The sequence below is a fragment of the Ictidomys tridecemlineatus genome, chromosome 1 (assembly GCF_052094955.1).
Source record: "Ictidomys tridecemlineatus isolate mIctTri1 chromosome 1, mIctTri1.hap1, whole genome shotgun sequence".
Taxonomy (NCBI): Eukaryota; Metazoa; Chordata; class Mammalia; order Rodentia; family Sciuridae; genus Ictidomys; species Ictidomys tridecemlineatus.
In genome coordinates, this window is record NC_135477.1 from 71,537,011 (window position 1) to 71,609,099 (window position 72,089).

The window sequence follows — 72,089 nt, forward strand, 5'->3', positions numbered from 1 at the left end:
AGAATTTTCTCTAGGGTTTATGCCTAACAAGAGTGGGTAGGAAAGGCCAAATAAATCTTCTTTATTCTATTGACCACATACTTGCACAATCTTCCAATTGTAGACTTGATGACTGAGAGACATACTTAAAGCACATTTTGGGAACTTGATGCTTTGAAGTGAATAGAAAGTATAGTCACACAAGCATCAATATTTGGCATGTGGTGTCATGTGACCTGAGGACTGTTTATACCTTCTTCCCCTGACAGAAGTAATGGGTATAGCCAAGGACTTGGGTGTGGGTTTACTGAACTAGGGTCAGGATGATTCTTACTTAGTCTGAAAGAATCTACTCTGATGGACATATACTCTCAGAAATTTCTCTTGAAAGAAAATGAAAGAGAAAACAAAGAATAAGAATGCAAGAACTCTATAGAGTGAATCTAACCTTACAAATTTTTCTCTATGTAATCTTCATCAAGTTCTTAAATTTCTGTGCCTTCATTTCCTTATCTTCAAAATATACATATCAACGAATATCTACCTCATAAGATTATTATGAAAATTACATGTTAATGCAGGTAAAACATCTATGCCAAGCTGATGTTCAATTCTTTATAATGATTTCCTTTTATGCCAATGTCATGTCTCCTAAGTTCCAGGTTGATAGATTTTTTGAAATACTTTTCTTCCTCCTCATTTTTTTCAACAGTTATTTGGGTATGAACTGAGGTATGAATTCAGTTGGGTATGCAGAGGTTGCTTTAAGATTTTTATTTTTTCTCAACCATCCATGTTAACAAAATATGATAGATTTTGATCAACAAAATCATAAAAAAGGTTACCGTGAAAATCAAAATATATACTGTAGGAGAACTTAATATCTCTGTTCATTCATACTTAGAAATGTGCTAATGCCAAGAAAATATTAATGCATAACAATATACAAAATATTAAATATTGCCATATCAAGATAATAGACATTAAATAAACAATTGAATGATATGTTTAAAAGCCCTTTGAAAATAGAAATTTTCATCCATGTAATGGCTTAGATAACCATTGAATGTGAGTAAAGATGATTTACTAATAAAGGAAATGAGTGTAGGACATATTTAAAGTTAATAAAGCAGAACAAAATGTTTTAAATACCAGATGACTTTAATTTTGTAAATAATAATATATAATATTTAATAATATTGGAAGGAAATATAGACAAATATTAGCAGTGGTTATATCCTTGTGATGATTTTTATTTTTCTTCTTGAATATCTTATATGTAAGCATGTAATATTTTTCTAATTGGAAAACAAAATTAAGCTTCAATATAATTACATTCTAATCACAATGTTTCTATGCAAAGTAAATAAAAAACATCAAAAAGCTCAAGATGTTGGAATGAATATATGAGCACTGCCAAAAACAATTGAGCAAACATCTCCCATGAATTTACCAAATGGTCAGACTCCTTGACCCAGCCATACCATTTTTTGCAATGTGTAACCAGGAACTTGTATAAAGGAATTAGTCTAATTCATGGAGATTTACAGATTTCTTCACAAACCTTATTAGATTATAGACTTTTGACCCTACCAAAAAATGCATGTACTAGCCAAGACAAAATCATTACTTACAATTGCAAATATATAGATCCTGTGAAACACATTTGTGGATGTGTAGTTTCTGTCCAAAGGAAAAAGTAATGCATATTGTAGTGTGAATTGTGGGTTACTTATAGTATAAATAAATTAAAGAAATTTGAATGTCAATATAATGTCTAATTAAGTGAAAAATATAAGAACAAACTGGGATTTATGTACTCTTTATTTATAAAGACAATGTATTTCTGTGGGATAGTATGTGTTTAAAATCATAACACAAAATAGAATGAAAATAATATAAAATAATCACATAAATGAGAGAAAACATATTACCCTTGACCTTCTGAGTTTGGCTTATTTTGTTTAACATAATGGTGTAAAGTTTCCTCTATTTTCCTGCAAATGGCATAATTTCATTTTTCTTTATGGCCAAATGAAACTAGATAGAGTATGTACACTACATTTTCTTTATCCATTCATCTGTTGATGGATACCTAGACTGGTTCCATAAACATAAAATATAAAAGTGGGAGGTGGTCACATGAAAAGCAAAGAAAAATCAGTAGAATAGAGAGATGACAAACTGGAGTAGGAGTTGATAGGTCTTGCTGGGGAGGATGTTGGCTAAATTTGTTATATTGTAGGCATGTAAAATATAATGCACCAATAAAAAATGTGGAGAAAAAAATATACTTATGGAAAACAGAAGAAAATATACAAAGACATAATTTCTTATGGTTTTAGCATAATTGAATCAATGGATGATAAATTTTCACACTTCAAAACCATTAATTTTGAAATTAGATTTAAAGAATGATTTTTCTGCCTTTCTTCTACCTGAATTTCTTTTTTTCATTGTTGTTTGTTTTGTACTCGGCATTAAATTCAGGGGTGCTCTACCACTGAGTTACATCCATAGCTCTTTTTATTTTAGACAAAGTCTCTCTAAGTTGCCAGGCTGGCCTCAAATTTGGAATCCTCTGACTTTAGCCTCTCAAATAGCTTGGATTATAGGTGTACACAACTGTACCTGGCTCTGTATCTTCATTTCCAGGGGAGACGGGAGTCACAGTAAAGCTGAAATTTATTGAATAAGCTCATATACCCCTTTTTGAACAAATCCTTTCTTTGATTTGGATCCGAGGAAAAATGGCAAGTTCTTTTGTCTGTGTGTCAAACATTTGAAAAATATGATTGCATCTGTTTCCATAATTGACTCAATAGTTTCCTCTCTGTTTAGCTTAATGTAAAATATTTAATGAAAATTGTCAATGAGAAAACCAGAGGTTAAAAGATAATTCTTTTCACAAGTTTTTTCCATACTAAATACAGATTTTCATAAACTTGTATCAAGTTGGAGAAGATGGCAAAAGCAGACACTAATGTGTGGGTTCAATAGGCAAAATTAATACCCAGCAGATAATTTTATGAAAATGATATGTTGAAAGAAGAATCTAATTTACAGAGAAGATATATGAAAAGAACTATGAAAACTATTTGCCTGATATTTTTTTATATTGGTAGACTTAGTTTTATTTGATTTTTAAAAATAAGTTAAAAATACTTGTTAAGTCTTCAAGTAAAATATTTTAAAAAATTTATTATTTAAAGAACTATAATTTGGCTTTGTTCTCTTACATAATTGGGTGATTTTTCCTCTCTTACAAATTGAAAATTACTGTGGTTAGAAACAATTTCAAGAAGGTTGAAAAGTCTGTTAACATAAGGAAAATTAGCAGGCCCTATGTGATGTCTGTTTATAAGATGATATTGGCTACAGTCATGAACCTTATTATCATTTACATTTGAAAGGCTCCTTAATCCCTCCACCAACACAACTAAAATGAGCAAAGCTACCCCCCCAAAAAAATCACATTGGTCTCTCATTCTAGCTGAAAATTCCATTTAATAAAAGGGAATAAGAGTTATGTGCCATAAGAACACAACCTAAAAGAATCTGAATGTCCAACTCCAACAAAAGCTACTGAGGAGATGCAATAGGGAAATGGTAGTCCAGGTTTGGCTTCATAGATGGAAACTTACCTGATGAAGTCAAGATGCAAATGAATTAAGTGCACATCTCTTCAAACATTGCAGGTATAATGGAAGCAAATCAGACATGTAAATATAGTTCCCATAGCCTTCATTCCCTACAGAGTGGTGTCCACTATTTTGAAATGTATTCTTGGAAGAAGATAAAGGAGATGCACATACATTGCTGGAAACAATTTTTTTTTATCAAAGCAAGGATTATTTAGGATATAATGGGACATGCATGTAGTTTATTTCTCATAGCCTTCATATCCCTACAGAGTAGTGGCTGCCATTTTGAAATTGCTTTAGAAGATGATCCAGTACATTTCTTGAAACAAAATTTTCATCAGAGGCAGAAGATTTTTCTCAGTAAATTTGTTAAAAATGATTATCTGAAAATTTTCTGCTGATCATTTTGTATATTCTTTGTGACATTCTTGATTTAGAATATGATTAAAAGTATATTAGAATTAGTTAATTCATTTGTAGGCAATGTGTACAATTGCATATTAGAAAAATAAGTGATTTGAGGGATATCCTTCCAGGTAAACTATGCACAGTGGCCACTGACCAATGGGTGTAATGATTTTTTAGGTGAGGTTTTAGGTTCTCCCACTTGTTTTCATTTTGAAAACAATTATTTATTCTCCAGACATTGATTAAAAATAGAACTCAAAATCAGGCTGTGAAAGATAAGCCTTAACCACTGTACCTTCTTGCTATATGCATTTCCTATGAAATACACCTGAATCCAAGGCCTCCTGTGTCATTGCGTTTATCATACATTGGGTGCTATGTACTATGTGTAATTTTTAAGCTCTTATTTCCAAAAATATGGCATCAACATAGAGAGTAGAATGCTGTATTAGTGGTTCATCAGAACTTCTAAGTACATTAAAAACAAGTATAAAGAGTATGCCCCCTTAATTTGCTTTTTCACTTTACTAGATAGAATACTTATAATTTAGAAACACACACAATTGAAATTTACTGGCTTTGATTCAAGTATTTTAACATTTCACATTGTTTTATTGAAGACTAAGAAAAAATTCAGACTTTGGGATCTTGACCAAGACAAATTATATATGGAAGAATCAGTGCTTGTCAGGATGATACTGAAAGAGCATATTGATCTGTCAAAAACAACAATTACAATCAAAAATATATTAACAAGTAAACCCTGCATTTTTTGGTCTGTTTTGCTCCCCAAATTAGGATTACTTTCAATCATAAATGGGAAAGTGTCCCCAGACAAATTATTCATTAATATTTGGAAAGTGTTTTTAAAAAGTTTATGATGCAAATAGTTCAGAATATCAATAATGTTTTATTTGTTCATGAGAATCTATGTACTGCTTCTATGAAGAGAGACCATCTTCAAGGTCTCATACCTTCTTTGGAGAGCCCCTTGCTCTGTCTTTGATAAACATTGTTTCTTGAAAGAAAAAAAAAAAAAGCTGAGGCAATTGACCTTATATCCTCAAGCTTTGGAATTGGATCTTTTTCTTAGCCATACCTTCTTTATTACCCATCTGAGGTACATGTACCTTAACAATAACCACAAAACAATCCCATATATTTCTCCATGGAATTTCAGTGTACCAAGAAAACTTTCAGTTTTTGCTATAGAGTGATATAGAGTATCCAGCTATTTCTGAGGCTCAGTGAGATAGACTTATAGCCATTAATCTTTTAAAGGGTTGTAATGAAATGATTGGCAAGTTGACTAGTAAAGTCTGGGTTATAAAGACTGGATAAAAGGGTATTCAATTTGGAAGGGAAACCAAAGATGAACTAGATCATCCATCTTATTTGACAGATAAGGTCATGAAGTTTCTCTTATGTATAGATAAGTTAGAAGCTTTCACAAAGAAAACTTTCAATATAAAGATTTTCTAATTCATTTTCAACAATAAGAGGTTGTTTCTTATCACACAGCTCTTTCATAGGCAACAATACACCTGCAATCAACACAGGTACTCATGACAAACATCAAAGTACTCTCTATTTCATCAAGATGGTATCTGGGCACCCTGCTGTTTTTGCTGGGGCGCCTAAGATTGACACTTGGTACTCCCTCCTTGCCCCCACACATGCTCTGTCCTTACTAGAGTTCAGTGGGCACCAGAAGTCAAAGACAGCTGTTGAGGCATCCTGAGGAGAAGTTATGGTTAATTTTGTTTAAACAAAAAAATACATGAGACCATTAGACACTGTAGAGAGAGCAATCATTTACACCTGTCATTTAATTTTCATTTCTGAGAGAATCTAGCAGAGATTTTTTTCTAAAGTCTTGTGAATTTTCCAATCCAGGGGTATTTTTGCTTGTATAAGAAAGGGAAGGAAATGAAAAATGCCTGTGTGATCAAAATATTGCCAAGTTGTCTGGTTGCTAAATGCTTTGATTTCATTGGCATTCTATGAGGCAATTGGTTTGCCAAATTAAGCAAAAGACAAAGCTACCAAAGTAATTAAGCACTCTAATATACAGATATATGTTGTGTGTGTGGCCACAGTAGGAAACACATTATTAAGAGAATCATGTAGGTCTTAAGGAAAGAATTTCTTCCTTTACCCTCAGTATTTCTTTAAAAGGGAAAGAAAGAAATGGAAGAGATAAAGTTTGTTTAAAGGCTTCATTTTCCAGGGCATATTGAGGTGCATTTAAAATTGAGAACAGCCCAGAAACCTTGTGCTGATCTTGCCTGAATTTCTGGAGATGAGAGTACAAACACAGTGTAGATGTGCTATTCATTGAAAACACTTTACTGAATTTATACAACTGAATAATAATAAAAAAGTATTCTTTATATATAAAATGTTTCCCAGATACCAAATGATCAAATAAAAATCCCACCCCTCCTGCTGTGTTCCTAGGTATACTACATTCTCGTTGAGAAATATTTCATAGCACTTATCTCAGGTTTACAGGGCTGGAATCAAAGGGATCACTACCCCGACCACGCACACATACACTTAGGGAGTAATGGTTTCCTTATAGCACCATATGGCAGGATAGCTGTTGAATGATGGCTGCATACATCAAACACATCCTGGTGGAGACCTGGTTACTGAAAGCCTTACCCACACTTGCCAGTGCCTGTCAAGTTGTAGTTGCCATTCATTCCAGAAGCCAATGGGCATTTTCAAGACTTGCCCTTCTGTTCTCTTTTTGGTAGGTCTGATGTGTTGTCATGATCAAAACCGATTAATTTTGAATTTCTATATAGGCAGCACTCTTCAGAAACCCTTGCTATTGCTTCTTAACCTAAAGTATATCATTGGAGATGTGGTAAATTGACAAGCATTTAGTCTTTAACCTATAGCAAGGTAGATATTGGACCAGAGTGTGAAATATGGAATATTTAGTGTTCATAGATAATTGGGAATAAAAATTTATAATTCTCCAACATCATTTCTAGTATTTCTTATTAGCACAAAATTGGTCATATTTTGAACAACAGCATTCTACAATAGTCACTGGCAATTTAGAGTCATAGAAGCTTTATATAAAAAAAAAGACATCAGAAAATGGTTCAAAGTAAAAAATGGTGACAATCACCAGTTATGAATATACAGCCTATTTAATTACAAATTTCCAAATATCTATTCACATAATAAAGGCAAGGAAAATGAAGCAAAAATCAAGTCTCTTGTAGAAATAAGCACTTCTCTGTAGGCTCACGAGCTTGAAGGGACAAAGTACTCATGGCTCCAAGTATATGCCATGTTAGATTGACTTTCAAAGTCTGATGTTATCACTACTTGTCAACTGATGCTCAAAGATGTGCATATCTAGACGTGGACCCTTTGCACAGGAGCTTCATATTCTCAAAGGAGACGAATGAGAACCAGAAGTAATCATTAATATTCGTGATTTTATGGAAGATTTTGTCTAAACTATTCTAGGAAGTTACTATACTTCTAAACTTTACTTCATACTGCCAGTGAACTATCTGATACTCATGCTCCTTAGAATGCACAAGGAAGTGGGTTATGTTATAATCACAGAGTATATGGTTCTACCTCATTTTGTAAAATAAGATATTAGAACAAGACTTAAGTCTTACTGACAATATTAATTTTTTCCCAGTGTAAATAATAACTTCATTGAGTCATAGAGTACATACCTACCCTACTGATTAGGTGAATTCTGAATTGATCCTTTAGATAAGCAACAGAGAATATTTTAGAAGAATAAAACAAAAACCAAGAACAAGGTTAATGTCTTCAGACTTGTGAGGCCCTCCAGTCCATGTGATAACTGTGTTAAATTTCAACATAATAGGTATATAGAATATCCAATATGGTATTAAGATCTCTTCCTAAAATTTTCCCAAAGGTAAAGTATTTTTAAATGTCAGTGATCTAGACTTTAAAAATTTTTGATTTTTAAAAATTCTGACATTACCTCTATTTTCAAAACAACAAAACTTTAATGGGACAACTAATAAAAGACACATGACCTTTCATTAAAGTGTGTTTCTACCAAAGTGTTTTCAACATTTGAGACCTTGACTTTCTGCTAAGCAGTTTTGATTTTTAAAAAAGTGTTCTTTTGCCTAGATGGCTTTATGTCTGTTATTAACGAATGTTCACAAAGAGCAATTTTCAATGTATTTTCAACAGAAACAATTTAACCTGAAACAGGAATTGTATATTTTCACTAATCAATTCACAGGTAGTTACATTTGCCTTTCCATGGAATGTGATTTATCTACAAAGAAATTTTAACCCAGGTTTTCCCAAACTGCAGTAAAAGAAATCTTTTATATACTTTCAAATACTGTGCCTTTTTATTTAAAACAGTGTAAACATGACACTGTTTAACACAGTGTAAACATAACAACTCAACAACACCAATAATTGGAAAAAGACTGGGTATGTGAACACTAATTTCTTTGAATGCCCCATGAAAGTAAGGGAAAATAAAACAGACAAATCTTCAGGAGAGGTTTCAGTTCACCTTAGCAGTGGTAAAAATATTGCTTTATTCCAAATAAACATACCACACAATTTCCTGTTCTTTGGGGGGCTTTTTGTGAACTGAATAGTCTGGGCTTTGTAATTTCAGCGATTTATTCTTTCCATATCAACCACTGAAGCTAATGACCTGGTCCACACATAGTAGACTTGCTATGAAATCAATAGCAATGAGAATGAAGAGAACAAAAATGGTAGCTGTCAACTAGCTTGTGTAAATAATTGAGGTATGATTCAAAATAAACACACATCCTCCATTAATCACTTTGTGATACTGATATTCTCAATAAGCCAATAGTTGCTCCTTTCAAAAGTATTCACATCAGAAAATGGTCTAGACATTGTCAAGAGGTTATAGGACCCCACCATGCAAATGATCTTGATTTAAGAACTCACTAACTGAACTTTATATTTAATTAATAACTTCCAAGTGAAACAGATCTAAGAGGGAAATTTTTTCTGAATATTAGATTCCCTGATGTTTCAGAACAAATTTTTAGCAAGCTTAATACACACACACACACACACACACACACACACACACGCACACACATACGCACGATGAACATGTGCACACAGCATATGTGCTGAAGGTAGCAAGTCCACACCTCACACGCTCGCTCACACACGTGCACACAGGCGCGCACACACACAGAAATGCTCTTTCAGAGCTTCTAAACAATCTCCAAGAAAAACATTTCTATTAGCATGATTTCAGTGACACAACATTGTGACTTTTTCTTTTTTTGTCTCTAATAATTTCGTAACTCCCTCTGAGTGTTTTCAAATTTCAGAGGAGGATGGCACATGAGAGTAGCTAAGATTGCTCCAATTACTCCCTCCATCACCTGTCTTCCTTTCCATTTCAGTCTTTGTGCCATTTTTCAGCAAATCAAATACAAAACACTATGTGGCTTGATGTGACATAACCTGTGATGAGGGTGATCGGTGAATGGAAATTTAGGGGTTGGAACTGGCAAGCCAAAAGGCAAGGGCCACCTGCTCATGGGCACATCCACCCTCGGGATACAGCTTGTCTCTTTGAAACCAGGTTAACTACCAGTGTTTTTTTTTTTTTCTCTTGAGGACACTGGCACTGTGGACTGAGGGTCTGAAATGTCCACATTTTCTAAAAGCCAAAGAGAACATTGTTAGGACTAACTGAAATTGGATTCAGAATTCTACCCAAAAGCTTTAGTGGTAAGCTTTATCCCTCCTGAAACATTTCTTTCCCTTTAAAAAAATATTTTGTTAAAAAATACTATGATATGAGGGCGATAGACTATTTGGTTTCTTCTAAGTAGATGCTCTTAAATTAATGCATATAAATAATTTGTATTTAATTTCCTCTCTTTCCTGTTGAGCAAAGCATAGAATGCACAGATTCTTACATCTCCAGTCACTTGGTCAATGTGGAGTCTCTTTGTGTTTCATTTAAGACAAATTGTGCCTCGAGTTCTGATTTGGCCGTGGGACTCAGGGGGAGAAAGGCTGTGTTTTCACTCGCACTATCCTTGGTCTCTACGCTGGCCAGTTCATAGTCTTCTGACCATCTGGCATCAGTCAGAATTCGGATTTGTTCCTGGACAGTCTCTAGCAATATTTTCACTTCTTGTTGTTCTGGTAAAAGACAATCACTGACTGGAATACTCACATTGATGATGTCAGCAGAATAAGAGTTTTTGCTCCATTTGATGATTTTGACTTCAGAAATCCCTAACATTTGCATGCAGGTTTCTTCTAGACCCACTGAAGGGATGATGGGCACAGAACTGGCCCTTGTGGATGAATATCCCACCAGGTCCTTTTGATCCAAGCTATTAAAATAGGGGTTGGTTTCTCTTGAAGGCAGTTGCATATTTATTGATGCATTTTGTTGGGTTTTTAAACCATTGGATGAATACCTGAGAAAGAAACAAAGTATCACACATCCTGCTTTCTGCTATCTTTAGAGCAATAGTCAATCCACAAAGAACTTTTCACATGCACCACCTCACTGAACTCTCACAGCAACCCCAGAGACGGATAATATGCTCCCAGTTAAACAGAGAAGTAAACTGAAGCTCAGGTCGCTGAAGTGACTTGCCCAAGGTCACACAGAAAATAAGTGACAGACTGAGACTCAAACCTAGATCTTCTTACTTTAAGTCCAGGGGTCTTTCAACACACCACAGCTGTATAGGCAGGTGGGATATAGTCTTCCTGACCTCTATCCTAGAATACAAAGTAAATGGGGATTGAGCAGGTAAGTGTGGCCTTTCCATAGTGACAAACAGGAAACCCATAAAGGCATTACCCTACTCCATCAACTCGACCACCTTCTCAGCCCTGGCTTAGTCCAGTAGACATGTTGTGGCCACCCTAGTTGGAGGCAAGTGGGAAGCCCCACATCAAGCATAGGTATTGCGGTCCTGAATTTTATTGCTTTACCACTAATTTTAGGATATATGAATCCAGTTAACAGCATACTACCTTTAAGAATTACCTTGCTAGCCCCTTGCTGAGTCTGAAGTTGGGAAGAGGAGCACACAATTTTTCTGCCTGCCTAGGGATCAATATGAGGTGGCTTCACAGGGACTCCTACCAGTTGAGCAGCTTTCTTTGTGTAGTTTCTAGAATTAGGTAATTCAATGGTGCATGGCGACAACTTGTCAAGAATGCCAGCATGCCATTCCAAGTAATTTGAGTATGCCAGAATGTGACTAGGTTCATGGATGGTGATTTTTTTTCCTCCTCTGAGCTCTCTAATGCCAGAAAGTAGGAGAGATATATCACAGATTTATTTTTAAAAATATGTGATTTGGGAACTTTATCAGATTTTATTCTGTTTCTTAGTGGTTTGTCTTGAACATTAGACATGTTGAGTTATATTTTAGTGTTACTCTCCTTATTATACATTTCATTTCCTTGTCTTACATTGTTGTGTAATAAACTCATGTTTATACAAGTAAAGAATAATTGGAAGAGAACATGTTGCATCTAAATAGATGTCCTTCTTGTAAGGTCACAATGGGAGCAATTTCAAGGTATGCCTTTCCGCCAAATTCTAAGCAAAGGTACAGAACAGATTTAGGTCTTTGTAGTCCAAACTTTTCTTACTGTGCATCGAATAGAGTTGGCAATCACTACGTCTTGATCTAACACAAGAATACAGGAACAAATCTTCAAGTAAATACTCCCTTCATATCCCAGCTAATATCCATTTTCAAATATAATAACAATAGCTAACACTTGCTTGGGGTCACTTTCCTCATTAATTGAAAAAACGTTGTTTAATTTTATTATTCTTATTCTGTAATTGATAAGCAAACATCCTAAAAGATACTCAAATGAATTGTCCCCAATTCTATCATTAGTAAGATTTAGTAAGAGACAGTAGAAAGAATTAGTCTTATTCTGATTGTTACTATCAAAGCTAGAAACTCTTGCCAAATGAACATCCTGAGGTAACTCAGAATACCTTAATTTATTTATTTGGATTATAGAATCTTTACTCAAGCAAACTGCATAGCTGTGTATAAAGAACTTCTCTGGAAGATCCTACTACTTTCTCTTCAGTGTAATATGACTAAAAATCAGTCTGAAGTTTCTGCTCCATGAATTTCAAGAGTAAGGGGACAAATCTCAGGCTCTTATAGTTTGTCCTTGGAACCAACCTATTATCATATGACTATATAGATAATCTGCCTATCAGACTCACTAATGAAACAGAACCAGGAAGTATAACTAAAAAAAAAACTGTTCTCTACATCAAAATCAGCAGTTTGGAATCTAGTAAGTTGACCGTGATAGTGTTTATATCTATGCATAGGAATTTGCAGCTATCTGTAAAAGCACCAAATTAATATTGTAGGTGATGTTTTAAACAAGTAAACAATGTGGCACATTTTAGTACAAAGGCAATTAAAACCACACATGAAGAATTCTCCTAATATACCTGAGACCTGAAGGAAGGACTCAGATGAGAAAGAGAAAATGCAGTTCACCACTATGTGATTTTCCAAATTAGCTATTGGACATATACCTGGCAATAACTGAAGCCTAAAACGTTACCAGAACATGAAGATGGGCTTTAAACAATGAGAACTCTCCAAGACGTAATTTAATTTTGGATTAGACAAAATTAATTCCCCAATGCCATTACATGCACTAAATCTCAGACAAATGGTAGTCTCGTTTTATTTTTCCTCATCAACTAAAACAGGAGGGAGCTGGGAATGTGGATCAGTGATAAAGCATGAACTTGGTCTATACCAGGCCTTTGGTTCAAACTTTAGCATCAAAAAAAAGTAATAGTAATTTGAAGGACCATGTTGGAGCAGGGGGTGCAGTACTCTGAGAGTCCTAGGAGAAGTTGAAGTGAGAGCTTAATTTCTAGAAGTGGTCCTGACTTACAAGATAATCAAGTTCTATATTATCTTGAGTCAACCTTTTTCTGGCTTGGTTCATGAGCCTGTTGTTCATTGACTTTTACAACAGTTTACACTATCCTTCCTCCAATTCCTCAACAAAGAAATCACAGATGCATTTTGTCTGTAAATATTATTCAAAGCATCCTTCTTAAGAAGAAAAATTCCAACAATTAATTTTTTGGTTCCCAGTAATTCAGGGGTCAGGACAAGGGATCTGCTTGACTAGGTGACTTTAAGACCAAGTTCTAGGGTAGTATGACATTTTAGAATGGATTGACTAAATTGAAGAAATCTACTCTTTCCCTGAAATCATACAATTAGGTATTCTATTAACATATCAGCCATGAATGTGGCCTTCTTTACATCCATTTCCTGGTTTAGTCAGACCAGAATTCAATCTAGGCTCATTCACAAGGGACTATGGATGCCACCCAGAGCTAGCCTTTTAAACTCTACTATCCTTACAGTGTTCATTTATAAAATTCCTAAGGTATAACTGAAATGTATCAAGTTGCTAGCTGGCTGTAGAATGAGCACCATATATGTTGGATCCAACCTACTTTTAGGATATGAATCTGACTTTTGTGATTCTATTTCTTCTTTCCTATGGACTATGAGCTTATGATTGAATTGCTTGGCATAACCCAGTTCAAAGCTCTATGAAAACCTCATCTGTGGCACCCATGGCTCAATCAGAAAAAAAGAGGTCTCAGTTATCTCTTCTTAACCTCCACTCTTGCTCCCTAATACACTAAAATAGGTGCTGGGTTCAAGTTGGACTAAAGTTCTTGCCAAGAAAAGAAGCCACACACTGGGAGGCTAACTAGCAGACAGTGACTTGTTGCTAAACAAGCAGCAGATGTTTGAGGGCTCTTGCAAATTTATTCACATATCCTGCCCTCTATCCCTGGCTCAGGCCAGATTTGAAGAGGGCCTGTAGCTGTGAAATTCTATTACCAATCCCATTTCTAGTCTAGAGAGACAGTCAGTCCCCTGGGAGTAGAAAATAGCTGTTTTTAAGAACTGGGAATGAGACTGCTCCCTGAGATTCATTGTGCTGAGCACACAGTGACTTATACTTAGAGCCACCATTTATCAACATTGGGTGCAGATCACACACAGGAAAAATACACGTGGCCAGATAGCTGTAAAGAATATTCCCAACCAACGGAGACTGAACCAAAACAAAATCACCACTGTGAGTCTCCCAAGAGGTAAAAGACACAGCGCTGCCTGAATGTGCAGTGGGAATGTCTGAGCCCTGGAAGTTATGCAAACATATGGTCTGGGCCTAGCATAAGCTCGGAGCATCCTCATACCCCGACCATGTGGAGTGAAAGACTGTATGGTCTGGGTTTCCTATCCACTCCCCAAAATCTGTGAAGTTGAATAAGGGAAAAAAAATTTTCATTCTAACATTCACTCTAAATGGGGAAAAAGTGTAAGAGTGTGTGTGTGTGTAAACACACATATACTTCCAAAAGACATAATGCTTCATGAATACTTTAATAAATCACTAATTACCTGCTATAATAATGGTAAATGCAAGCCCCTGTTTCAGAGAGAAAGCCAAGAGAAATGTGTACTACTTCTTGACTTGCATTATACATTTTGGACAACCGGGCTGTTATGTTGAATTTGCAACTGTCACCCTAAATCTGTACCAAATGCATTTTACAGTCTGTTTGGAATTGCTTTAAAATTACAAAATGTAGCCACAGGCTATTTGTGTCCTATCTTTTAGTCTTCTTAAAGAAATCTATTGCAGAACTTTGTCATACAGGGCACCACTGTATATATCACATACCCAGAAGGAAAGAGAAAGCTAAGGCTCTGTGCTGGACCTCCCACCTGATTTGATCTTTAGCTTAAACTCCCTGGCCTAGCTCATTCAAGATGAACAATTTAGAACCTGACTTTGAGTGAGGGAACTGAGGCCTGCAATTTCTGGAGTAATTTCTGATTCCATTGCTCTTGAAATCAATGATAACATTATGACAATGACAATAAGCACCGGTACAACTTCTGTGATTACTATGTGTCAGGTATAAGTTAGTTACACACATTTTAAAACAAAACTTACAAGCCCCAGGGGGCTTAAGTTCAAATGAAACTCAAGCTCATATGATAAAAAATTTCTCAAGTTCACATAAGCAGTAAGGGACAAGGGTATGATTTGAATTCTAGTCAGTTTAAATAAGGGCTGCCATGTTTGGTTGAATGGTTGATGCCAACTAGTATGTGATGGCTAAAATTCACTCCACTCACTATGCCTTGAGCCCCTTGAGGGTCTGTGTCCACCAGAGTAAGGGGCGCCTTTGGCACAGTAAGGAGCAGCAGCCATGATGTCGCAAAGCCCATCCTTCCATCCCTGTACCATGAATAATTAAGAGAGATGAGTTTTATAGTTGTGCTGTGACTTTGAACTTGTTCACATTGACCTAAATTCTCCATTTAAGAATGCCAGATGAAAGATTTTACATATTTTATCTATTACATTCATATATTTTATACATATTTATGTTTTTATGTAATATAGGTTATTGATTAGGAAATTAAGCATTTTTTCAGAATTACTGATGGACACTTTATTCCCCCTAAGAAATCTTATTTTTATCAAACACAAATTTTCAGTTGTCTTAGAAACTATGACATACTGCGTAGATCTCTACACTTATTTTTTAACATATCCTTATACCTATTTTCCATCATACCTATTCTTTTAAATTGGTTCAAACTTATGAAACAAAGACAAAAGTAAGTATAAATAGCCAGTTAATGAAGAAATTGGTAACATGTAGCTCAAAGCTATAGCGGTCATGACATCTTCCCTAAATTCCATTGCTTTTAAGACGAACCCTTGGCAAGGTATTGTATCTTGGTCTGGGATCCTTGATTCTTCGAGTTGCTGATATGCTGGTCCCACGATTCCACCCAGCCTACTTCTGGGTGAGGGGGGTGTCCTCCTGAAGGCATTCCTATGAAGCATTCCACTCCTTTGCCCTGGACTACAGCAAGAGGAGAGACTCCTGCAGGATTGAAAGAGGGAAAAGAAACCAAAGAACCAAAGAGATCATAGCAATAACCTCCAGGCAACTTCTCAAACATTGTATTTGTACCCTGGTTTCTCAAAGTTCTAGGCCATAAGCCATCCATGACGATAGAAATGTGCTTGGTTGAGATCAGGAATTGCTCAACTCATAGAAACTCAGACAAGTTTCTTTCTCTCTGACTTCCCAGTTTATAAGCCTACTGACTGAAATAATCCCAGCTTTCCTGCCAGAAATAAGAGGTGGGCTTAAATTCTCAAGGTTTATATTCCCACCTACCTTGGTTATATAAGACATAGTAGCTGTGTCTCTGGAATAAAAGAAGCCCTTATTAGATACAAGAATTAAATATAGAAAATTCACAAGGGATTTATGAAGAAATTTTCACTTCTAAGTGATAGAATAAATAAACCTGACTTTAATTGACATTCTTTCCTTAATATCCATGTTAAATTCTCAGTTAAGATTCCCAGATTTTCATTAGTCTTGAGAAACAATTTTTGCATTTGCTCTTAATAAATGTCTGATTAGATATTCCATTTGATGCATATCCAAATAATCATGTTTATAGCTATATAAATGAGATAGATCAGAGGTCTGAACAATATGAGAACACCATATGTAGTTTACATAAAACAAAAGAACTAGATTGTATAAAAAATATTCAATTGCTAGCCAGGCACAGTGGTATGCTCTTGTAATGCCAGTTACTTGGGAAACTGAGAATCACAAGATTGAGGTCAGCCTGGGCAACTTACACCCTACGTCAAAATACAATTTAAAAAGGGCTAGAGATATCACTTACATGTCTAGCATCCTTTCCTCAGTTTGCACCCCCAAAACAGTACTTGCTGATTTGACTCATTACTTATTCCACACAGATTCCCATCTCCACCCCCTGAATTGACTCTACTTAGACTAGTAAGGAGAACTTTGTTCTTTTGTAGGCATTTCATGAGATGCTAATTGTTGAGTTCAAACAATGAATGAACTAAGAATTTTGTGGATCCATGTTACATCTGAAAATATCAATTCAACCATAAACAAAGATGAAAAATATCCACAAAATTTCAATAAGCCTATCAAGTCCTAAAAGGGAGAGGCCCTCCAAAGGAATTTTACCATATCACTAAATTGTTTGGTTTCTGTCATTTTTTCCCATCAATATTACAGTTATTTCTACTTGATAAATGTCAACATATGACCAAAATTTTCATTTTTATATTTGAGTGCTAGTAACCACTTTTCTGGTTTTGGCAAGATAACTGATTGAACTATATAGAACTTCTTCAATTTAGGCAGACACCAGATCATAACCAGAAACATGATTATACTTTTATTTTTATATTCTTTGTATGCTGAGTGCTAAAATTCTTCCCAACAAGTGGTGTATAATTAGGTCTCTAAGAAGTTCTCTATTAGAAACTATAGTTCCCCTCCCTACTTCTATCTATCATCCCCTGGGAATTAAAGAGTCTGTCAGGTATGGGAATCTAGGTGCTAGAGTGTACTATGTCTAAGTATAAAATCTCAGGTCTGAACCTTACTAGGAGCATGATACTGGAATTGAGACTAGTATCAGACTTGGAGGGAAATAAATGCTATTTTAATTTCAGCAAAGTAAGGTTTTAGAATTTAGAGTGTATAGCCTATATTTGAAAGTGTATAGCCTATTGTCCTTACCACTACTAACAAGGGGAAGCTATTATCTTTCTCTCTTGTTCCTTGGCTCTTCAGTCAGGAGAGTAAGGATAAGACCATCTGGCAGAGTCTGTGGGCCCCAGAAGACAGGTTGCTCAGGCTACCAAGGAAGGAAGGGGAAGAGATGCCACCACCTTACCATTTCCCATTGAGCCAAGAAAAGCCAGGGGACAAAACAGCCTGTAGCTCTTCTGGTACACAGGGGTGGGAGTAGGGAGCAGAAAAAGGAAGGTAACAGTATTGTGCTTATTTTTTTCATGGGATTAGTGTGGAAGCTAAAATATATGCAAATATTTAATGTGGAGCCTGGCAATTAGTAGATTCTCAAAAGAAAGTTTTTGTCTTGTTCTTCTGCCATTCTCCTAATCACTGAAAGTCCTGGAGTCATGTCACCATAGAAAACCTATATATGTGCTTTCTTTGAGCAAGTTAGATTGTCAAAATGTGCAATAAGGATGGCATGGTAGATTTTTTTTTTAAACAGATGGGAATTTTTGGACTAAACATTAGAAATAATGGCTTTGTTTCACAAATAAGTTATCCAAATGAGCTATATTTTTAGTGCACAAAAAGAAATTAATTATTCATATAGCTTGCTAAACTGTCACAACAGCAAAGTCTACCCATATGAGGAAGTAATCCATCTTAAAAATAATAGTCTGCATCTACTGGTCAATCAACTATTCAGGATGTTATGGAACAGTTTGTGGGATATATAAATCAGTGACCAGGTTATCAATCATGAAAATGTTTAAGTCTATTGCATGTTTTACAAAACAAAAACTATGATATATGAAACTATAATTTACAAAGTTCTAGAGGCACTTTATAAATCGCTGGTTGCCTATCTATCAGGACACAATGTATGCCAACAGATACTCCAATGTCATTGTACTGAACAAAAGGACAATGTCTTAATGATGTCCTTATTTAATCTGTGAGTGACTCCTAAAAGCCTGAGTAGAAGCCAATGTTCAGAATAAATATACAAATAAGAACAAAGGTATATTTCAGCTCTGATATATGATTCTTAAAATCTCAACTTTATGACAATTCAGTACTACAATGATTCACTAAACTCTCTTACTTGACTGGAAAAATACTCTGCTCTAATCGACAGGGGAAAATACTGTTTGGGTGAAAATATCCATCTTCTAAAAGGCTGGGAATTTTGGACTAAAGTCCATTAAAGTGAAATGCTCTTTCCATGGGGAAGTATTCTGTAAATGAAACAAATGATATAAACCAAAACTTGAGTTTAATATACTTACACCCTCTATTTCAGTTTCATATGGAATGCAAATTTTTTAAAAATAGTATGTTGATAATTATTTTAAGAATGATTGAAAATTTCAACATAACTGTGGGTACAAACAGGAAAGCCCTTTCCTAAGGTTCATTAAGGAGTGAAGGAAAAGGTTGTTTCCTTTTAAAAACTGTTTCTGATGGGGTTGTGTGCAAAGTGTTGCTGAGAGATGTGAAAACAAAGGTTGATAACAGTTATCCTTCATTGGTAGTAGTACCTCACTGTTTACTATCACATTCAAAATTTCAATTTACTACATACATTCTATATTTAAGCTACTGTACCTGTTTTGTTTTTGTAGCAGCATAAAGTTTTAATTGAAAGTAGAAAACTTGGTACTGTAGATTGGTAATTTAAAAAGAAGCTTCAGTCTTTGGACAATTTGTGCAAAGATTGAAGATGTCCATTTTGACACATAGAAAACATACACACATACATACTATCCACTATAACATTATTTCCAACAAACTTCACCACTTGGTTTGGAAGAGATACCTTCCATTTTTTGGAGTACAAGAACCTCGTGTATAAAGCAAAACACTGTGAGCTAGAAGATGCTACAGAATATGTTCACTTTTAGAATGTCATAAAATATATTTGCCTTTCTTTCTCAAAGACCCACTGCTGTAGTCAGCTTACAAAAGAGTGCCCCTCCACTAATAACACAAGGTTTTAGAGAAGGTTCACCAGGATATCCCCCTGGAAAATTTTCTTTTGCGAGGACCATGTTGGAAGACATGGAGCATCTCACACCAGCTGCGGAGGGAAGAATTAGGCAATAGTTTTGCCAGTAATGATGAGGCAGGCTAGGAAAAAATCATGTTTTAATAGTTTTTCAGAATGCAGTTGTTCTGTTCACTGGTCTATGCCTATAGCTCTGATGGGTGTTGTTAATTGTTCCTTCAGGCTCTTGTAGGCACAATGCTGCCTGCTAGGGAAGCCAGTGTCTTTTGTTTACCTGCTATGAGCTGCTGGAACATCTCCTCCATGGAGAACTATAGGAGAATCAAGAATAATCCCATGTTGCCATTTTTTGGTATGTGTGTCCAGAGTGTACACTGTGTAAACGAACCCACTCCCACAATAATCAGCTACCAGTACCTGTGGTGTTTAACAGACTGGCTTCCTCTGTAGGGAGAAGACACCTCAAGGAATGACTGGGGGCTGCCAAAACTTGACTCCATCATTTTCTCCAGCGTAGTCACAGGATGCCTTTCCGCCTTTGAATACTGCAAGAAATCATATGCATATGGAGGTACATTATGAGAAGAGGGTTGACAACATGAGAGTTAGGCATCAGTATTGTGGAATGCCAGTTTTGCCTGGATCCTGACCAGGACATCGATAATGACATCCAATGCATCCCATTTCTCACACACACACACACCAGGCTTCTGAGATTAGATAAGTGCCACTGAAGATGAATCAGTCTTCTCACTGCACTTCATGGCAACAGTGTCTGATAGCCAAAAAGCACATACAAGTATATTTTAGTCCATTCAGTTAATTGGATCTCTATTAGCTAATATTTTTTTTTCATAGATACTGATGTTGTAAACTTTATAATATTTTCAGAATTCTAGAAGAAATTTATTCATATATATTCCTACACACACACACACACACACACACACACACACACACACACACACACACACTCACTCCACTGATCTCCTTCACCCTGTTGCCAGATAATTACTTTGAGAATTTCACTCTTTTAGTCCTAGACTCCTGTACCTCACGAGATATAAACTTTAAGTTGTTTTCTGGGAATATTATCTCTGAACCATAAGAAACAAGTTTCAGAAAGGAAAATCATACAATGAGTTTATAATCAAATGTACCTCTGTGCTCTTGAATTAATTTTTCTTCTGGTTACTTCATTCTTTCTAGGTCTTAATCATACATGATCTTAGATTCTATGTAAACATGACACTCCAGGCAGCCACTACTTGTATCATATGTGTCCTCATGAGATAAAAAAAACAACTCCTGGCTATAGTTGAGAACAGACTTAGGATAAAATGGAAATGCTGACTAATTTTATGCACATATAAAATACATATGTACACATATTCAGTAATATTACCAGAATAAGAGAAATAATAAAGAGAATAAAAGAGAAATAATAATAAAACTAATAAGGAGGGTAAATGACAGAGAATGGTAAAATGGAAATAAAAATGATAAATATGCATCATGATTTCCATGATGACAATAACAGGGGAGTTAGATTTGAGTATTAAGATATTCACACACTGATAAATTCGGTCATCTATGTGAAAGCAATAGAGGACAATGACAAATAGGATGAGTGATGACACCCCCCCATATTATAGAAAAGACAACTTATAAAGTAATAATAACAAATAAGATATAATTCCATGCCAACTTTGTTCTAAAAGAGACAAAGATGGATATTTCACATTAATAGAAGGAAATGTCTAGCATAAGATATTTATAAATTTTTGTCTAAGCAGTTTCAAAAATACAAAGTGAAATTAATAGTGTCACATGAAGAGCCTGAGATACACTCAGACATGTTGAGCACCTTCACTCCTTATTACAGAAGCACGGGAAGCATCTGAATAGAGTTAAAGCATAAACATGCTGTCATAATGGTTATCCATGAAAGTAAATGTTTACACCTGAAGGAGATACATGGAAATAAAATAATGATGGAAATCCTAGAAACAAAAAATTGGGTGTTGGGCTAAAGACTTCCATTATGAAAGACTTTCTCAGCTAGTCCTCCAAATCAGAGAACATTAAGCTTTTGATACTTTGACTACATCAAGATTAAATGCACTAAAAAGATTTAATAAACTAAAAGAATCCACATGGCAATGGGCATAAAAGTAGTTTCAAACTATGTGGATACATTTATTCATAACCTTAAGGGAAAAAGACAGTTCTTACCAGGGTAAAACACCTTGAAACCCTAAAGAAAACATGTTAAATTTTATTAAGTAGAATAAATGATCATTATCAACTTAAAATGTAAAACCTGGTAAAAAGATTGGTATTCATGTCAGTATTACAATTTGAAGGCTGCACAGAAATCAACTAAAAAACAAGAAAGGCAACTACAAAAACATGAACAAGAATTTCACAAATATATGCATGATGTACATTTAGGAAGGTATGTAACTGCACTCTGTATAGTATGACGGTAGAGAAAGTTAAATTTTAAGAATAAAGTGCACAACTGTAATCCCGGCAACTTAGGGAGACCCTTTCTCAAACTACCACATCCCCAGCCCTCTCTCTGTTTTAGAGTACCCTGGGTTAAACCACCAGTGCCAAAAAAATAAAAAAATAAAACACACAAAAGAACAACAAAAACAATATCTGGGAAAGGTAGAATTGATGGTAAATTCTACGGAAACAAATCAACAATGTGTTTTAAAATTTTAAACATCTATTCTGATAATGACTGACTAAGAAGTATGGTATAGCAAATATATAAACTAGTCATTATTTTGGAATATAATCTATATACATATACAAATGTACAAGTATACTGTAAAACTGTATGGCTGCAGCAGCCTCATAAGTCTTGTGTTTACCACATCTCTTGATTATATCAAAACACCATGTCAAGTGATTGACCTACACCAACTAGTTCATGTAATTATGCTCAAGAATATTTACATTATGATGCATTCCTCATAACATATCCCTATCATTGAGGAACACATGACTGTATATAGCTAATATTTCTGCTGACTTGAGAAAAATGTCAAGTTTATTGTTTTTAAGTTCAAAGCTGTTAAGTATAAGTTTCATTTTTAAGTACTTTCAAAATAAGCCACATAGTGGCAGTAATGACTACATCTTAAACTAGAATCTGAATGCTACAAAATGGACCTGTAGAAACTGGCCAGGCTTTTCTAAAACAGAATAAAGTCATATGAAATGAAAAGAAGATATGGAGATTGCAAAAGGTGATTGTTTTCAGTAATCCCAAATAACAAAAATTCAATAATACCTCTATATGTGCTTTGTTGCTAATTAAGGTTGTGTGTTACAAATGATCCATGGAAACAGTCAGATGTGTTTGCTGAAGTGTAAACAACATACTGAATTTCGGATTTCCAAACTCTATAAAAGACATATTAGAGTTTTCTCACTTTTCCCCCAACTTCTAATAAATCTGTTTAGATGAAAAATTCAAATGCCTTGGTGGTTCAGCCACAAAAAGAGTTACATGATAGAGGAAAATAGTAGAGAAAGGATACACTGAGAAAAGGAAGTCTGCTCAGCTACTGCAGAGGGAGATCCTGTGGTAACATCAGGCTTTTCTAGAGAAGTTGTTAAATCAATGTCTGTAACCCATATCAAAAAGTCCAATTCGGTTTTTAGGTCCTTAGTTAAGTGTCCTGAGAGGGAAGGCTTTATCCAAATCCCACGTAAAAGTCATGAATAGAAACAGCCTCTTACTTTTTTTGCTTATTGATAAGTATTTTCTAAAATTCCCTTTAGATTGTTTGTATTGTTATATCACATAATTGTGTTTTACTTATAAAATTCAGAAAAATGTTGGAACAAATTTGTATTTCTCTTGTTTTTTTTTTTTTTTTTTTTTTTTTTTTGGTAACTGCATTTAACCTGAGAATCAGGCTACCGCTGGCATTCCCATCCAGGGTTGATTGAGATATATGGGACTATTAAAGATATAATAAGCTGGCAATCCTCCAAGTTGACATTTCATACATATTGGTTCAAAAATGAATTTAGAGATAGCTTTCAATTTTATTTCTGACAATAACTGAAAGTCATCGTTCCTGTCCTAACAATAATACCAGAAGAAAACAACTACAAAAAGAGCTGAAAACCAATGACCATTCTGGTATGCATCAGATACTTGAGTTGTAGGGTAAGCCACCACTGAGACACTCAGGCTACAGATACTCAGAGTCTAAATTGGTAGGATTGCTTGAACTACATTTTCAACTCTTTCCGACACAGGGTCTCACTAAATTGCTGAAGCTTGCCTCAGAATTGCAATCCTCCTGCCTCAGCCTTTAGAGTCACTGGGATTGAGTTGCTGGAATCGATGTGGAGATGACAATGAGAGCTAGGATCATTTGGGGGCTGCCGTCTCAGGAAAGGTGCTCTTCTTTCATAGAAGTACACCAGATTGTAACAGAAAATAATAGAACATCATATGCCTCTGCTATTAAAAGGGCAAAGATAACCATTTTGAAACACACGCAGAGCATGCTCCATAACAACTGCCTGCATTTCAACAAAAAAATAAGGCTTTGCCAAAGCCTATTTAACCTGAGGATAGGGCATCTCCAAATCCCTCCCCCTAACAGACCCATAGCATTCCTCTCTCTCATAACAGGAGGAAAAGGCAAAGAAGTCCTTGTGAAGGACATAGCTCAGGAACACAATCCTATTGAAAGGATAAAATATAATCATAAGATCACAGAAGAGTTCCCTTCCACCCTATCTACAGGACTCCACTACAACTGTAGTGGATTACAGCTGAAAATTTTGCAAAAGCAGACTACTGAGTTCTTAAAGGAACCTAAACATCCAGCAGAGACAAAAACCAAATAAACAAAATAAGCATCAGAGGATTTTGAAGCCCCTGGCATCTATGGCTATAGCAAACATTAAACAAAACCCAATATTAGGCAGATTAACATAAGGTTTACACTGAAGGTCTATTTACCTTAGTTCCTACTCCCAAATGTATGTTCATTCCACCTTTTAACAAAACATCATAAGGTATGCTAAAAGACAAGAAAATACAATGGAAAAGAACCAGAACTCATATTAGAGAGATGATGGTATGATCAAACAAGGAATTTGAACATGAAAAATGTGGTAAGGACTTTACAGGAAGAAAACAGACAACATGGAAGAACAGATGGGTACCATAAGCATAGAAATGGGAAATTTAGTCAATAATCAAAAGCACATGCTAAACATAAAAAGCACTTATAATAAGGACTGGGGATGTGGCTCAGTGGTAAAATGCTTGTCTAGCATGCACAAGGCACTGGGTTCAATCTCCAGCACCACCGAAACACTTTAATAGAGAAACAGATGTACCATTTGATAGGATTATCAATAGAACCAAAACACACACAACAATAGTCAAAGGGTATGATCTAGGCACAATTAGAACAACAAAAGGGGAAGAGAGAAAAGGTATTAGGAAAAAAATTGAAATAATTATGATCAAATTATTTCATTTAATAATGGAAACCACACCATAGTTTAAGGAAGCTTTTAGAACACTAAAACACCACACAGGATAAGTCCCCCAAACTTAATATGATGACATATAATGTTAAAGAAACTGTGGCGGGGGGCAGAGTATAAAATCTTACCTATAAAGGAAAAAGGTTAGGAAATACAGTGGGCTTCTAATTAGAAACCTAGCAAACAATATGGCAAAAGACTGAAGTATGTTAAAAAAAAAAAGAAAGAAAAAATACAAACCTCACTCCTGAAATCATCCTACCAAAAATAAGGTGGTATCCAGGTTGGCTCCATAGTTTAGCTATTGTGAATTGTGCTGCTATAAATATTGATGTGGCTGTGTCCCTGCAGTATGCTGTTTTTAAGTCCTTTGGGTATAGTCCGAGGAGTGGAATAGCTGGGTCAAATGGTGTTTCCATTTCCAGATTTCTAAGGAATCTTCATACTGCTTTCCATATTGGCTGCACTGGTTTGCAGTCCCACTAGCAATGTATGAGTGTGCCTTTCCCCCACATCCTTGCCAACACTTATTGTTGTTTGTCTTCATAATAGCTTCAATTCTGACTGGAGTGAGATGATATCTTATTTTTGATTTGCATTTCTCTGATTGCTAGAGATGATGAGCATTTTTTCATATATTTGTCAATTGATTGTATATACACTTCTAAAAAGTGTCTGTTCAGGTCCTTGGCCCATTTGTTGATTTGGTTATTTGTGGGGTGTTTTTTTTTTTGGTGTATAGCTTTTTGAGTTATTTATATAGAGATTAGTGCTCTATCTGATGTGTAAGGGGTAAAAATTTGCTCCCAGTATATGGACTCTCTTTTCACCTCACAGATTTCTTCTTTTGTGGAGAAGAAACTTTTTAGTTTGATTCCATAACATTGATTGATTCTCAGTTTCAATTCTGGTGCTATAGGAGTCTTATTAAGGAAGTTGGAGCCTAATCCCACATGATGAAGATTAGAGCCTACTTTTCTTCTATTAGACACAGAGTGTCTGGTCTAATTCCAGGCCTTTGATCCATTTTGAGTTGAGTGCATGGTGAGAGATAGGGGTTTGATTTCATTTTGTTGCTTATGGATTTCCAGTTTTCCCAGCACCATTTGTTGAAGAAGCTATCTTTTCTCTAGTGCATATTTTTAGCACCTTTGTCTAATATAAGATAATTGTATTTTATGGGTTAGTCTATGTGTCCTCTATTCTTGTCATTGGTCTACCAGTCTGTTTTGGTGCCAATGCCAGGCTGTTTTTGTTACTATTGCTCTGTAGTATAGTTTAAGGTCTGGTAGAGAGATGCCACCTGCTTCACTCATCCTGCTAAGGATTGCTTTAGCTATTCTGGGTCTCCTGTTTTTCCAGATGAATTTCATGATTTCTTTTTCTGTTTCTATGAGGGACGCCATTGAGAGCCAACATAGATGCCCTTCAGTGGATGAATGGATTAAAAAAAAAAGTGGCACAATGGAATTTTACCCAGCATTTGGAAAGATAATGCTAAGCGCCAAGCGAAGTTAGTTAATCCCAAAAAACAAATGCCAAATGTTTTCTCTGTTATAAGGAGGCTGACTCATAGTGGGGTTGGGAGGAGGAGCATGGGAGGATTAGATAAATTCTAGATAGGGAAAGGGAGGGGGCAGGGGATTAGCAAGGGCACTGGAATGTGATGGACATCATTATCCAAAGTACATAGACAAAGACTCAAAGTGGGTGTCAACATACTCTCTATATAAACAGATATAAAACATTGTGCTGTATATGTGTAATAAAAATTGTAGTGCAAAAAAAGTACACGTACAAAGGCATGAATTGGCATGAACATACTCTGTATACAAAGATATGAAAAATCATACTCTATATGTGCAATGCATTCCACTCTCATATATTTTAAAAAAAAATTTTAAAAATCAGTAAAACTAAAAAGGGCCAATAAGGTTAGTTTCAACTTTTACAGTCAAATGAAAACAGAAAATTCATCATAAGCAGACCTGGCCTGCAATAAATATTACAAGAAGTTCTGCAGGGAGAATGAAAATCATGTAGGTCAGTAACATAGATCTACAGAACGGAAGAAAAAGTGTCAGAAAAATAATAAATGAAAGTAAAGATTTCATTTGTCTTAATAGATAACACATTGTTAATATTAATTTGAATAAATATTTTTCTGTTATATGATTCTCACAAAGTAATGATTGACAAATTTTTAAAGTATTGGAATACTCTGTTTTAAAGTATGTGTATTAGTTACAAATTAGTAAATTGTTATTTGAAAGTGAACTTGGATTAGTTGTAAATATGTATTGCTACTTCTTGAAGAGCCACTAAAAAATAATTAAAAAGTAGTATAGATGATATGGAGAGAAGTGAGGGAAATTAATAATAAAATGTTTAAAACTGAAAGGAAGAAATAAGCAAAGAAAATGGGAAAAAATACAAACCAGTTACAAATGTGGCAGGTATTAATTTAAAAATATCCACAATAACTTGAAATATGATTGATCTATAGACACCAATTAAACAAAGATGTGAGCATAGATTTTTGTAAAAATGACATCGTGTTCATGAGAAACACTTTAAAGACACATGATAAAAGTAAAGGGTTAACACTGATCCAAAATAAGCTGAAGCAGCTATATTTTGAAATAGAATTATCAGGTAAAAGGATTAAAGAAATATTATTCATGAATGAAAAATGGTTTCAATTCTCCAAGAATATAAAACACTTAGGTTCCTAACAACAGAGTAATAAAAGACATAAAGGAAAACTGAAGAATAACAAGGAGGAAAAAACCTATTTAATTTAGAGTATCAAACTACTACTTTTTTTTTCTCTTTTAATTTATTTATTTATTTTTTTGGTACTATGGATTGATCTCGGGGCACTTGACCACTGAGGCTGGCTTTGAACTCTCAACCTCCCTGCCTCAGCCTCTGAAGCCACTAGTATTACAGGCATGCAATATCACACCCAGCTATTCAAACTTCTATCATTAATTCACAGATCTGTCAGGCAGAATAATTAATACAAATGTCAGTGACCTGAATAGTACTTTCAATCAAGTTGACATGATTGGTTTGTGGATTGTTTTTTCCAATAAGGTAAATGACACACACTTCTCAAACTAATATGGAACATTAACCAAGATAAAGTATGCCTTATGATATTTAAAATGAATTGTAAAAGGCATACTTTCAGAATTCATTGGAATTAAACTAGGAATTAATACAATAAATGGGATAATCCCCAAATATTTGGAGATTAAACAATATACTTGTAAATAACAAAAGTGTCAAATGTTAAGACTCAACAGAAATCTTTTTCTTTTAAATAGAGAGAATTTTTCAATATTTATTTTTTAGTTCTTAGCAGACACAACATCTTTATTTTTATGTGGTGCTGAGTATTGAACCCAGCACATGCCAGGTGAGCACACTACCACTTTAGCCACATCCCCAGCCCTCAACAGAAATCTTAATGTCTAAATTAAAATACAACTTATAGGGGACTGGGGTAGTGGCATAGCACTTGCCTAGAATATGTGAAGCACTGGTTTCAATTCTCAGTACCATATATAAATAAATAAGGTCCATTTGACAACTAAAGAAACTTTAATACAACTTATCAAAGTTTACAGGAGGTAATAATAGCAGTGAGTAGAGAAAATTTATAATTAAATTTTTCAAAATGATGAAAGATATAGAATCAATAAATTTCCATCTTAGAAAACTAGAAAATGAAGAAACAGTTAAGGCCTAAAACAAGTAGAAGAGAAATAAATGAAAAGAGGAAAATAATAGAGAAAAATCACCAAAAGCAAAGACGATTCTTTAGAAATTGATCAACATTATTGATCTTTTCATTCAGACTAAATCAAGAGAAAAGAGGATACAAATTACCATTAACATGAAGAATAGTTGAAATGGACCAATTTATTGAAAGGCATAAACTAGCAAAATTCATACAGGGGATGGAGGTAACCTTAATAGTCCTAGATCTATTAAAGAATTACAGCAATTAACAGAACATCATTTGGAGTGGTGGGGACCTCTGGAAATAATTCAGATTCCCCCAAGGAAATCTGAGATCTCACAAAGGTGAGGTGGCGGTCAGGGATGCTGCCCTAAGGAGCTTTGGAAATGAGTAGCATTTGTAAGGCAAAAGGACCACACATAAGCACTATAGAGCAAACTCATAGAACATGGCAGTACAGCACAATATTCTGAGGCTGTAACTGAGCAATTAGGTAAATGGATGGTGGATAGTAAGAGTCAGTCTTTCCATAGTGGAGTGGGAATTCATAGATAAGCAGTGGGTGGAGGCTAGGATGATCTTTGTAGTAATTGATTAGTATTGTGTGGAGACATCAGCATGAACTCAGGTTTAAAAAAATTTAGAGATAATTACAAGACTTATAGAGGGGTTTATGTATGTGAGAGAGACAGCCAGAGACAGGTCTTTGATCCATCTGTTAAGAGGGACCAGAAACAAGGCCTTTCCAATAGCAATGAGCTTTTCTGACTCTGAGACCTTGTTTCCAACAGCATTCTGCAATGGAAGGAATGCTACTGGAGATATGAATTATTCTAAGATTGGGACAGGTAATATACCAAATGAGCCTGGAACACCCTTTAGTGCTTGAAAACAACGAAAAAACAATACCCTCCCAAACTGATATGGAATTGTTAGCCTATACCAAAATGATATGGGTAATTGAGAGATTTGTCAAAGCTAGAAAAATTTGATCACAAAAGTTATTATTATTGAATTCCTTGGATTATAAATCAAAGTATAAAATAAGTATCCATGAGTTCATACTGATATAAACAAATGACTTGATAAATTTTAAAAGTGGAGGAGAAGAAACAAGCCCTTTGCAGTATTATACAAATAACTTTTGTAGATATTCCACTATCAGGAAGAAAGAGTATAATTCTCCATCCCTTAAATGTGGGATATGCATACTGGCTTCCTTCCAAAAGCTCCCTGGCAAAGGCCCCTGGCAAAGGCAGAGTGAAGAAAGGACTATCCTTAGAGTGAGAAACATGATGAATACTGCCTCTGGCAGATGATGAGGCTAACATCAATGGTGATAATCATAATGATCATATATACTTTTGATATGATATGATGAAATGACACCTGTTATCTTTCTCTGAAAATCCCATAACCCCAATAAAAGCATGAGAACAACACCAATAGGGGAGCAGTCTATAAAAGATTTGACCAGTACTACTCAAAACTGTCAAGGTCATCGATACAAAAAAACCTGACAAATTGTTGCAGTCAAGAAGAGCCTAAGGAGATGGAACTAAACGTAATGTAGGGTCCTGCACGGAAAACTGAGGAAGCAATTAGGAAAAAATCTTAAGATATTTGAGTCCAATCATGGATTTTAGTTAAAATTAAGCAAAATCAATGCAGTGTTATTAACAAATGCACCACACTCATGTATCATGTTAATAAGGGAAACTAAGTACACAGTATTTGGGAACTCTTTGTAGTATCTTCTCAATTTTTCTATAAATCACACTACTCTGAACATAAAAGCTACTTAACCCATTAAGTCTCAGGTTTTCCATTCTATGACTATATCAACAAAATTGATACAAGTGCATTAAGCAAGGCAGGAGAGCAGGAAACAGTGGGCAGCCTCCATACCACCCAGGAGCACCTCCATGGGGTGGTATCAGGGCTTTCATAATATAGAGCTTATATATTTTTTATAGTTTTTTTTTTATCTTAATTATAAACAGGGCACTAGCACAATATAGTATCTTTTGCATATACAAGCCATCCTATAAATAGGGCACTGGGCAACTATAATATGTGGGACCCTGGGACAAAGTAGGAACACAAAATAGATGTTTTTTTTAAAGCATAAGACAGTCTAGAGACTAGTCTCCCTATAGTTTCCTGAGTAACTCAGCTGTACACTTTCAAGGCATATTTCCTAGTCAGCAAAACTGTTCATCTGTACCAACCCTCCTTACAAATAAGCTTAACTAACCAGGATCACAACCTTTGGATATTTATGCTCTGAACTGTATTACAATTTCTTCTAAAATATGTGTACTTCCATCCCTTGGAGGAGTTACTGTCTGTCCTATTTTATCCATCACATCATATGTGCAGTGAAGCTTAAAGCTTAGGTCAGTTGGCCATCTGACCCTACGTTTTAACATCCTAATACTACAAAGTTAGGCAGTTGACCCCATGTTCTTTCCTTCACCCAGATCTGAATATTTTTTTTGGCACACATTTTTTAGTAATATCTTCTGTATTAGGTATAATACACAAAATGTCATATTAGTAGTAAATAATGAGATATAACAATATTTCATTCACCAGTCCTCTCAGCATAAACCTAAGTAATTTCCTTTCAAGATGCTCTGAAGGTTTTGGCCAACATTGTTATTTCTTGAGGAACTCCTCATTGCACTTAACCTCCCTGAAAGCCCTGATACCACCCTATGGAGGTGCTCCTGGGTGGTATGGAGGCTGCCCACTGTTTCCTGCTCTCCTGCCTTGCTTCTAACACACTGTTGGTGGTGCACCAGAATCAATAGAATAGGCTCATGTTGACAGAAGAGCAATGACATTGTTGTTTCCAGGTCTGGCACAGGCACACAGTGGGAGTCACAAGGTTAAATGAAGCAGGGCCTGTGTCGGAAAGCAATGTTGACAGAACTGGTAATCACCTGTTCTGAAATCCCAGGCAATAAAGGCAGGAGAGGGTACAGTTTCAAACAGTTTTAAGTGTATGTCACTCTGCATTGTTCCTAGCTCATCTCTGCCTGTGTCTAAAAGTTCTTTATGGTCAGTCCAACTATGAGCCCAGAGGGTAGAGGAAAATTGAATGGTTATGACATGTTTTCCTGAAGAATTTCAGCTAGCTTTTGAATGCAAGTAATTAAAAGCAACTTGACCATGATTGCTGTTTTTGAGAATTTTTGCACCATGTAACAGAGTTAAGAATTCTAATAACTGCAGTCAAGCTGTAACACGTTTCTTCTATAACAAAGCAATATAACTACAGACCTCCTCTAGGGACAAGAAGCAGCAGGCTCAACTTTCCCCTGTCCCTAACCAGATGCCCCCTTCAGCTAGGGGGACTGAGCATGTGCCACTGTCTCTTAGATCTTTGCTATTCCCTTGTCATATTGATTCTCTCTGATATTTACTGTAGGCCTTGGCACATGTGAGAGTACATGTTTGCCTTTGGGATTATACAATTAGCATCTAACAATAAACTCCTTGAAAGCAAGAACATTTCATGTGTTATGAGAATTTTGAATTGTGATAATTCATTATGTCCCTGGTCCTTACTAGGCACTGTCTGATACCATTTACTTCATTTCTGCACTAATCTATTCATTCAAACATAAATATATATTGAATAAGGGAGTTAGAATTTAATATTTCAAACAAGACATCAAGTTTTAGATTAGAACTATTTAAAAATTAACTTCAATTAATACTACAAAGAAATTACCTTTTTTGATATCAGCTCTGCAGATAATTTGATAAAATTCAATTCACTCTCACCAAGGAATTCAAATGTCCACAGTATTAGGTGGCATTCAGATCTCTTTTATTGAATTAAGAGGTTATTTTTCATTCTGTTAGAGTATTTTGACTTGGACTATATACATTATAAAGTAGTAGTACTTATATCTACTACTAGCCTGTGAGCATCTTGAGGTCAGCAATAATCTCTGTATTTTAAGCTTTCCATGTATTGCCCAACATATAAAAGTATTCAGTAAATATTACTGAATAAATGTATTCCTCTCTACCAATTGTTAAAGATGTCCAGTATTTATTACCTTGCAGTTCTTTCTCAGTGAACATGACCCCCTATAAACAAACCTATCTTCCTTTCTCTTTAATACCAGGGATTGAACCCAGAGGTGCTTTACCACTGACATGTATTCTCAGTCCTTTTTATTGTTTATTTAGAGACAGGGTCTTGCTCAGTGGCTAAGGCCAGCCTTCAACTTGGTAATCTCCCTGCTTCAGCCTTCTGAGTAGTTGGGATTACAGGTATATGCCACCACACCTAGCTAAACCTATATTTCTTCAAGATGATTACTGGATCAAAAGGTAGGAAGGATATATAAATTTTTCCCTTACTTTGTGATTATATGTATTTTTCCTGATTTTAAGAGAAGAACAGCTCATCTCTCTTTTGATGACTTCACTTTCTGATCCCTGAACCAGACTGAGAAGTTTCACTTAGCTCTTTCTCACTCCAGGACTCAATACAGAAGGTTAGTTCATCTCTTTGGGTCACAAAGACTTTAACTGCAAATGAAGGTAGGGGCTAGATGTTTATAAGGCACTACAGGATAATCTACCCTCATTCTTCTGTCTGTCAAGCGCTTCCAGAAAATCATGTTGCTTCAATTGACTAGGTGTTTCACATCTTGTTAAATGACTGTAAAGTGAAACCTTTTACCATTAATGTTTAATGAACATAAGGGAATGCCAGACACAATTCATTTGTTAAACACCACCATTTGCAAAGAATTTTAAGTAGTTAACCGGGTCTTGGAGATAAAAGACAGATTTGCCTGATATGGTAATCAGGTAGGAATTTTTTTTTTTTCTGGGAAGGATGATTATGTACCTAGATACCTGTCATCCTCCTTTGTAGAGGAAATGAATGCTCACAGTAGGAAGACCAGTGATGGACCTGGGTGTTCAGAATTTCTTAATAGAAAAGGAAAGTTGCATTTGAACAGAGATTCTGAACTTTCTAGCCACTTTTGCTATTTTTGAAAGGATAATTTTCTGTTATGGAGTGGCCATGCATTATAGGGCATTTATCAGTAGCCCTGATCTGTAACCACTAGGTTCCAGTAGTATTCCTTCCCCAGGTATTTACAGCCAAAGTATTTTTCAATCTTTGCCAAATGTGCAATGGTGGTAGGAGGAAATTTCCCCCTGGTGAGAGCTAATGAATTTATAGGTCTGGGTTTATCTTTGACCTACTCACTAGTCTTCTGATAGAAGTAACTGTCTAAGCTCCATTTCCTCCTCCTAGATATTATAAGTTAAACATTCACTGTGAGAAGGAAATGAGACAATATATTTGTTATTTAGTATGATACCGTGTTTGCGCTCAGCACATGTGTTTTGCTGTTACCATGACTATGTCATTTATCTTTTTGTTATTATTGACATGGGTATTTCCTCATAGCTCTTATCAGAAGAAAATAGTATAAAAACCTACAAAACAAAAATGCATTTGAAATTCCCTTTGATAGACATCCAATGTTCTTAGTCACATGACTGCTTTCCCTAAGACTACCCATAATATGCTTCCTGCTCTTCAACTGCAGATTCCCTACATATTTCTCTTCGTATATTTTAAGGATAGCATTAAAAAAAAAAGCTAATGTTCTTAAAATATTTGGTTCCTAATTAATAGACTTAATATCTATTCTCCATCACTATTTTGTCTCAAAACTTACATCATGGAAAATTGCAGTCAAATTGATATTTGCTTCCTGGAATAAAATTGTGAGCAAAGGGTATCAGCATGTAATTCACCAAAGAGGAAATTTGACTAGAAATATGTGGACAGAGATTATGCTTCACTCTCAAAGAAATGCAAATCTCAAAGAATGCCATTTCCTACTATTAAATTAGCAAAGGAAATGTTGATAGAGATATAACAAAACCAGCAGTGACCCACATTGCCTTCTAGCACTGAAACTGACATGCTTTGGGGGAAGAAACTCATCACAATCTGATCTTGTTAAGGAGACCTGCTCAGGTAGCCCTTGAGCCTATGCTGGCAATATGCAGAATGCAATGTCTCTGTGCACATATCTCTTCAATGTACCTTGCTCTCATTTTGTTGGCATACTTAAATGCCTTTTCTTCATACATATTTTCTTTCTGGAGTCCCAATTCCTGCTTAGCAATTCATCCTGATAATTTCTTGGGATGATCTTAGATAATCAAAACACTTCTGTCTCTGAGACATAGAGGAGAATGAAACCCCAAAATATTCATCTTTGAAATAAGGATTATTTTGGGTTAAGGTCATAGAGACCCAGAATAGGTAGTAAAAGCTCTCCAAATAGGCTTTTTTTTGGTAAAGGAAATTTCCTTTACCAAAAAAAGAGAAAAAAATCACTTAAGCCTTCATATGAATGCTTAATTACAACTCTTACATTCCATATTTTTCCTGGTCACTGTTCCATAACTTGCTTCCCCAACCTGGAAGTTGGAAATACCTCTTTTTCTTTAGCCTAAGCTGGTATATAAGCCTAAATTACAAATACCCCTTTGAGTTATCCATTTCTGGGTATTCTATATTACACTCCTAATACCCATGTTAACACACCTCTGCTTTTCTCTTGTTAATCTGCCTTTTGCTATAGAGTTCAGCAGAGAACCTAGAAGAATAGAAGTTAAAAAATGTTTTTCCCCCTATCCTCTTCTTAGGCAACAATGGTATGAATACAAAAAGACACCATCCTCACTCTTGAGCCCTGAGGATATAATCTAGTTGAGACTCTTCCCATTTTGTGTGTTCATACACAACATAGGGCTCTGTGGGCTGGAGAGGAAATAAAATCATATTCACTCAACATCTTCTAAGTGTTGGAAACCTGCAGCTAATCACTTCCTTCTTGTAATTCCAATGAAATGAGGGCAGGAGAGAGGATGCAAATGAAGATTTTAGCATTGGTGAAAAGAGCCTGGATGTCTACCAGGATGGGGATGGATGAGAGGGGTTGTGAAGTGTTCACTCATGGACCATTAATGAAATCATCCCAATTCAGTTTGTGGCAATCATGCAGGAGACAAAAGATGCTATCAGCACTTATTAGATAAAAAAGAAGAGTCACAACCAAACTCTGTTAAATACATGGCTATGAACAAAGACTCTTCTTGACCTGACTTGCTTCAATCGGGCCTCACCTTTACGCTATAAAAACTGTATCCCCTCAACACAAGTGCTTTCATACCCCTATTGCTCCACCCCACACTAAAAGACCTGAACAAAGACTGACTTAGTTTCCGACAGCTCAAGGCTGCATCCCTAGAATGACCATAGCCCCCCTTCAAGTGCCTGCTGAAAAACAAAGCAACATCAAACTCAAGGCCCACACCTGAAGATAATGCTAAGTTCCTATCTAAAACATTTACAGGAAGCTTTATGGTTATAAATGTCTCTTACATCTCAGAAAGTATCTTTCATAAGCACCTACAAAACATTCCTTTGAAATATCCTCATCAGGAAGGACGGGGGCTCTGCCCCCAAGTCTTCCTGGGAGCATGGTATCCTGATTTCAGTAATTGCCAGCCAGAAGACACCACTGCCCAACTGCACATACACACTGATCCACCCTGAGCACTTTGTTTCTTCCCTAGCTCTAAGCCCTCACTTGTCCCCCTTTCTGTTCTCATTCTCCCTTTAAAAGGCCAAGTCACCTTGTATATACCGAATATGTGCACAATGGGCCCCCTTCCTCATCACTGTGGTACATTACTGATTAAAATCCATCCCTGTTGCTGTCACATGTGTCCAGACTTGTTTATCTTTGATGGGACTAGTTGCTAAGGAACTGTACCCCTCCATCACTGTGGTTGTTTAAGGTGCTTGGATTATACTCATTAGAAATCATTAGCAAAAGTGTTCTCTGAAAAGAACAAGCCCTGCCCATTCCCACGAATAAAAGTTTAACAAAACTTTGCCGGCAAGCAAATCTGATTTATGAATCCCACATTAAACCATCTAAGTACATCTGTTAGGCACATCATAATGGTGACTCTTTGGGTAATGATTTCTTAGAATCACAAATGATGTATGAATTCTTAGCAATTTAAGTGTTTGAAGGGGCCTGAATGTGTCCTGGGTGATTGCCTATTATACTCAAATCCTAGTTTTATAGTATGGCCTTTGTTCCTTTGTTCCATGCCTCATAATCTGGAATGACAATCTTATGTGTGAGCAAAGCACTGCTACCCATAGGAGGAATATTTCAGCATGTATTAGATAGTGTTTTTAATTTGTGTGTTTTGCAATATATCTTAGAAGAGATTAAAACTACCTTTCAAAAGTGTACAGGAAAAGAGTTTGCCTTTAAGTTTTGGTGTCTGTACATCCTGGTGTTAGAAGAATTGACTCTAGGACTGAGTCTCATGTTTCTCATTCCTCTGACCCCCTTAACTTGGAGCTGCTTGAACATAGTATGCATTTGTTGAGTTCCATGGCTTTATTCTTTATTTCTTTCCCTCTTGGTTCTTTGACTATCTGATGAACCTTTCATGCCTTTTGAAATCCTGCTAGAGTCTGACCTTGTTGAGGGGCAGCTCCAGGTTTGCCTCCTCTAGGTCCTCCCTCCAGCCTTGCTGTAGCATCCACCATAGAAGTGCAAATTCTTACATAGTTCTGGTGGTGGTTCTAGTTCCCACATGGCACCAAACATTATTTCTGGCATAAAGTAACAATTCAGTTGTTTGATGGGACAAACTTTTTTTGCTACTAGAGATTAATTTATATTAGATAAAAATCAAGAGCTAAGATTAACTTCTATTTCTTCTGATACATGCATATATACATACCTACATGCATGCAAATGAAAGATGATTTAAGTAAACTATAAAGTACTGAAGAACAGTGAGTATAATTATAGGTTCCCTTTTCCCTATGGACGGGGATGCTGACATGGGCTGTAGGAAGAGACGTGCAGGCACATCACTTACATTTTGCAGCTGGACATGGCTTTTCACCAAGCTCTCTGATTTTGCCATTGTGCTAGATGCTTTAAGACTGTATTTTTTACCATTTTGTGACTCCTTCAGCTGCTCTTTGATTTATTTAGCTTGTTTCCTGCAGGTATAAATATGTGTTATCAGAATTTGCATACTGCTGTGCCCCTCCCCTGACTCAGGCAATGGCAAGGCCCTACTGAGGTGGATGGCGCAAGGCGTCCATCCTCTGGAGGAGTGCAGTATGTTTCTGGGAATGGGCTGATTTGTTTTTGTATTCCTTTAATAAGTATAGTTGTGATTTCTCATATGACCATTAAGTATGAAGGAAAAATCATGACTTTCCCAATTAATGCAACTACTTCTAAAGCATAGAACTGTTTGCTCTAAATGCAATGATTCAGCTGTGGAGTGTAAATTGTTAATGTCTAATGAAAAACTCCCTGTATTCCTGTCAAGGAAGTTTTTGAGAAATTAAATTAAAATCTAGAGAAGAAAAATTAATGTTAAGAAGACAGATTAGTGCTTAGTACTGGGCAACTTGTTCTTGTTCCTGTGCACAATGGTTTGTGCTCTTACTTTTGTTTGATTAAAAGTAATAACAAGTCAACCACTTGCCATAACCATGGCACCGGTTCCAGTCAGTAAGTCAAGAAAGAATAGTCAAGGTATAGGCCAATAGTTTGGGACATTTCTAACTATTATTAAAAGTTAACTAAGCAGAAACAGCTCAAAGCAAAACGTGAACTGAAAGTACAAATGCTTGCTTATGCATAAGCCAAGATACATTCTTCTATTCTAATTGTAGCTACGTAATATTTTGTTTTTTTGAATAATGATTCCTGTTTTGTAACCACAAAGTACTGTGAGCCTGCCAAAATGAAAAGTATATATGATCAACTTCACAAGTAAAGATTGGGATCAACACCTTCACTTTGGTGTCTGTGTTGTTTCTCCACCCGCCTCTTTCGCCAACTCCTCAACATCCGTTCGTCTCCTGAGACCCCCTGTTGGAGCTGGACTCCGACAGCATACGTTTATGGAATCTTAAATTTTGATGTTCATTTATTCCCCATGTCTTTGACATTTGCCAAAGCTAGATGAGCTCAGTTAACAAAGACAGCCCTTCTCTTGTTTTCAACTCCACCAAGAAATATTTCCAATTTAGAGCAAACTTGGTATTATGCATTATGATCCTGAGATTCATAAGCAATGGTGCTTAGGAACGTGATGTGTTGTCCTGGCCTCCATAAATGCAAGAGTTTCCTGATCCTCAGTGCTCACTTTTAAATAATTGGAAATGCTATGGATAAGTGACTAAAGGAAAAATATGAGGCTTGACTCTGGAGGCCATATGTTTTTGCTAAGATATATGTGTAGCCTATATGCATGGCTTGCATACAAAAATGTGTATATTTTCTGTCTTGTACATTTATTATTACCTACAGCCTAAATAATAGTTAATTTTTAAGGAACTAACTAATGATTTCATAGTTAACTACTGGTTTCATTTTAACTACAGGTACCAGTTAATTCATTTTCCACAATAATTCTATGTGATGAGAGGATAACATTATCTCCATTTAACAGATAGGTAAACAAAGGCACAAAGAAGTTAAATCATTTGCCCAGGGTCACAGAGAGTAGGTGGTAGAGCATAGCCTTCAACCAAACCACCATTAAGAGATTTACATATCCTCAGCTTCTAAGCAGGGATGCTGAGATTGCTGTAGGTTTTTGGACTCAGAAATAAAGTGATCCTGCATGTACATGTGGAAGGACTGTTGTTTGGTTCATTTGGTGTCTATTCCAGAGGAGTGAAACAAACTCTTGCCTGATTAGCTGCAATCTTCCAGAAGGTTAATAGCAATTATCTATTAGTGTCAGACTTAGTACCCCTGAAAACAACTTTGCAGAATCATCTCCCTGAAGTTCGCCTCTCTCGTGAGTTCTCTGTCAAGGAGACTGATTGGAAGACAAATATTACCATGAATGTCTCTGTTCTGCTACTACAGGGACTGGAATCTGAAACTGAGCTCTTATCCACCAGCTTGCCACCCTAATAATTATCTAAATGTCTCTGAGCTTCCCTTTCTTCATGTGCAACTGGAGTTTATAAGAGCTACCTTTTCTTCCATGTATATGGTGGCAGCTGAATGTGAGAGGGTATACAAAGTGTTAATATCTTTTTCTTTTCATTGTGCAGCTAGTTTAGTCTTGGGGGAAGATGCTGTGGAGGAATGAGAACATTGCCCAGAGATAAAATATTGTACTAATTGAATCTCTCACAAGTAAGTCACTTATCTTTTCTAAAGAATTTGGAGGTTATGAGCATCATTTACCCTTTTGAATTTACACTGCCAATGTGTTGGTAGCTGTTTACATTTTTATCTTTTCAATTATTTGGGGGGCTTTTATCTCCAACACTCCTGGTTGCTTTAATCCAGGTGTAATCATCTGTCTGCAGACCATCAGCCAATCTGCAGCCTATTGTTTAAAATGAGCTTATAATATGAGCATTTAAGAAGCACATTGTGGCCACAAAATCCTCTCAGGGATTCATTCAAGAAGAATACAGAAAATCTGGAAATGCCAGCCCACTAAACCACCAAGCAGCAGTAAAAGCCTGGTTGTCATAAAGCAAGGACTCAGTGTCTCTACTGTCTTAATTCTTAGGAGAGTACCTATCTTTTCAGTAATCTCCTGATTCAGAGCCTGATATAAAATACCCCACCGTATTTCATGGATCTTTCTACAATGTGCCTTCCTTTACTACTTCTCACTCAGGTGCTGACTTGGCAATTTTCCAAGATACGAGTTCTTTCATTTCAGAGCCAGCATCTCCTCCCACCCCCAATTCCTCTCCACTCAAAAACACATACTTGTCCCCCCCCCCTTTCATCTTCCCTTCAGAAAATGGGAATAGAGGAAATGAGCAGCAGCTGAGTGCAATACCAACAGCTCTCTCATGACAACAGTTGCTCTGGGAATGAGGAGGTATTTGTGCCTTGTATCTTGGAATGCCAATAGCCCAGCCAGATCAGTATTGAGACTTTGCTAAGTTTCTCTAACCTAATGCATTAGAAAGAGACGAAACACGTGTTGGGAAACAGAAGACATCACAAGCCTATTGATAGACATTATTTGCAACATCATGGCTAAATTCCTAAGGAAGCAGACCCTGGAGTGGAGATAGTATGTAGGACTCTACATACCATCTTTGGTATGTGCAGCTGTGAAAGTGAAAAAGGGGGAAGAAGACAGGATGGGGCAAAGGGAGAAGCTAGAATGTGATGCAGTCTCCATGGAAACCTTAGCCAACCCCCCAGGAGCTCTAGAGTTGACATGGTCTTATACCCTGAATTTGAAGCAAAGGTGTGGTCTTGTGAGCCCTACACTGATGTGTCATCAGAGGTGGGTTATCTCAGAACAGGGCATGTGACCAAGAAAGGCAGCTCAGGGTCTGAGGTCAAATAGCATATCAGAACATCCTGATGATGCAAAATCTCTTGATGAATAGGTGATAAGCTATAGGAAGAGGCATGTTGCTACTGGTAATACCTTTCCTAATTTTTCCTATTGTTTTCCCAGTTTTGATTACCATCCATTTCAGGTTTTGCTGTCAGGAACTTTTTCTCTCCTACCCCAAATTTAAGTTAGTTAGTTCCAAATTCTACTAAAAACTCCTATAGCTGACATCATCCTTCTTACCTAAGTAAGCTGAAGTAAAGAGAAAACCCTTAACAATTGATAGTTTCCATCTGAATCATATTGGCCATACTTAAATTAATTAATATCTGCATTAAATACATATGGGCTCACTAGAAGTAATGAGAATTCTTTCTACTCTTTTGGCATTGTGGCATTTGATTAATTCCATCAGAAAAATCCTCCAAATTCAAGAAGACATGCTTCATTTCTAGCTCATCATGTTAGCTACCTTCAAAGTTTCAGACATGTTGCTGTAATATTTCTTTTGATGGGGTTGTGCTATGCCACATAATGAGGAAAGGACAAGAGTGGCAAAATCTGAGTGATTATGCAAGGTATAACATAAACAACTCTGAGAAAGAGCTTTGTGGTAAGTCCCAACTCTCACTGGCCAGGATGCTACATCCCAGTTTACCAATGGACTTATTTGGGTACCAGTGATAGGCCACTGAATACTGGAATACTTGTGGGCCATAAACTGGAGTCAAAAGAAAGTATCACATGTAAATAACCATATTTTATGCATGAAAGCAAAGGCTGATCAAGTCGGTGGGTGCCTATTCTGTTTTAGCAAAACATTCCGAAATGTAAACACAAATCCAAGAATTCACAAAAGAAGCCTTTTGCCAGGGTTTTACAAAAATCAGTATTGTTTTCAGCAGTGTGGACTAAGTGGTTGGGGTGGGGCAAGGCATTTCTGTCAAAAATAAAGGAAGACTATGCCAGAAATTATAAGAGAAGGAAATATAAACTCTAGGTCTCTAATGAGAAATGGCATTCCAGTTGGAAAGGCATCACTATTATTATTATGTTTTTTCAAAAACTGTGTCCTGGGTGAGCAGACAGAGGAAAATATTCCAATGAGTACTCTTCCACCGGCTTGGTCCTCTGAGATTCCCATAAAGAACCTGGCATTGAATGGTGTTTCCAATAAATTCCCTGAACCCTCGCTGAGCCCAAGGAACAGATGATGGTCTCAGAGCCTACTGGAGGCCCAGAGAGTGAGACTGACAGCCCTAAAGACAGAAGTTCTTTAGTTATCCAGCTGTTCTCCATTCTTGTGATTACCATAACCAGTCTTTTACTTAAATGTGGTACAACTACAAATTATACTCTAAAAATAAGTGATTAACTGCTTCTTAATAGTAATTTGCTTATTGTTAAATACACTATTTCTTGCTCATCTGCAGTTCTTACCAGGAGACCCTTCTAATACTCTGCTGGGTGTGATTATCCTTCACATCCTCTAGTATATGCTCTTAACTTTGTAGCAATATAGTCTTTAAGTCCTGGAGTGGAAAACTATAGGTGTTAAAAATACTGAGCCATTGTGGAGTATTTAATCTTTCAAACACTGTGCTGTGACCTCTATAGCATTATCCCATTCAGTCTTTAACGTGCTTCTGTAAGGTAGATGTTGTTTTGGTGCATATTTCACCTAAAAGGAAACTGAGGCTAAGAAACTCCCACTGTGGCTGATTGGTGTAAAATCCTAACCACTACAGCCTTGTGACCTCCCTAAAGTGCTAGAGGTTCCACCAGAGAGGAAATCCTAAGTTGCTCTGAGGAGTTTCATCATTTGGAGGACTTTATAATCCAATATGGCACAGTAATTTAAAATAGGTTTTGTCAATTACACTTTCAAAAGGGTAATTGACAAAACCTATTTTAAATTACTGTGATTCAGAGCCCTGTATCTGCAGTTTTCTACCTTGCTGTTTTGAAAAGTTGATATTTCAAAATAAATTTTAATATTATCTGCTATATTGGATTTGAAATATCTCCCAAAGCTTATGGAGTAAAGGGTTGTCTCCTAATTGATGCTATTAGGAGAGGTGGGGCCTTGTGGAAGGTCTTATGGTCATTGATGCAATGCCCTCAGAGAGGAGAGTGGGACTCCACTCCTTCCTCTTTTTCTCTTTTCCAACATTCAGCTATAAGAGAAACAGACCTCCTCTGCCACATGTTCCTACCATGATGTATTGCCTCAGGACCAAAAGCAGTGATGGGTAATTTAATCATGGATTGTAAACTACAATTCATAAGGTGATTCTATCAGGTATTTTGTTAGAGTAATGAAAAGCTGACTAATACTGTATTTTCCAGGTTGATAAAAAGCACCACTCAGATTGTTTTGACAACTGTGATATAAAGTGTGAAAAGCTCAGTGTGCCTGACAAAGAGTTCTAACTTTCCAGTTCAGGAAGTTATAATTGTCATAGCCATCATATTTCTTTGGCACATCTTGGCTAATAAAATATAGTGTTCTGGATGAGGTCATAGAATAAGGAAAAAGATAGTAGATAAACAAAAATCTACATATATCTGAAAGTATGGATTTTCTATCAATATTATACCATAAATTATGACAGATGCACCATATAGTAATAATAGAGGAAACTGGGTCTAGGCTGTATAGGAATTCTGTGCACTATTTTTATAGCAATGCTGAAATAATTTTAAAATAATGTTTACTGAGTTTGTCATTTATTTTTAAGGGGTAATTATTTTGTTTTTAATTAACATACACAATATGCTGACAGGTATTATATATTTAATCTGGAAACTTATTCATTTTTAGAAGAGCAAATGGTTAGAAAAATATAGTTCCTGTGAAAAGCAATTTCATGTTGGCTTAGATTCCAGACAAGCTGTAGGAGTAAAATCTGAGCCAACTTTTGAAGGCTCAAGAATTGAAAAGGCTAATGTTTTTATCTGCATTTCTTATTTAGAGAAATGATTTAATCTTAACTTAAAATAACTATCAGTTAATTTGGAAAAAAATACATACACAAACACTTTTGTGTGTATATGGATGTATTTTATTCTCCTTTATTAGTCAAAAGTAAGTACCTTCACTTGCCAAAGGTCAAGTGTCTTGGCAAATGAACTTCAGGGCAAATTCAACATATGTATGTCAACTGGTGAGCTAATACACTTTTTTTTTTAGGATTCTTCATATTTGCCTAAAACCTCTATGAGTATCAGGTAAAAATAGCAGGAGAGATTTTTTTTTTGTAGTTTCTTTCAGGAAAGGCTAGGTAATGGTTGATAATGTTTAGTGTCACAGCAGTAACTCCCCTGTTTCGAAGTCAGTACTTTAGTGACAGGCAGACACTAAGCCTTTAATTCAGGCAGGTAATCAACTAGTACAAATGATTGCTATGTGCAAAGATAACACCCACTCCCCATACAGACATACACACCCAGTTCACATGCTCCTTGCAGTCTACTAAGAGGTCTGAGTCATTTGCAGATGGTTAATGAACCCATTTGCACAGGATCCCTCTGCTTGGAGCAGAGACTGAGAACATAAAGACAAAGTGCTCTGAGAAATAACCTTTTAACACTTGAGAGAAATGGTCTTACTTGCTTTTGAAGTAGAATGCTGCACAGAACATGCCCACGATGACAATTCCAAAGATGATACATGAAATTGACAGCACCTGCCTTTGATAAACTTCTTCACTCTCTGTGAATGTGAAAAACAGAATTAGAATGGATGCTAGCAGGGCACAGCAGCAACAATCTCCATCTTTGTCTTCCCAAACTGGTAAGGTACTTTCAAAGCCAACGTTTTTGTTCCTGTCATGAATAGGAAAAAACATGAAGAAGTTATTTTGAATCAATTTCTTTGCCAAGTTCTATAGGATAAATGGTTGCTATTTTTTCTTTTCCTGCATCTACATGGCTAAATCATAACTCATACATTGATATCAGAATCATAAATTTCATTATCAAAAGACATTCCATGGCTTTAGGACATATGATTTTGAAACTGTGGTAGGGTCCATAATAATGAGCTGGAAAAATAAATATATATCCATTTGAACTTTCCTGTGCCCCCTTTGGCTTCCAAGATAAAGATGTCCCTCGATGGTTTTCTGAGTTTGATTGTTTCTTGGCTGTCTGCCTCCCATTCATGTTTCTGCTACTATGATTGACATCACTCAGGAAAGAGAATTTACATATGCAAGCAAGTAGTATATCATGCACTCTGTGACCTCATCAATACCAGGGTTCTAGCACAATACAACTCAGCCTCTTTTACCTAGGTTGTAGCTTGTCATCACACAAAAAATAAAAATTAAAAAAAAAACATTTTACCTTGCAGCCACAATTATTTTATACTCCCAGATTCATTTCAAAATTATATCTAGGAAAATAGTTCTTCCATCTCACCAAGAGTTTTGGGTCCATGCAGACCCCAGCACTATTCAAACATCAAGCACATCCTTCCATGCTCACATTGTCTGTACATGTCATAAAAAAAAATGAAGCCACTTTTCTAACACAAAATTAACTGCATCTGTACCCATTTCTCTTTCTGAACATAAAATACCAGTTCTCCTTGAATTATTCAAACTCTCAACTTTGAATTCTCAGAATATGGACCATCTATGTCAGAATCACAGAGGGAGATTTGTATTTTGTTACTAACAGCTATGGCATCTTTGACCTTGTAATATGGAAGTCATTTAAGTGAACATTTTAGGTGTTTCTCCTTCATATTAAAGTTATTCAGGTATAGCACATGCCTTATTTTTAGGAAAGGAATATATTCAAATTATGATGTCATCGTTGTGATGCAAAAATTCTTAACAAAAATTTAGGAAATAAAATCCAGCAAGATATTAAAAAGTTCAGTCCTTCACAACTAACTAGAGTTTATGCAAGGAATACAAGTTGTTTCTGTATTTTAAAATTATTATTTTTTTACCATTTAATAGGTTAAAATTCATTAGTTTGGAAGTTTATGAAAAACTTTAATAAAATCTTATTTCTGATTTAAGCTCAAATACTAGACATAGAAGGCACTCAGCATGATAAAGAAAAGCTTTAAAAATATACATAATTGTGAAAACTGAACATTCTGTTCCTAAGAGCAGGGACAAAAAATAGTACACCCTTGAAAAGAATTTGGAAGGGTGGATAGTTAGTCAAAGCAATAAGAAAAGTAGGATTAAATCATTTCAGTTGAGAAAGCTTGATCCTGTTGTTTGTAAAGACATTTTTTTTCATCTATACAGATGGAATCTACAGAAGTGTTAGGAAGCTGAGTACAAAGTTTCAGGATTAAAACATTAAAGTCATATCTGTTAAATAGTGACACGTTAGAAATTGAAACAAAACTATCACACTAGAATTCAAAATTAAAATACATAGTGATAAATTTGATAAAAACATACACAAGTCCTATTAGCTAAAAGATTTGAAATATTACTCGGGGAATTAAAAAAAAACCCTAAACAGTCATGTTAATGGACTAAAAGACTCAATTCATCACCTTGGAGAAAATTGATATCTTGAGTACAATCCTATTAAAAATCCCAGAAGGCATTTTGTCATTGTCATTCAAATTGTCCAGCTGATTCTAAATATTATATAGAAATAAAGAATTATGGTGGTTAAAACAGCTTTTCTGAAATCGAGAACAAAGTTATAGTACTTTAGTCCAAGAATTACAATAAAGCTATGCAATCAAAGCTATATGATATTGTCATAATGCTAGACAAAACAGACAAGAGAGTCCAGAATTTATTCAAACATAGATTATTTTTTGCGACTTTTGACAAGTCATTTTTTATAGTGAAAGGATATTTTTAAAATGTTACATTATAATAGTAGAGCCATAGTCAGAAAAATGGACATTAACCCTAATCTCACACAAATATAAACTCAATGAAAAACAAACCTAAATTTTAACGATGAAATCAGAACTATAGGAGGGACTCTTAGTAATTTGGATTCAGAAATAATTTCTTACCTAAAATACAAAAGACAAAGTATGATATGTTTATAAATCAATGGTGTGGACTTCAACATCATTTACATTTGTTCTTCAAAGATTTCATTAACATACAGGCACAGTCTGAGAAAAATATTTGCAAAGTACTTTGCCAACAATAGAGCTGTATCTATAAAAATCTCTTACTACTCAATAAGATGATGATGACAAGCAACCCAATTTAAAAGCGAGAAAAAAATGTCAATATTTAACATGTTTTTATGTCCTTTGGACCAAATATATCAAAAGCTATGGGGAATAATAAATAAGACAAACCTCTCTAAATGCACAGCACTTACCTACATAAGGACACAATTGCAATATTATAGGAAAAGGATGAGAGTAACTTCAGGTCAGAAGACAAAAAAATGAAAAGATCTGAATAGACATTTTCCCAAAGATATAGGGATAGCAAATAAGTACCTAAAATGATACCCAAAGTAGTAATTATGGAGTTTCAAATTAAATCATATTGTTATAGATGAAATCACTACTAAAACAGCTAATATAAAAGGCTCATCACAGTGTTGACAAGGATATGGAACAATGAGCACTCTAGAGCTTTCCTATACTTTTGATGGAAATGTAAAATGATGTACCAATTTAAAAAATAGCTCCTCAGAAAATTACACACCTACCTTATGATTTAGTCATTGCATTCCTAGGTATTTAATGTTAATAATTTCATAATTATTAATGTTTTAGTTCATTATTATATTAATAAGCATAATTACATATCCAAATATTCATAATAACTTTAATAGCCAAAAACTGGAAATAAGCCAAGTTCCTATTAACAGAGTAGTGGATTAACAAATTGTAGTACATCCATACAGTGGAAAATAGCTAAGCAATAAAAAGAAACATTGATATAAGCAACAATATAGATGAAGCCCAGAATTATGATGAATGAAATAAATCAGGAAAAACAAGCCCATGTTGGATAAATCCAATTACACAAAATTTTAGAAAGTGGTAACTATTCTATGAACAAAGTATGAATGTGATATCTGGGGTCAGGTGTGGGGAAGAGATAACAGAGTGACATGAGGAAGTTTTGCAGACTCACACTTATGGTTTAGTGTCTTAATTACAGTGTTCATCTCATAGGTTAATGGTTACGCCAGATTGTACCAAATTACACAAGCAATATAAACTTTTTAATAAATTAAATCGTGTATATATACATATACACATATTTATTCATTAATGTGTATTCTATTTTTCAAGACTTTTATTGGCTCCTTATTAGACTGACAATACTATCCCAAACCTCTTACACTATCTAAAAAGACTTCAATATGATACTACCTACCTTTTTTTTCCTGACATGTCTAATATTTTAACTCTTTTCAGACATGATACATGCAATTTTATTTTTCCTTCTGGAATATTATTCTCTTCTAAGTGCCACTACTCCTTTGACCCCACATTAAATGTCATTAGCCCCTAAATTAGTGCACTATATAGTAAGCTCCACTGGTTCAGGGGACTGCAATTTTCACTGATTAATTAATTGGCTCACCACTGTTTTCCCAGCACCTTGTACCAAAGTCACATCACTGGCATGCTAAAACTTGTTACCTGAGTCAATCAGATATTTAACATCCTCACAGGGATTCTCTGATTAAAGTAGGGTGAGAATTGATCTAACTCAAGCTAAAAGTTTAAAAGTTAGATTGTTGCCTTTACCACCAAGTCCTCCAAGGCTGCACACAAAAACTCTTTTCTGAATTGAGCACCTGCCAGTGACTCCACCCATTTTAAAATCCAGCCCAGGTTCCTCCTTTGGGGGATCCTTTCCATCCAACCTTGGCCTCCTCACTGTGACTCTGTCCTCCCAAAGTCCTCTTCACAGGACAAAGCTCCATAAAACAAAAATGGTGAAATCATTTGTCTGCAGGCTTCAGTAGATACTGGAGCATGATATACCAAAAGCAGTTATTCTCACTGTTCATGTTCATCTTGGATGGGCGTACTGTTCTCAACATCCTGCATGCCCGCACTGTTGTGCTTGCAAGTTTTATGTTTTGGCCTTGTTTTATTTAGTGCTGATTCCAATCCACAGCTAACAAAAAACAAGTTGTAGGTTGACTCATGGACACAGAATTCCCTAAACCAGGACTTTCAGAGGTTCTTCCAAGATGTACCTAGAAGCTTCCAGAGTCAGTAGAAAAGAGCCAATTATTTGTGATGTTCCTCTACCAGCAAACTGGACTGCAGAAAGTCATTGGGAATTAGGCAAATGGGTACCAGACCTAGAAAACCTGGATCAAAATCTACACAGCTCAAATTCCAGGACCTGTTTTCTTTCTCTGAAACCTCGTACTGTAGCCTCTCTTTAAACAAGATTGCACATTTTCTAGTACTTTATCCTGTTGAAATGTATTGCAATCTAGTGTTTTAGAAATGTTCTCTCAAGTTTACTTCATGTTTTCTGATATTCCAGCCTGAATAAAAACTCAGAAATGGGGATAATGCCTTATTTCTATTAGGCTTTATTTTCATGTTCAGTGTAAGAAAAGAGGCAATTATGGGGCCACAGCAATAATGAGTGAATATTTTAAATTTGGAAAGGTTCACATCAGAGGCTTACAAAATATATCATCAAGTCCTTGTTTGAACACTGACATCTTAAAAAAAAATCCTCCTTTCTACCCCATATGTATAAGCTCATTAAATTTTCCAATTGAACTTGGAATCAAATAAATAGCTATGCCAATTCCCAAGCCATCCATTTTATTTAATTGTTGTGAGTTGATGACTACAGTGGAATAATCATGAATTGCATGTGACAAATTTCCCTACCCTGTTTCTACCACTAAAAAGGATTTTGAAGATGACAATAGTATCTATTAAAATGAGAACAAAAATAAGACTGTTCCCACTAAAATGAATAATTGATTTCCATGTAAAATCTATGTGGTATGTTTCTTCCTATTTGAAGCTAGTCAAAAGCAGCCTGGGGAAATGGAAAAAAAATCAATTCTGAGTTTAAATCAAGAGTGAAATTAAAAGCACAAAGAGTGCAAGTGAATTTACAGACCCAGGTGTAGCTAAGGTGATGGACTAATGTGTTTGATTCATGGAGTGTTACCCAAGAACTCCAAGGCAACAAAGGGCTAGGAGACTGGCAGTATTGTATTTCACTTCTGGCCAATTTTTAAAAATTATCTTAGAATACTGGGGTTTGAACCCAGGGCCTTGCATAAGCATGGCAAATGCTCTACTCTATCCCTTTTTATTTTGTGACAGGGTCTTTTTAAGTTTCCTAGGATGGCCTCAAACTTGTGATCCTCCCATCTTAACCTCCCAAATAGCTGGGATTAAAGTTGAGCACTATACAGCCCTTTTACCACTTTTCATATGAGTGAGCACAGTACATTCCTTTACTTCTATAACCTCAATTTCCTCATCTGATTAAAGCAATGGTAAAATATATATATATATATAAAATGAATTATCTAAAATAAATGGTTTACTATCTGCTATATATACACTTTAAGAAAACAAAATCTGTCCCCCTGAAACCTGTAGTATTTGGCTTATAAAACACACTCGCTAACTGTATGATGGATGAAATCTTGCATAGGAATCCACCTGTCCTTTTAAACATTTTATTTTAGTAATGATTTCTTAAGGTAGCACCATAGATTTACTATAATTTTCTGGGCTCTGGGTCCAAAAAGAGCTTAACAGTAAGATAAAATGCCTAGTGAGCTTGTTCATGAGCAAGTGAAAAGTCTGTGAATTGGAATCCTATAACAGAAAATGTAAGGGATTAGAATCAGGGAGATCTAAATTTAAATTTGAGTTTTACCATTTCTTATCACTTAAAATTTTGTCTGGTCATTTAACTTCTTTGTACTTTAATTTCTCACTTACCAAATAGGAATGCTAGTACCCTTGTTTAAGGACCTCTGGTATTTCCCATCATAGCATTACACTGATTAACCTGTAGAAACTGTTCAATAAATAGTTTTTCCTTAATAAACTTCTAGAATATAGGAGGAAACACATTCTAAAGTATATCTCAAAGATAAAGCTTCATATTTTTAGCCTTTTTGATAATATCCAACACCACCTAACAGAAAAATTTAGTGAAAGATAAAGCTTAAGTTTAAAGTAAGAAAAATAACCACAAAAGTGAAACTTTGGGGAAATATTTCAAGTCTACTTGTGACAATAGGCATTGGTTAATCATATAGTAGACAAACTCTTTCCTATAGGAACCCCCTCACACACACCAACCTGGTCTAGGGATGCCCTCTGACCTCAGGAAGGAGACATTTTCTCTTTATCCAATCTCCAAAGATAAAGTCTTTATTTTTTTCTCTAAACAAAAGTATACAGAAGATATTAAATGATCAAATTACTCTTACTGTCCTTCCTTTTAAGAGAAATTGATTATTCTTTTAAAATATATATACATTTAGTGCCAACTGTATGCAGACACTAGGTTTGTTGCTAGGAATGAAAAGAATAAATAGGCATAGACGCTCCTGGATGAGCTTCTTTATTGTCTAGAGTACACAGCCCTTAATTAAGTGAATAAAATAGTAAATATGAAAATCTGAGTATAGAACATGTTAGAAGGAGGAAGTATAAAGTGCTTTAGAGGCACATCATATGGGGCATCCACCTCTTCACAGAGTCCAGAGATAGAAAATATAAGGGTCAATTAGACAAAAGTTTTAGGAAATTGAGAGTTGTCCAAAAAAGGAAATAACTTATACAAAAGCCCTGAGGTAAACTAGAAAGTGGTATGCATGTTCAGGAATCTGGAGCACAAGCAGCTTAGCAGAACAACAAAGGGATAATGAGGGCATTAATGTCAGCTCAGGTGAGGAATGATGGGTGTTTTAACAGTAGTCACAGTTTTGCAGACAGAAATAAACAGAGGTGAACCTTAGGGTGAAAACACTCAAAGGACTTCATGGTGATGCTCCTAATGGGGGATGACAAACTCAGAATGAGACTTATTGAATTTAACCATATAAAAGATCCAAGGAGAGATGTCTAGCAGACATTTGTATATGTAGAACCATGCTAAGAAGAGGATGTCACCTGTAAAAGTACAGTGTAAGCTACTCTCCCCAGTGCTGCCTTATCCTCTACCACTTCAGCCTGGATTTAGGATCTATAATTTCAGCCTTACTCCAGAAACTGGCAAATACCTTACTTGCAATCTGAGTCTAGGATTGCCTCCATTATAGGAAGATTGCGAAGAATGGGCCGTTTCATACCTAAGGCAGAGTAGCCATTAAATATTAGACTGAACTATACATATCTGGCATTTGGTGGAGTGACGGGGGCAATAAGTTAACGAATATTAGCAATTAGATTTGGTTCTAATGTGTGTTACTATTCTACGGGATGTTAACATTTTTTTGCATTCTGTATTTACAAACCCAGATGTGGTCATTTTTGAGGGCAAGATCAATCTTCAGTTAAATAAAAATCAGAAAAGTGTTTCCTCTGAGTCTCCCAGCTCTTCCAGGGATTATTTCCTTTGCTATTATACAAAGCACTTTCTCCCCTTTGTTTGCATTAATATATTTCACTTTATAATGGATCAAATGAGAGAAGGTAACATTATGGAGAAATTTCAAAAAACAACATTAGTACAATTCTTTTGGCAGGTGACCTGGCTTGGGACTCTCCTTTTCCCTCAGGCCACAGTATACAGGGGGCCTTGTGGTTGGCTGTTGAGTACACCTGGGTTTAAACAGTGGCAATTATCATTTTTTCCCTGAATCATTTTCCTCCCGAATAAAATGGAGAAAGTACTACATACCTCACATATTTGTTTAGGCATTAAATAAGTGAGCACAAAGTATATAGACTAAAATGCAGCATATAATTGATGCACAAAATGACAGGTGGTGGTTGTTTTCTCCTAAAGCCAGTATTTAAGTGAAAACAAAATAAACCTTTTAGATTACTCCACTCCCTTAAGCAAAACCAGCCTTAGCCAGAGGCATTCATTGACTTGCTGACTGGATCTTTTGGCCTGTGCCCTGAGATTTGAATTTAAGGAATTTATCCTTAGGCCACTTTCTTTATTCATTGCGGTTCTCAACTGGTGGATTGGAATTTGCTGCCCACATGTTTTGGAGGATATAATGGAAACAGTCTTCCTTGGAGCACAGGCTCTTTCACCCTTTCCATCACACACGTCCTTTAAAAAGGAAATTGTGCATCTTGTCCCCAGAGACACAGAATTGGAAAATGTGCTGGCTTACATGATGTCTACTAACTAGGCAGCTAGTGTTCACATTCCAATGCACAATGCAGCTTGATGAGAATTCTTCTGGAAACTGAAGCAGTCTTTAGAATGTTAGAAGACTTTCTGCAAGTCTTGGTAAACTGTGGCAATGGAACAAAATGGTCCCAAAAGAAAATCACAGCTGTAGTTCTATGACACCATTTCCCTGTGGAGATAACCATATTGAAGACAAAAAAAAAATGTGTGTTCATGATGGACAGGAAATTATCCAGAAGGTGTCTCTAAATCTGATCCCCCATCCAGGTATGTGGGCTAAGATTTTATACCTCTTGAGAATATCTCCTTTTTACCACTAATTCTGTCTGTAAGTATAACTTACATAAATCAAGAAATGTAGGGTTTATACTTATACATAAACACGCACCTGTAAGTCATATACAGGAACAATAGCTTTTCAAGCTGCACACAACTGTATACTCAGCATATGCAAATCAGACTCCATGTGGTGCCCTCAGGTGACAAATGTAAGTGTGGTTTCTCTAATCATTCATTCTAAAAATCAACCTCACAATACCACTGGGGCTTCTTCTTACTCAAGAATTCATTATCTAAGGCCCTGTAATTCTGAGTCTACACAGGAAAGCAAAAGTCACCATCATACAACAACAATATTTACTAATGAACTCACAAATTGTTAAATGAGTCTTCACCCCAGCATTCATCCCTGTATAATTCCATCATTTAGTTCAACGTGTCAAGTCAACCTCATAATTTGTGGAGGCTGAACTTTTTGTGCTCATTTTAACTGGATTAAATTTAAATGAATTTATTATAATATTAATTATCCTTAGATAGATGGTCTCCTGAATTTTGTATTTCAATATCAACAAATGCTGAGGATAGAATAAAATATTAGGAGCTAACAGGAAACTGCAAACACATTTCAAACAGGAAAGAGAATTAAAGGAAGGAAAACAATATTTAGGATGCTCAGAAACTGGGATTTATATTTTTTACTTAGACAAAAATTAAAGAGTAAAATGGTCTGATAGATACATTAAAATTATTTCAAGAGAAAAAAAAAAGATCTGAAGGAAAGTTAAAGGAATTCTCTCCATGAACAGTGTGGGATACAGAGAATATATGATAAGAGCACAAGGAAGACAGAATCAGATCCCTGAGCCTTGCTTCCAGACCTGAGAATGCTTCTTGGGGTGGGGTGGGGGGTTCCTTTTCAACCTTCCAAGTACAGAGAAGCTGAGATGATCAAGAGATGCTGGCATGCACCATGTCTTTAACTTTTCATTTCTACCTGAAAGTCTCTCCCCTTTTCTACTTGCAGAGTCCCCACCATTACAGATTGAATTGTGTCCTGCAAAAGATGTCGAAGCATTAACCACAGTGCCTGTGCATATGACTTCAGTTGGAGAGGATCTGGATGGTCTAAATGCTGGAGTCCCTCCCGCAGTTCATGGGTTGAAATCTAATTCCTAGTAGGAGAGTAATAAGAGGTGGGAAGTGACCAAGTCATCAGAGTCCATGCTCATTAGTGGGATTAGTGCCTTTATAAAAGAGGCTGGAGGAATCAACCTTGAATCTTCAGCTGAGTGACAACACAGCAAAAAGGTCATGATCTACAAAGCAGAGAGCAGGGTTCACCAACATACAATCCAATGGCTCCTAATCTTGGATTTCCCATCCTCCAGGAAGGTGAGACATAAATTTCTGTTGTTTATAAATTATTCAATCAAGTTAAGTGGTTCAAATGGACTAATATAGGGTATTTGCAGATCATGAAAAAAGGCCTATTGAAGTGGATTGTAATCCAATATTATTGTGTCTTTTTTCAAAAGGGGAAATATAGGAGTTGGGAAGGGGGAATATCATGGAATGATGAAGGTGGAGATCAGTATGATCACTCTGTCAGAGAACACCAAGGATTGCCAGCAATTCACCAGAACCTCTAAGGAGGCATGGAACAGATTCCCCTTAGAGCCCTCAGGAAGAACTTATCATTTTGCCAACACCTGGTTTTTGGACCTCTAATCCTCAGAACCCTAATACAATTGAATTAACTTGTTTAAGTCACCAGTTTTTAGGCCCTAGCAAACTAATATACCCACTTGTCGGGAGCTACCTTGGATACAGATGCCTTTAAGTCCTGGAGCAAGAGGTTCTGAACAATGATTGCATTCTGCAGTGACTTGAGCATTACCTCTGCTTGGAAAATGATGTGTGGCTCCAGGAGTAGGCATCACCTGCTAGGGTTGAGTTACACTCACTCACCTGTTACTTTGGAATCTTAACCCTTTGCCCTTTGGGGGACAGAATGTTCCATGGAGCCTCCCCTTGTGTGTCCCCTACATAAGAATAAAAAATTCCATGGCTCTCTATTTTTCCATGGAACCCTAAGGTCAGAGAGCAGTTTCGGCTTTTGAAAAGGAACTTCTCTGTGTTTGCATGCTTTCTTTGCCATTTTCTTAAGTTATTGGAATACTCAGATTAGTGAACCCAGGATAGGTCACCAGCTAGAATAGATGGTGATACCCACTGATTCATAAAAACTGGTAAATACTATAGGTCTAAAAATTCTTCTGCTTTCTTTTGTACATTTTTCATAACCGCATTATCTTTTACCAAAAATGTACATGTCTTTTTTTCCATGAATCCAAGATTAAAAGCTCCTGAAGGGCAAGGTGATAGACTTATCACCTTCACTCCTGGAATGCAGTTCTGGTATCTGGCTCTTCATGAGGTGGATCCTCTATATCCTTTGGTAAACTGAGCAGCTCATGGGTTGAATGCATGATGACATTTTCCAGTGGGTCTTCTCTCTAGTGGGCCAACATAATGAGGCAACAATAATTTTGATGGGGAGGAGTTCCATTTATGCAAGAGATTCACCCAGTTGTTCTTTGCAGTTAACTATGGAAAGGTAATTTTTAAAATATTTTGAAATAGTATATTAATTACAATAAAATGTTGACATTCAAAATTATATTTTATGTTCATGCAAAGTGCTTTTAGATGGGCATTATCCATTAAATTTGATATTTCAGGGGAAATAACAGTTTAAATTCATAAACGCATTTTTACTCAACCTGTAATTTCCTCTGCTTCTCCCTCCACTCCCCACCAAATAAAAACCTTGCCCATAATAAACCTTGTCTCCTTTCCTCCTTTCCCAAACAGAACAGTTCTGGCTGACTACAGATAAGTGAACGCTATAAAACAGTTTGAAAAAAATCTATGAAAAGCTCTGGTTCCTCTCATTGGTTTGTCTAACATTCACTGTCTTTCCAAGTACTATTTCTTTCACAAATAAATTATAAGAAACAAACTGAATCAAAATAAATCTATCAGTGAGTTCTCAATCCTAAGGTAAAACCAATCTGTGGCTTCACTTTTAAAAGGTCTGAGAACTCCATTTGTCCTCAACCTATAATAACTGTCCCCCAATCCTGACCTTCAACCCCAACTTTCATCATTTAGTATTCACTGTCTATTGGCAAAGGCACATTCTTACAGCAAGACTTGTGACTTGTAATGACAAAATTCCATTTTCTTGGCAATGGGGTGAATCTGACCCTGAGGCTTATAGGAATATTGTAGTATTTGACTGATTTTAAGAGAGTGGGAGCCTCATGCACTGAAATCCTCTCAACCCAAAGGAACACTCGGACCTCTCTGGATTGGTGTAATGGATCTCTATGTACCTTAGCCAGGTAAGATATAAGTAAAAAGAAATTCCAACTCCTTTGTCCCAAAGATCAGTGGTGACCTTGTGAGATTAATTAATGTCATTAGCAAAGTCGGTCCTTGCAAAAAGCCTGTGTTTATTTGTTCTTTTCAGGCTCATGTGGAACTATTCTAGGGGCAGTGGTCCTGAGGCAGGTGTAATCAGAGTCCAGGTACCTGCTCTCTAGGTAGTGCTTTACTTCTCTGGCTATAGTCATACAAAGACAATTTACCAAAAACGGACCATGCAACAGAATGATAGTAGTTCCATGAAATCAAAATAGAGCTGAGAAAGTTCTATTGCAGATGACATAGCTTCATAACATCAAGGTACCAGGCATTCTCACATGTTCTTGTGATGCAGGTATGAACAAATCTTATTATAATGATAATAAAAACTATGTTACTGGTTGAGTTTACCAAGTTATATTCTTTGTTTTTATTATCTTTATTTTAGATTGCATTGTCTTCTACTTACGTTTACCATAAAACAGTGTGCTATGTTACCCTAGGAGGAGTCTATACATCTCATATTTACTACCTCTCTTAACCACATTAAGGGGCTGGTTGACTTACACTATCATGTTTGTGTCAGTATGCTCGATGATGCTTTTCTCACAACAATGCAATCCTCACAGCATGGGCCCACTGTATCTAAAATAGAATCAGTTCAATAAGGAATCATCTTCAAAATATTAATGAACCATTTTACATTCTTTTTTATTTTTTCCCTAAGACTTTGAAATCAGTATACATTTTATATCACAGCTCCTCTCAGGATAGCCATGTTTGAAGTACTTATGTGTCCCATGTTGTAGGCCACCACTATGGACAGTGAAGATGGGGAATCGGCACAGATCCATTTCCATGCTCGGACTGTGACTAGTAATGTGACTCTAGGCAATTTTATTATCGATTACTCAATTTTAAATGTAAAAATGTGGCCATGATCATAATCTCCTGAGTCGCTAGAATAGTAAATGAGAAGCTTTGTATAATGTATTTACTTAACACAATGACTGGCTCACTGAATATCTTCTTAAAATATGTTTTTTATATTTTTATGATACTATTGGTTTTTTATGAAAATATAACAAATTCATTTAAAACTTTTATAAACTTATGTCCAAAGCATAGAAAGCAAATAACAATCTCTGTATGTAACATTAAATTATTAGATAAACAATTTAAAAACCATTCATTTCTTCTAGTCAGTTATACATGACAGTAGAATGCTCTTCAATTCATTGTACACAAAGTGGGGTCACACCATTTGTGCAATCATACATATACTTAGGAAAGATGGTGGAATAAGACAGACATTACCCTATCCCCAAGCCCCTCCATCCTAGCCAACCCTATACAGTCTTCTCAAAGAAAAAGGAGGTCTAGTAGACAAACACTGATTTTTTTTTTTCTGTGAAAGAAGCAGCCAGCAGGAAATCTTAATTTATAAATCCTGACTCAATATGTCTATGAACAAAAGATTAATGATATATTTTTAGAGTGGACTAATATTAACAAATAGTTATCTAGGATAAACCATAACAAGTCTGATACCTTTTACAGGGCCTTGCTGATTTCTGACATGTAATACGTTTCCCCAATTCAAATTTCCTCTATTCCTACCATTATGGAATAGCATCCACTTTTAAGATTCTATTGCTATAACATTGTATAATAATGTCAATATAATAAACTACATAGTATATATTATAATGGTATAATAATAATACTATTATTTCAATGTATCATTACAGTTTGTTAAGAAAATCCACAGCAAAAGTTGTATAAAGATATAACATTTAAACCACTTGAGAACAAGTAATTTCCAAGATCTCCTGGGCCTAAGGAAAATGAAGAGTTCAAATGAGCACTACAGTCAAGGTCATCAATTTCAGGTGCAGATACACACTGAAGTTCCTTAAATAATGATGACAATACTAAAGTTTCTTTATCAATATCAATGCTGATAATAACTAATCCATTTTAAATTGTTTATTGAAGAGTTTATTATAAAGATGTAGACAAACTATAGTTGGAAATAAAACAGTAGGGATCCTGGATGATCCCTCACATTAGATACATGAATGCCCTGTGCCTGCACTGTATGGGCTGCATCTTTATTTACTGCTAAGAGCCACAGCCAAGTAATATGATGCATGCCATTTTTGGTTGAAAAGTGACACCAGCTAGCCATGGATATGATATGATTATGTTAAGATTTGCATTCATACGGATATTGGACTCCTGCTGTCCACCTCAGCCTGCACTCCTGGAGAGTTTCCATTGGTTGGGGAAGTGCAGTAGGAGGGAATTCCGGGGGAGGAACTTCCTCTGGGGTTCCAGGAGAACGCAGCTTGTGTGGATTGGCAATCTTCCCGGGGGCGTAGGGGGCATTGGCGGCAGTTTCAAAAATAAAGTTTGTTCCTGCTTGAGTGGCTCGTGATTTTGTGCCCAGCCAGACTGCGGCAATTTACCAATTGGCTTCCTCTACTCTTTTGTTGTTGGTTTCCCTAGAAATGTAGCTTGCTCATGATCTTGATACTTCATTTACTTCATTTAAGGATGACCTTTCACTTTTTGCCCCTGTTGTTAAACAGCCCAGATTTTATTTTTTAAAAAAAATTAAAATCCTGCCCTTTAAAATACATATCAAAGTATGACAACTATAAAAATAAATAATTCATAAACTTACTACATGAGGCTTTTTTTCTAGAATAAACATGGACAGGTGGGCCACACTAAGAAATGGAACATAATCAGCACCCCAGAAGGAGCCAGTATACATTTTCCTAACCACTGAATGTAGCCACTCTCCTGACTTCTAACAGCAAAGACTGGTTGTCCCTGTTTTTAAATTTTATATATACATGGACCATTATGTTTTCTTAGTCCTAGTTTTTGTTGTTCAGTATTATGTTAATGAGATTCGATCATGTTGCTTCATGTTGCTCATTTATTTCTGTTTATTCTGTTTTAAAATTGGTTAAATATCACGGGCATTCTAAAATGTCAGTTCTCTTAAGCCTACCTCATTATTTTAAGTGGCTAAATGGTATTCTGTCTTATGATTAAGTCATGTGGTCATTTATATCATTTCCAATTTTGCAGAATTATAATGATTGCTATGATGCAGTAACTACACTTTATATAGAATATGGACCAATGGTAAATATCATGTGGGACCACAGAGGAAAGCAAGAAAACTAAATAAAAGAAATAAAATTTCTATGGATAATAGATATCTGTTGGGGATGTTGTCTTTCTTTATTCTGTGATTTGGAGTTTCCCTGCCTAACAGATCTCCAAGGTCTCTTGACCCTTCGTGAATCTTGGCAATAAGCCCCTCCATCCCAGCCAACCCTATACAAAAATCACCAGTCTTCTCAAAGAAAGGGGAGGTCAAGTTAACAAACACTGATTTATTCTGTGAAAGAAGCAGCCAGCAGGAAATCTTAATTTATAATATGAATGAGAAATCCTGACTCAATAAACTATGAACAAAAGATTAATGATATATTTTTAGAGTGGACTAATATTAACAAATAGTTGTCTAGGATGAACCATAAAAAGTACCTATAAAAAGTCTGATCCCTTTTACAGGGCCATGCTGATTTCTGACATCTAATGCTAGGTCTTGTGTACACACAAAAAAATCATAAGCTCTAATGTTAGAGTAGGGACTGCGATTCTTTTGTCATTTAAAAATTATATAACTTCAAAGTCTCATCCCCTTTACCTAATTAAAGGCTCCATGAGGTTTATGCCAAAATTTAAAAGGAATTGACTTAGGACTCAAACTCATGCCCTCATTTCAAATTGCCATGAAATTGTTCTTTTCCCAATCTACTTTTACCCCACTCCTGAGAAAGCTGAAAGAGAGACCACCCATTCTCCCTCTTGCACAAAGAGGACATAGAACACAGAACCCCCATTCAAGCCCAAACTTTGCAAAAATGGAAACATAAACCAAGAAGCCATTCAGTTGGAAGAAAAACAGAAGTAGCAGCAGTTTTAACAGTAACCTTGGCCCACATAGAGCTCAAAAATCAAATGAAAGAGGCAAAGTAGGTTTAAAATTGCAATGAGATAAGTTTCCAAATAGAAATAGAAGCAAGGAGATAAAAACTTTCACTATTTAATATTTAATGATCCTGTGGCAGCATTGTGAGGAACATGTAATTAACTTCTTTCTGTCCATGTTCCAAGGACAGAAAATCTCAAGAGACTTTCCCAAGGTTGTACAGTCAGATGCTAAAAGGGATGAAAAAGAAACCAATCCAATTGTGTCCGATTCCAAAGTTGAAGCATATCTTGCTTCATTATCTCCTTCATTATAATTTATTTAAAGTCTTGAAGCAATTTCAATTAAGTGGAAAGCACCTCAAAAACAAGTTTCACCTTTTTTTTTTAAAATGAAGTCATGGATACACATGTAATTAAAGTTATGCGATACTGGAAGGACACAGGCATAACTCTTAATCTGAACAAAAATTGAACAATATTGCCATTTTAGGAGCAGGGAGAACAAAGCAGTTGGTAGAGGGATGGGTGCCTGTTCTCCCCCCGACCCCTTTTACCTGGAAAGTCCTCCCTACCTCTCATCCATCAAGTTAGAAGCATATCATTTAAACCCATGAACTTCCATGACAATGACAACTCCCTTGCTTGGAACTTCCATAGCATATACTTCTAGAGAACCCAGGTGGGGGTTCCCCATGTCAATGATCACACTGTGTTACAATCACCTGGTTCTTTATTTTTACTTTAATCTCCTAGTTCCTTGGGAATTTTGCTGTTTTGTTCCCATACTCTAAAATGTAGAAGAAGCAACATAGTGGGAATGCACCCAGACTATGACTTGTCATAGACCATAGAGACATCCAGACTAGGTGTTCCTGAACCTGCACACAAGATACACAATATAGTCCATGGGGGGTTCAGTTAAGGCAGACTAACTACCCTGTCACTGGGTTCTAATCCAGACAGTTTTACTACTATTGCCAACCACAGGAGTATCATGTCATAACCTACTCTATTATCAAAAGATTATCAGGGATATTGCAAAGAAGTTGCTACAAAAGGGGGAACTGCGAAAGAAAATGGTAAGCAGGATCCGACAACGGTGCTGAAGAAATATCTAGAGAGCTCTCTTCCTTTTCTCAATGTCCCCTGTGTACACGCTATTACCTTAAGAAAAAAAGTTCAGAGTGACATTCCTGAATGAATCCAGCATTGACTAAGACACTAAAACTACAGGGAAGCTCATGTCCCCAGAAAGAAATGCACAGAAATTCTGGTTTTCCTGTTGTTGCCATGGGGTAGGGCAGCAGAGACATGGGGGTCACCCTGAACTGAAACATCAAAATCTTTCTTTGTCTTACACAAAGGTTCATTTTTGTCAGAATCAAATATTCCATTGATTACTTATGACAGGTAGAAAACATGCAGTAGCCAAGGAAGAAACCTGCAAAGAAAGAACAATTGTGGGAAGACTCTGAATAAGTATCTCACAGTTGGAATAAAATTCATCCAAGTAAACAAGCCCAGGGGCGCTGTTTGCAGACCTACCATTTGGGAAGAGAAATTGGATACCTGGGGATTGTTTTAATATTTGCTTTCTGAAAGGTAAAATGGTACTAGCATCCCCCAGGATATAGAAATGACAGCCTAGTTTTGGTGAAAATGACTCAAAAAACAACTTCATTTAGGAGAGAGCAAAAGAGTTAGATATTGTCAAAACAGAATGTGTTCTGAGCGCTGGCCACCTCCCACCCTTAAAGCTATCTTTTCAGCATCTTAGAGGGATGGCACAAGAGGGTATAATCATTTTGATTTTCAGCAAAATGTCTGTGCTTAAGCAGGTATGAATGCTTTGTGTGACAGAAGTGCCATTCTCCTCATTTCTAGGAGAAAACATTCCAATTTATAATGCTAGAATTTTCCCCCAGATGCAATCCTTTGTTGATGATTTGGAGGCATCAGTTCCCCTTTGGGCAATTCATATTTTGTCTCCACTTAAGAGACCCTGAGTGATTTACCAACAGAGGAACCCCCATGCAATTCTGTGAAGTAGGCATCCTTAGGATCAGCAAGCTGAGCAGTATGGACAACAAAGAATACAGATGCACAGAATGGTCTGCGGGGTACACATGCACTGGGACAATCAGGGGGCAAAGAAACTGCAACCAAATGCAGTTGTTTATGTAAAAAAGTTTTGCTGGAGCACAGCCACATCTTTTTGTATAGTGTCTATGGCTGTTTTTGTACTAGGACCCCAGTGTTGAGTAATTGTGGCAAAGTCCACAAAGCCTAAATATTTGCTATTTAGCTCTTTAGAGGAAAAATCTGCTGAGCCACACAGTAGATGAAAGGAAATGCAATGAATAAAAATTACTATATTATTAGACACACCACAAAATCAAAATCAAATCTTAAATAACGTCCCAACTAATTTTTAAGTCTTTTTTATTTTCCAAGTTTTTAAAACAAGTTTAAATTATCCAACACTAAGTAAACAAGAGCCTGTCAGGTTTTGGAAGCCCCTGTCCCACAACACTGGCCTAGTGAATAGACCAGAGACCTGTGTGGTTTCTATGTGTAGAACTCTGTGCTGGGGATTCACTTCCAAAGTCATAGCCCCAGGCACAGTGGGGGTCCCTGAGCATGCACATGTGGGTAGACTTGAGAGCACTTTGGGTGCCAAAGCTCTGCTCTAGTATTGACAGTGCTGATGAAATGAACCAGTCTTTCCCAGAAAACTAAACTGGATAACAGAAGGAAAGCGGAGGTGGGTGAGATCTAGGAGCAAAATCTGAAAGACAAAGGAAATAAGGACAAAGGGAAACTGAATACAGGCAATGCATGTGCCATGGATATCCAACCCCTAAGGACATCTGAGAATTCTTCACAAATTCTAAGAGAAGGATTGCTTTCATCCCTACAGAGCCACACCTTGATGTCATCTCACACACTGAGATAGGTCTGGCTTAAGGTTAAATCCTTGTTACATTTAATTTAGTTTCCTAGTTTTCCTTTCTTGCATTAATGGATGTTCCTGGGATTTTTTCCATTTTGTTTGTTTGTTTTAATCCAGGGAGTTTAACATACTGGGATTGAAATGTGAACAACTGCTGTTCAGGACATAATTATCTAGCAGGACAAACCATATCCAAGACAAAATGGATCACCCTAGAAGATGAAAAGGAAAGCAAAGAATGGCTTCAGCAATGTGACAGATTTGGGATGCCCGTGCAACTACCACTTTTTAGTAACCTTTTAAACCTTCACCATAATGTCCCCAACATACTTGAGGCCTATAATCTTTACCTATAAATTTGGCTGGTGAAATTTGGTCATAGTGTACTTTAGAGCCAATACTCTGCTTGAAATGTTAAATGCATGTAATTTATTTTAGCTAGAACATTTAGAAATGTGCTATCTGAATGATCCACCCGACTGCTTAGATTCTCTGAAATGTGTGGGCTGCTTGGGCCCGTTTGTCCTGCCACCTGCAATAGTTGTGTTAGGCTGGGCAGGCTCTCAACGATCCCAGTGATAGCTTCTCTCTAGGAAGGTCTAAGGCAGTGAGTCACAGCCCTGTTAAAGCTGCTGGTTCTGCATGTAAAAAGATGGATTGTCCCTGTCTAATCAAGCAAGGAAAGATTCAATTTTTCCGATGACTCATAGGTTGTGAATAACTATACCACCCTTCTCTGGCATTGCCTGTGGATGAGTCCTATGTGGATTCATAAAAACATGATTTTGGCTCAGGAATCGTCCCATTTCTCCACTACTGAGACCTGGAGAATAGCATGAAAGCATACTTTTGCATGTCCCTATTGTGTGTAGCTATGCTTCTGTGAAAAGGCCTCAGTGACAACAACAGCAAAGACAACCACAACACAAACAATGAACACAGACAGTATGAAAGACCTAAGCAATCTCATTCTACTTGGAACCTCATTTTGCTCTGAAACTTAACTTCTGACCTACTGTAGTCCTAAAGTCAGGAAAACACTACAGAAAAGCTCTGTGGAAACAATTCTTGAAAAAGCAGCATACGGTGATCACCTAAGATAGGCCAAGATATCCACATATCTGAAATTCCAGATGGCCCCCACTTAGGTGCGGTGACCAGTATCTAAACTAGAAGCCCTGCAGTTTGGCACGTACCCCCCTTGCAACATCCTCATGATTTAAACCAATCAATTTTAAGTGTGTCAACCCCTTGAACTAACCAATAATTCTTTCCAGATTCTTTCCCGCAACTTGATACGCTAATCATGTTTTAGAGTTGTTATTTGATATTCCCGTGGTGTGTGATGATTTGCTAAGAGATGCTATGATGTATGTGGAGACACTTGCCTTCTCCAAAGAATGTATAAACCTACTGCAAATTCTGGGCTTGGAGCCTCTTAGCGTCACCTGTTGCTGTGTGTGCACAGAGGACCGAGCTAGCTTGCAATAAACACCTCTTTGCTTCTTCCATCAATCTTGGTCTCTGATGGTCTTTTGGGGGTCCCCAATTCGAGCATAACAAGTACAAATCTCTGTACAGGTGCAAAGTCCTTTAATCTTCTTGACACTCCTGAAACCATTATTAACCCCAGTTGTACTTGAGGAAATTAGGGCACAGAGAAACTGAACTGGAAGTTCAAGTTCCCAGATAAAGTAACTGGTCACATACAGTCTGGCTGGAGACCTCATGCTTTTAACAACCACAAGTTACTGTCTAGAGAAAAGAAACATCTTCCAATTCCTCTTTAAGGGGAAAATCAGTTCTTAACCCAAACAAGAGTGTTGAGGCAGGGAATGGTAAGAAAGAGACCATAGTCTTTGGACTTGAAAGGATCTGGGCTCCAATACTAATTCTACCTTTTATTAATGAACTATCCTTAAGGGAACCTTTTCATCCCTAGTCTTGGTGCCCTTACCTATAATACCAGATGCTTATGCCTTCCAAGCTGGGATTTTGGAGCACAATAAAATAATGGATGCAAAGTTCTCTGATTTGTTTTTGATATCCGATGAGTAATCATTCCAAAAGGGAATTTTTTATTCCTTCTTTCTCCAAGAGGGTTGGGAAAGCAGTAGGTCTCTTTTAGCCCTGTCTTATTGAAGCGATTTACTATGATGTAATACAGAAAAAAACAATCACATGTATACTATGAAGTGCGAAGGAGCCAAGATTTCTCTATAGAAAACCTGTGGTGCCCAGGATATCAAAGAACAGCATGGACCCATCAAAATGGAGAGGATCAATTTTGTGAGGTTTAACCTGACCTTCAGAATTGCTTTGAGTAAAAGGGAAGAAATATAAAATATTTAAAATCTTAATTATGTTCCTAGGTTGCTTTGAATGTTAGTAGTCTGGAGGAATGAAGGAATGTCCTCCACTGTGTCAATCTAGAAATTTTAAGAGGTGTTTTTTGTTTGTTTGTTTGTTTGTTTTCTTTTAAATTCAAGATACTCTATTTTGGTAAAAAGAGAATACTTTAAAAAAATAAGAGATGGGGAAAGTACACCAGATAATATTGGAATGTGCCTGATTTTAAGTTTCTTTTGCACTCAGCTTCATGGTGAAACATTTGGATCCCAACTTGTCCACAGCATCCTCAGCATCACCACACATGCTGATGGGTCAATTCTGACCAAATCTTGGAATAAAACTCAGGAGAGCTTTGGAAGGAGGGACACAGGAGCACTTGGGGACACTCTGGCGATTGATTCATTAAACATCAAGTCAGCATGTTAGGAACCCAGCACAGGCCATGTCCCTGAGATGTCAATGGCAAAGTCTTGAGTTCTGGTAACAAGGTTTCTGCACTAATACTTGTTTGTGCTCTCTACCTTCAAGTCAAGGGAACTGGGGGATCTGTCCAATGATTTTCACTCACAATCTCTCTCTACCTTTAAGAGGTAAACATGCATGCATGGACACATGTGCATGCATACAGACACATGGATTTAGGGAGGAAAGCGGGGAGAGAGAGCCCATGTGAGAGCGCACAAGTACATAAGCATGTGTGCAATCTTAATCCCTCACTCTATTTTGCCTTTTATGTCCAGTTGAAACCTAAATTTAAAATTAAAAACAATAAACCCACTTTTCTGAGACTGGCTGATCTAGATCTGATTGATCTAGATCTACAAATATTTATTTTCTGCCACTTTTAATATATATGTAACCCCTCATTGTATATAATTGTAATTATTTGTGCATCCATTACAATTATTGATTGAGCATCTGGTATGAGCCAGGTGCTGGGTCAGGTATTAGATGCAGCTATATCATGAATAGGTTCATGGTCCTTGCTCTCATCATTTTATCCAGGCTAGCTGGAGGTGGGAAAAACAATACTTGGTCCAACATAAGAACATACAATGAGCACATAATCCAGTCTTTGAATATAGGATTTGTAAAGCAGGGACAGATACTTGTAAAAAAGTAATAACCTCAGATGATTCTAACAAAAGTAGAGATTAGGGGCGAGTGAAAGATGGTGTGGAAAAAAAGTACAGGAGGAAAACAGTGGGATCTTCTAGCCATAAGAAATAGCGTCCGCCAAGCCCACAGTGGGAAAAATAACACATAATATCAAATAAACTGAATGTCATTCAGCACATTTGACACAAGGGGGCATGCTGGGGAGCCTTAGGAAGTGGCAGGATCACCTTGTATTTTAGAATAGTTTTGTTCTGTGAAAAATGGGCAGGAAAGGGACTGACTAGAGTCAACATTAGTAAAAATTACAGTAGGTATGTTATAGCCAACTTTTCCTTGCCTAGTTAAATGGCATTGAGGTTCACAGTGCATACTCTGAGAGATGTTTAAGAGCAAATGAATCATTTGCATTTGGTAATTGTGAGTCAGTTGAGAAAGGGGAAACACAGACACATACCATACACATGGCGGGGGTGGAGGGTCAAAGATGATTTTTGGGGTTGTGATTGGGGCAAATGGGAACATGGTGGTAGTGTTCACCAAGAACTGGGGATGACACAATGTGGAAGGAGGTTGCCGAGTTCAGTGTGGCCCTCTTGAGTTGGATGTGTCTGTGGGACATCTGAATATCAATGTCCAGTAAGAAGTGGCATGCATAGCTGGCACACTCTTACATGGTGACATCAGGACCTGCTGTTGTTAAGCATCTCTCCAGGATGATAAGCACTAAGTGGAAACACATCTGTATGTTTGTCTAGCATACTCTGTCTGCAAGGCTGCAGGTGGGTCTGCACCCTTACTACCTGCTCATCACACTGAGGGTGGGGCTCATATTCCTGATAAGACCTTGATACACAAGATCTAAAACCCATTTATAAATGAGAAAACAATTTCTTAACAGTTCTCAAAATTGACCTGATTGCCAGAACCTGCTGTCAAGAGACAGGCATCATCAGAGAAGTATAGCCTTATCCCAACAGGCATCAAAAGAGCTGAAAGAATGGAAGTACATGATCAATTCAAAGGATTGTAATGGCTCTTCCATTTCAATGCCACTCTCTTCTCTGATCACTTATTTGGGAACATGTCAAGTAAAACGTACACACTAAAACCTCTACAAGGCTGTTTGAAGATGAGGAGTAAACTAGCTTAGGAGAACAATTTCAAAACCCAAGTGGTAATGTTATTCCGTGCATAGGATTTGCTTAACATATTAAGAGTACCTAAAAGCTTATCTTTAATGAAAGCAAATGAGTTCAGAAATGATAATAGTACTTATCTTTACACTGAAATATATACTATACACAATATTTTCATGTACATGAAGTTATTTGTATCTCTCAGCCATGGAACTTCAAAAGCAGTTGCTATTTTCCAGATGATTTGATCATTCTTTACCAGGAATCCACCCTAACCAACAATAAAATTATCAATATTCAAAATGTCATTTTGCCTCAGTGAAATCTCATTCTCTAAAATTGAAATGGTTATTGATGTTGGGAGCCAAAGCAGATAAAAATTAAATATTATCACACTTGATTGGTTGAGAACCTGTTGCTGAATTTTCTTCATGAATTTATTTCTTATAAAACACAAAAGATGAAAGAAACCATCTGAATTCTTTCTAAAAACAAGATAACTGATGAAGAACAGTTTAAATGTTTTCATCTTATTTGTAATTATTATATAAACTTTTTTTTAGATTTACAGAGTTATTGACAAGACAATTCAGCAAGTTTGTATGCAACTCATCCTGAATTTAACTTATTAATGTTACATTACTAGAATAGTGTGTCAAAATAAGCCTATCCTAATGTGATATTATTAACTGAAGTTCATACTCCATTGCGGTTTCCTGATTTTTCCTAATGTCTCTTTTCTGTCCTAAGGTGATATTCAGGACATCACATAACAAACAGCAGAGTCACATTTCCATAGGCTCTCCTTTATAAGTTTCGCAGACTCTCTTTGTATTTGATGATCTTGACAGTGTTGAGGATTACTGATTGCATATTTTGTAGAATTTTCCTCAATTAGGATTTGTTTGAGTTTTCTTGATTAGACTAGGGCATTTTATTTTTAGGAGGGATTGCAGAGATAAAAGTGCCACTATCATATCATCATTATGTGTTATTATTGATGTTAGCCTTGAACACCTGAATGGAGTGCTTATCAGGGCAATCAATGACAACTTTACTCTTTTCTATCCCTTTCTATATAGTATTCTTTAAAAGACAAGTCACTTAGAGACTTGATGAAGATTTGGGCCTACTTTGTCCTCTACTAGGTACAGAGTCTCTGAGCTAATTCCTAGGTCCTTGATCCACTTTGATTTGTGTGCACAGTGAGAGATAGGGATTTATTTTCCTTTTTCTCCATATGTATTTTCAGTTCTCCCAGCACCATTTGTTGAAGAGCCTATCTTTTATCTAATGTATGTTTTTGGTGCCTTTGTCTAGTCTAAGATAACTGTATTTATGTGTGTTTTTTCTCTATGTCTTTTATTCTATACCATTGGTCTACATGTCTATTTTGGTGCCAATATCATGCTGTTTTTGTTACTATAGCTTTGTTGTATAGTTTAAGGTCTGGTATTGTGATGCCCCCTTGCTTCACTTTTCTTGCTAAGGATTATTTGGCTATTCTAGATCTCTTATTTTTCCAAATGAATTTCATGATTGCTTTTTCTATTTCCATGAGTAATAACTTCCTTAACAAGACTCCTAAAGCACAAGAAATAAAATCAAGTTTTAATAAATGGGATGGACTCAAAATAAAAAGCTGCTTCTCAGCAAAAGAAACATGAGGTGAAGAGAGAGCCTACATTTTGGCAGCGAATTTTTGCCACACACACTCAGAGCACTAATCTCCAGGATATATAAAGAACTCAATAAACTTAACATCAAAACAAATGCACACAAAACAACAACAACAAAACAAAACTCCCAAATGACCCAATAAATAAATGGAATAAGAAGCTGAACAGACACTTCTCAGAAGATAAGCACTGGATCCACAAATATATGAAAAAAAATGTTCAACATTTCTAGTAATTAGAGAAATTAAAATCAAAACTACTCTAAGATTTCATCTCACAACAGTGAGAATGGCAGGTATCAAGAATACAGACAACAATAAAAATGTTAGAAAGGATGTGGGGGAAAAGACATACTCATACTTTTCTGGTGGGACTGCAAATTGATACAACCACTCTGGAAAACAGTATGGCGATTCCTTAGAAAACTTGGAATGGAATTACCATTTGACCCAGTTAAACCACTCCTCGGTCTATACCCAAAGGATTTAAAATCAGCATACTATAGTAACACAGTCACATCAATATTTGTGGCAGCTCAATTCACAATAGCTAAACTGTGGAAGCAACCTAGATGCCTCTTCAATAGATGAATGGATAAAGAAACTGTGGTATATATACACAATGGAATATTACTCAGCATTAAAATAAAATAAAATTATGGCATTTGCATGTAAAATGGATGGAGTTGGAGAAAATCATGGTAGGCCAAGTAAGCCAATCCCAAGAAACCAAAAGCCAACTATTATCTTTGATAATTGGATGCTGATCCATAACACGGAGGGGGGAGGGATGGGAAAAATGGAGGAACTTTGCACAAAGGGGACGGAGGGGAAGGCTGCATGAGGACAGGAAAAATGGTGGAATGAGATGGACTTCATTACCTTACGTACATGTATGACTGCACATTTGGTGTGAAACTACATCAGGTATAACCATAGAAATGTAAAGTTGTGGTGCAATTGTGTACAATGAATCAAAATACATTCTGTCATATATACTTAATTAAAATAAATAAAATTTTAAAACGTAGAGACTTATACTCCATCTTTTTAAAGAAAGGGTAACTCCATAAATTTGTAATTATATGCATGATTTGTTTATCCTTTCCAATTAATTATGTATTTAATTATTTGTATAATCATAGGAATCTGGATTTCCATTTAATACATTTGGTTATGGTCCAATACAACTTTCTTCTCTTTCTCAGATTATCCCAGGTTTAGCAATGGAGAATTCTTTCATCAAACTTCTGAAATATTTTAATGTATTCATATTTTTATGATGGTATTTAATTATTTATTTTTAAAATGCTATGTGTTCATCCTGGAACTATA

The 72,089-nt window shown here is 36.2% G+C and overlaps 1 protein-coding gene across 1 annotated transcript; it reads right to left on the reverse strand.

Moving 5' to 3' along the window:
* Nucleotides 1-9,996: 9,996 nt before the first annotated feature.
* On the reverse strand, nt 9,997-49,518 carry LOC101964641 (pro-neuregulin-3, membrane-bound isoform). Its single transcript, XM_078022184.1, is given in 7 exon segments — nt 9,997-10,501; nt 10,740-10,811; nt 15,868-16,038; nt 20,168-20,295; nt 38,016-38,142; nt 45,102-45,317; nt 49,472-49,518. Coding segments are annotated over 7 exon segments (1,266 nt in total).
* Between the last annotated feature and the right edge of the window lie 22,571 nt (nt 49,519-72,089).